We start from the raw sequence: 72089 nt of genomic DNA on the forward strand, positions 1-72089 counted from the left end.
ACTTCTTAAATGCCTAGAACTACAAACTCTAATGCGAAGCTGAAATAAATTATGAAGCAAACTGTGCATAACTGAATTAGTGCAAGTTGGGGGAATTATTTCTGGGGAAAGTCTGGCTCCTACTGTGATAAACAAATTCATTTTCTGTTAAATGAAGAGTGGAAGCACACGCTTTTGAGTGTTCAGTGTACTAAAGGGAATAGGCTACATTCCACACAAGGCAGAAGTATTATTACTAAAAGCAACTAGAAACACCTGGATATGCAAATGCTCCCTGACCCTGTCTCCAACCCTACTCTGAACACAAACCAACCTAAAATCTTTTTCTTCCTCGATTTTCCCTCCATCACTGATGCTAATGCAACCCAAACCAAGGGAACCATCCACCTCTTACTGCAAATGAGTCTAAAGAAGCAGTCTAATGCTGCTAGCTTGCTAGAGAAGATTGGCTCCGTTATTGGAAGGTATTTATTTTCCATTAATGTCAGAGTGCCTTTTTAAAATGAAGCTCTGGTGGAGATTGGAAGTGGTTTAAAAAGGATCTGCTAAATTGTGTCGCAAAATTGGTTTTAGTAAGGGAATATTTCATTATTAAATGTTTCCTTACATCAAATGATTCCACCCGACAATACATTTACTACGACAATACATTTTATTAAGACTGCAGACCCATAATGTGGCATTTTGCGAGAAAGTGGCTACATTTTCGGTTGCAAATTAAATCCTTGCTAGCCTATATAGGCTATGTTTGACAGTCCGAAATAAAGTTTTGTTTACCGTTGAACAACTTACAGTTGTATAGTGTATATTGCTGTACAGTAGTGGTGTCTTCCAGTGGAGGCTTCTCAGAGGAGGAAGGGGAGGACCATCCTCCTCAACGAATTTCATGTAAATAAAAAGTGAAAAAATGTATCATTTTTTAGATCAAACTATTCTAAATATATTCACATGTCACCAAATAATTCATTAAAACACCCTGTTTTGCAATGAAGGTCTACAGTAGCCTCAACAGCACTCTGTAGGTTAGCACCACTGTTCTGCTGGAGGACAGCTAGCTTCCGTCCTCTTCTGGGTACATTGAATTCAATACAAAACCTCGGAGGCTAATGGTTCTCACCCCTTTCCATAGACTTAGACAGTAATTATGACAACTTCCGGAGGACGTCCTCCGAACTATCAGAGCTCTTGCAGCATGAACTGACATGTTGTCCACCCAATCAAAGGATCAGAGAATGAATCTATCACTGAAAGCATAAGCTAGCTAGCACTGCAGTGCATAAAATGTGTTGAGTAGTTCAAAAAATTGATTAACAATTTAGAACAAATTCATTTCTAAAAAACTGGAGGAGCAAGAGCGAGCTATTTTTTTCACTTGTACTTACTTAGCTAGCAAATGCAGCTATCTAGTTTTGCCTACTCAAAACTCCCAGCTCAAACAGAGGGATGCTATGTTAGCTAGCTGGTTATGACGATCCAAGACTGGAACTCTACCAAGTCAAGGTAAGCTTTTGGTTTGACTATTTATTGCCACCGGGGCCTGCCGGTGTAACTACTTACTGACTATACACTGTAATGCATGATTGTGGTGGGTTTACTAACACATTAGTTCTATTAGCTATGTTGACTTGGCTTGGAAAGGTATTTCGCATGGTCACAGTCAGCTGATGTGTTGTGCATTGAAGTCCATGATTGAAAGGAAAGAGCGTTGTAGATGCATAGATGCGAGAAGGAATACAACGAGCCGTTTGTATGTGGCTATGAAAGTGAACTGTTTACATGTAATCAGGGGTGTATTCAGTAATTAGCTAGCTGCAGGCAAGGGTGTGCAAAGCGATATTGAATGTGTCACTGTCTGTCACCTCAAATCTTTCTCGTCTTTCTCGACCTGTGTGCACCCACGTTGTAAACTTTCATTCATAGGCTAGGATGTAGCAACCTCATGATGGGTTTAAGGAAAATTTGAGTATCATGTAGTAGCCTAAACCTATCGATGTTACGTTGAACTGGGTGAATGGAATATAGAAATAAGGCCATGCTCCTAAAAAAAGCTATAGTCCTCCCTCATCTTAAACGGCACTGACCGACACTCGTGTCTTCTCCCATGCACTGGAAAGGGGTTAACGTGAATTTAACAATAGCTTACAGGCAGCTCGTTGGCAACTAATATACTGTATTTAATATTACAGTACACCTGCTATAATATCAATACGGTATCAAAGCTGTAAAATCAACTGTATTATACTGTAAAAAAAAAAATGAAATGCTACCGTAATCAGAATGAATGAATAAATGTATGAATTAATGACGTTTGTTGAGGGGAGGTGTTTGTATTTCACAGTATCTTACAGTAATTACATGGGATTGGTGCAAGCAGGTTGGCTTCTAAGTGTTTATGAATATTTTGTTTTTATATCACTTGCACTTCAAGAAGCCTTAACAAAGGCTTCCAAACTGGCACTGACTACAAGGCAAAACAGACCAAAAGGACATGGCAAAATGCTCAACCATTTAAGATTTAAGACTAGCTGCCACTCCAATCTGTCCCCTATACATTTAAAATGATGGGGCACTATAACCACATAGGAGTTCAATTGGTAGTGCATTCTCACTCATAGCATAGCCTCTTACAAGGCACACCTCAAAATATGTTAATGAGCCAGAAACAACAATACCATGCACCAACTAGTGGTCAAAAGGTTTTCTGCACTCTAAAGATATGTAACGGTACTGTATTCCGTGTGATGGAATTACAGTACCATTCGAAATACAGCAATTTCCCCACAATGCACCATAATGTACAGTATGCTGCAGTAAACGGTTTCAATGTTTTTTACTGTTGATAATACCTAAAATTACCATATAAATTACAATTTTCTATTACAGTGTGGTTATGGATAAATTATATTTTGTTTTAACATCTTCTTTCTGACTGTGTTCTGAGAAAGATTAGCTAGACATAAAATCTGTGATGTTCACTGTAAAAAAAAGTTTTCTGGTATGACTCAGTAGAAAGCGTGAAGCAATTTAAGCCAATTAAGACAGTGTCCCTCAGTTTTTAATATACAGAAATTATAATTAGAAAAGCAATTGAGGTAGCAGCTGTTGCATCATTTTGTCAGATGTTCAGCAATATTGAGGCCACACATCCTTTTACTATTGTCACATTGTCGTCTTTGGTTTAACAAATTAAAATTAGAAATATATGAAAATGCATATTATAGCCTAAAGGTATAAGGAAACTGCATATGAAATTGACATACAATCTTGTTATTACCCCCTGATAAATGGCATGCACTACTGTAAGCCAAACATGTTCCTCTTTTCATTTGATCATCTGAGGGATGTTCATCTTTCATATTCCTCAGTGAGAGACATTTTCATGGCCAAACCCATATGCTACTAAATATAACTTACTAAGAAGATTAGAGTGCAGAACACATTATCCCCCAATGACTTATACTACCACTATCAAAACATACAGTATCTTCAAGTTGCTGGTCCTTTCACTCAGTCTCCCGAATATGCCACTTGAAACATGTTGTGTCAATTGTTCTTGGTCAAGCAATGTTTTTTTCTTGCTGATTATTTCAGCTATTTCCTGTTTTCTGAGGGGTTTGATGGCCTTCATGATAATGGAATACTAGTTCCTATGTTGTGAGATGGCCTTCACTCCTAGCCACAGAGAGGTTCTGACACTTCACAGGAAAACACATTCCACCCATGTTTTCTCTTGGAGTTGGAGTATGATTAATCTGAGAAAATTCATTTAATGCACTTCTTTACATTGAGGGCTTCAAACTATGATGTCTATTGAAATACCTGCTACACTGTAACTGTAACTTTTAGTTCATGTAACTTCATATTGTTCTACTCTAGACTAGCAGAGGGAAATCTCTCTCTAAGAATAGCCTACTATTGACAAATGTTCCCAGGACACCTATGTAAACATCAAGTACCTATTGCTTTGTGGAAGCACATTTTTCATAACTTTTTCATACATCAAGTTGTCCACTCTTTCCCCAAGAGATAGCCCGATGGTCTAATGTATGTGCCAGAGATCTAGGCACACTAGATACATTTATGTGGTTCTCAGGAACATCTGCAGTTGAATCAAGAACAACACAACGTAATTCATTAAATTCTCCACGCCAAGACTTACAGCACGAATACTGTCATATGTTTTGATAAACTGTCATTACATTTCAGTCAAGTTTCTCCCTCTCATAATGCACTCAGGGTGCACTTTTTTTGGATCATAGTAGGCTAGTCACAATGAGGTGACCTAGTGGGCCTATTAAAATTATTTAATTGAAAACTTACTGGCAGAGTGACAGTCTTGGCGCACATCTATATCACATTTGCCAATCCCGACTCCACTGGAGTGTTAAAACCAATTAAATGATCAGGAAACACATCCAGAAGTGTTGTTAAGGAAAATTGTAAAGTCACAGTATAAAATATAATCTTGCCAGGTGCAATATCAACCTCAGGCTGGAGTGAGCAACACCAGTAGAGTTGAGGAGGGGCATAGAATAAAACCTCTTTATTGGTAAAGTCAAGGGACTCATAAATGCATTAACTCTGTACTGATCTTATTTTAGAGTACTGAATATTATGATAGGCCATCCCCAGAGCTATATCATGTATAGACTGAATATACTGTATATAGGTTATATGTCTCTGGGGACCTCCACTCTAAATACGTTTCAAACCTTTTCATCACTAAAGGAAGTTCCATAACGCCACCCTCGCTGAGACCTCTATTTGGGGCCGATTCTCGAGAAGATATAAGTTTTCCATCACTAACGTGAAAAAGCATTTAATGTACTATAAAATTGTTTTTCAAAAATATTGGATGTGTTAGTATAAACCAAGTTCTTTGCAGTGCAATTGTCATCCAGTCTTTGGTAGCTAATGTTATTCATTTATAGGAGACATTCTGGTGTGTTTAATTTTGGTGGGATAATTTGGTGCATTGTGCCGGGGATATGGAAAAGGCATTTGTGGTGCAAAGCAACAGTCAACATTCCCATTCACATATTTCAAAATAGTAAGATGCTATTCTACATTGAACCTATTCTACATTAACCTCATCCCCAGACTAATAAGTGAGAGGTCGGGTGGTGGATGGGCCTAATTCTACATTGACCTTTCATAGACTCTAACAACAAAATGTTCTTGGAGCATCCTTTAGGGCATCTTCAAATGTAAACTGAACCCTTATAAGTTCTTCAAAAAAAACCTTTTAATGGATCCTGGAATAAACTTTTAAAGAACCTTTTGGGGTCAATTTTTGAACTACCACTCCTCCCCTATTATTATTAATAATAAGACACATAACAATAATAACACAATATTTTAGTTGTCAGTGTTTATTACGATTTTAGTGGCAAAGCAGAATTAAAAAATCAAAATGAGGTAAACTCCCAGCAGAGCCCCACGTCCAATGGGTATATCCTCTGGCGTGTTGATGTTAATGTGTTGATGTTCTCCGTATCCATAGCCAGAATGATTTTGCAGTGCATGGTGATCGAACAGGTTTCTTAATATATTCATCAGAGGTGTAGGGAGGGTGAAGTCTGTGAATCCCCAAAATGTTAATTATACAGATGTTTGGTTTATGTGGTGAATTTGAATGAAAACAACTATTTTGATAATGGTTTTCATACACATACCTTGTCCATAATGTAGAGGCCTATGGGATTTTCATTGAAGAGGTAAGGTAGGAGGATGGTACACGTGATCTGCATAACATACCAATTGAGATACCTTTGTATGCCTCCTCGTCTGTATACCTGCAGAAGGTGAGAAGTTCAGTCATCTGCACCCAATACAGCTACAGTAGCCTTCAGCATATTCTTACTTCTTTGTTGATTGATATCCATTGAATTGTGTCCATTTTCTTTTTTAGAAAGATTTGCACAAATATGGAAAATATATAGTATCATCATAAAACAATATCAATTTAGATCATATAAGGGACAAACCTTACCTTAAATTGAGGAGATCTTTAAATTTTTCAGTTAAGTGCCTGCACCTGCTGTCCTTTCAAATTCAAATATTTCAGGTGGGCAGTTAGTTTACTGCAAGAACCCCCACCTCCTATGGGGTTCTTGGAAGAACCGTTGTAATTTTCAGTGCCAAGAACACTAAGGTTCTTCAAATAACTTTGAGGATCTTAGAAGAACCCTTGTTGAACCCCACAGTTTTAGAGTGTGCATACATGTACAGTCTTTCAACCTATTATGCTGCTATAAACCCCCATAGTGATCTTATTGTCATGGGCTAGTGAAATAAATGTCATAAAGACTATATATATACCTGCTAGGAACATCAAGCTCTAATATCACTCTACATAAAAAGCTGATGACAGTGAAGATCACATGACAATGGAAGCTGATGTCAAAGGGGCAAACCTGACTCCCAGACCACAGGAAGTGATGGAAATGCATTTACCTTTAAATTAATTCACATCAAAGCTCTCGGGCAATAACAAATTCTTAAGCTGATGCTCCATATGGATTTTGAGCGACATTTGCTTCATCCTGAATCAGTGCACAACATTATCTATGTCCCAAATGGCACCTTATTTCCTATGTAGTGCACTAGTTTGACCAGCCCTTTGGGGTTATATAGGCCAATAAGAGGGTGCACTTCGGGACACCGCATATAGTATTCACACTGATGATAAACAACATTGATTCCCATGCTCACTGACTCTGCTGAACCTCTCTCTAAACTGCGTCTTGTTCTGTTGTACTTTAGGTTTAGAATGATACTACTTCCTAAATCCTCTTGCTGTCACTTACTTGTCATGCGCCATAATCTGTTATGATTGAGCTGTCAAAACCATGGATCCTAGCCCTCTCATGTCAACTACTGCAGTGCAGTACAGTATGTATTTTATCACACAAAAGCCATGAAGTGATGAACTTTCAAATCAAGGATTTGTCATCTCTAATCAGAAGCTCCACATGCACTGATTCATACATTTATACAAACAATTGTATATGTTTGTGTTAGGTCTATCCATACAACTGAAAATAAATGGACTTTTAAGATCACTACAGTTATGAATACACACTATAGTATACCAAACATTAGAAACACGTTCCTAATATTGAGTTGCACCCCCTCCTTTTGCCCTCAGAACAGCCTCAGGTGGTTGGTGCATGGACTCTACAAGGTGTTGAAGCGTTTCACAGGGATGCTGGTACCATTTTGATTCCAATGCTTCCCACAGTTGTGTCAAGTGGTCTGGATGTCCTGTGGGTGGTGGATCATTCTTGATACACATGGGAAACTGTCTCGCGTGAAAAACCCAGCAGCGTTGCAGTTCTTGACACAAACCGGTGTGCCTGGCACCTACTACCATACCTCGTTCAAAGGCACTAAAATAATTTGTCTTGCCCATTCACCCTCTGAATGATACACATGCACAATCCATGATGTACAATAATACTAAACTACATGATACAGTACCCCTCACAATGGAAAATATATGAATAAAGTAACATGCACTATACACAACATTAAGGACACCTTACTAATATTGAGTTGCATCCCGTTTTGCCCTCAGAACAGTCTCAATTTGTCAGGGGCATGAACTCTACAAGGTGTCGAAAGCGTTCCACATGGATGCTGGCCGATGTTGACTCCAATGCTTCCCACAGTTATGTCAAGTTGGCTGGATGGCCTTTTGGTGGTGGATCATTCTTGATACACATAGGAAACTGTTGCGCATGAAAAACCCAGCAGCGTTGCAGTTCTTGACACAAACCGGTGCTCCTGGCACCAACTACCATACCCTATTCAAAGGCACTTAAATATTTTTCTCTTTGACGGGTGGGGTTTGCCCACACTGCAAACGGCTATATCAGTCCGCTAAGCACCCTCAGCACCCCTACTTCCCGCGGCTATGCATAAAACATACAGAAACTAATAGCAATTGGAATTTCAAAATACTTCCCTGATCCGTAAATTGATGAGGTGAGCCAAACCGAATAGATGGATACAATATCTATATGGCTCAATGAACAGAAAAAAATAGCCTACAGTACAGTCTAGTATTCATCTCATATACTTTCACAATGTGTGTTGATGGGCTAAGTACAGTGAAAGGACACTAGGGGATTGAAAGCCAGTTAAGGTGCTGTGAATGTGATGGCCTACTGTTCTAAATCTGAACCACCACAATCCCCTCTGTGTCGGGAGCCTGACAGGGAGGAGTTCACTCTTGCCCTTTAATTATTGAGCTGACTCTCTCGGATGGTTCTTTCTATAATTGAGATTGCATTTTGAAGGAATCAAGGCACAGTGACATCTTTCACTTTCACTTATAACAAAAAGCTGTTTGGTGTAAATTGAAAAAAAAAAGGGATACGGTGAATACTATGTAGCGCTTGTACTAGTAATAGAAACACAGAAACACCTGGAGGGTTTCTGCAGCTACAATGTAAATCAATAGCGCTCAGTTACCCTAGAAACTGACACCATCAATGAAATGAATAACAACAAATTCATTTTGTGGACAAAATTACCTAATGCCTCTGACTAATTCTAGCATCAAGGGTAGTGTATCATGAGGGGGTGGGTGTATATGGTAATCAGGTACCAGTAGTTAACTAATAGCCTACAAATTTGCTATGGACATCATTTAATTGAATTTCAATACCTGGTTGAATGGAAGTCACATCATTGATGTAAAAACTCTCTCTGCCTGAACACAGCTCCGTGTTATAAAGATCTGCATAGAGACACAGATCTGCATCTCCTCTTCACTGAGCTAATTATTAAAAGTGCAGAGGGAGAACGACAGAAAGAGAGAGAAATAAAGAGAGAGGAAGGGGGGGAGGAGGAAAAGAGAACACACACAAGGCCATCTGGGAAATAAGTCCAGTGATTTCCGATTTCCATGAGCCAGGGTTTAACAAGCTGTGCATAAAGCCAAGCCTGTGTGTGTGTTTCTGTGTGTGTGGTTCTCTTAATCTTACCAGTGAATGCCTGAACAGGAAGCCTGGGGGGTAGAGGAACTTGTTAATTGAGATCTCGATCCTCCAGAGGTGTCTGCCACAACTTCAAACCCTACATTTATTTATCTGATATTTTATTAGCTCAAGCAGTCCACACTTCAGGGCACACTTTAATGAGGTCTGTGTATTATGTTGTGTATGGGGCTGCAGTACATGGATTGGATGCATTTCAGATCTTAGTTTATTCAAATCTTATTGGTCACATATGCATATTTGGCAGGGTGTAGCAAAATGATTGTGTTCCTAGCTCCAACAGTGCAGTAATATCTAACAATACACACAAATCTAAAGTAAAAGAATGGAGTTAAGAAATATATAAATATTAGGACGAGCAATGTCGGAGTGGCATTGACTAAAATACAGTAGAATTGAATACAGTATATACATATGAAATGAGTAAAGCAGTATGTAAACATTATTAAAGTATATAGGGTAGTAGCATGGTTGAGTAACAGGGTGGTAGCCGGCTATTTATGGCTATTTAACAGTCTGATGGCCTTGATATAGAAGCTGTTTTTCAGTCTCTCGTTCCCAGCTTTGATTCCCTTGGATAGACACTATCAAAATCTGTACGGTAAAATCCTTCCAGACAGAACTTCAACACTCTGTCAAATACCTTTTCTGTTAGGAATATTTGCACAACAAAGACCTTAAGGAATTTTAATTTCACAAAAGTATTTTGCTTGTGAAGATTCCACCAGACAAAAGTAATATTTGAGGCTGAATATTAGTGAGTGGACTCAGACTGACACCAAGCATTCTCCTGTTGCCCCCTTCAGTGGGGTTCATGTAACTGCAGCACCAGCACACTTTCCACCAGCATATGTCTGGCATCCATTATTTCCTTATTGTGCAACCTGGTCTCAGAGCATTTTGTATTATTCTGTACGTATATCCGAGACACTCCAATTAGTTTATGTTCCGTATGGTATTTATTAATTAATGGATGTCCATCCATTTTGTATGATATGTTACGAATCTGCAATGTTATGAATTCTAATTTCTTGTGGCTAACGTTAGATAGCTGGCTAATATTAGCTGGGTTAGGTTTAGGAGTTAGGTTAAAGGGTTAGCTAAAAGGCTTAGCTAACATGCTAAGTAGTTGCAAAAGTTGTCAGTGACGAGATTCGAACACGCAACATTTTGGGTTGCTAAACAGTCACATTATACGCACACCCATCCACCCTCCAAACATAAACTCACAAAATTAAATGTGGTTCCATTTAAGACAAATGCCCAGTACACTCGCAAAGACTCCTTTCGTCAGTCCTGCTAAGTATTTTGTAACAAGAATTTACACTATAGATTGCACCTTTAAGATACATTTTGGGGTATACACATACAGTTGCCTACATGTTGGGGTCTTAAGAGTGGCTGCCTCTGCTCCCTTCTTTTCTTCAACCACAAACGGTTTTGTTTGTATTCTTTTTTTTTGTTGTATTGTTTGTATCGTTGTATTTTAAAATGTATGTGGCTGTCCTTGTCATGTTGTTTGTGGACCCAAGGAAGAGTACCTAATGCTTCTGCAAAAGCTAATGGAGATCCAAATAAACAAACAAACTCCAGTTTCTTCAGCTCCAACACCCAAAATATATTTCCTTGGGTTGTTTTTCCTTTATGGCCGTCTACTGTACAATGACGTATTTTGTGTCAGTCCATAGGAAGACCCAGTGCAAGTACAGGGGGAAACAAACCACCAAAACGAGTCTTCAAAGTAAAATGGGATACATTCACCAACATTCATACAAAATAAGACAATACACCATTGTAAACCATTGCTGAGAAAAATCATGTTGATATTGAGAAAAGGATAAACACGTTGGTTTGGCAAGCATCCTGTCGGCACTGTGTGGATTGGATAATATGTGAGCTGCATGAAAAGTCCATGTGTAAAGAGTTGCCCTCTTAGCCTGATCCCAGGACTGTTTGTGGCATCTTGCCAACTCCTATAATCATAATCATTGATTCAGTGTCACGCTAAACAGCACAAACAGATCTGGGACCAGGCTAAAGTCTGCACATTAGAAAGCACTCAGCTTTCATCTGCCTCCAGGTTGATGTTGTTCCCAAACTTGGCATAAAGCTGGACCTTCAGATCACCCAACACCTGCTGTATCGCCGACACCTTCCCTTCTAGGTCTTTGATCTCCTGCTGCAGTTGTTCCTGTGGATACAAACAATGCATGTTAATAAATCAGAATGGTTACAATTATTCAGGTTGCATTCTTAGTAATAGGGTAAAGCATAATGCCTTGATATCCCGGCCTTTGGCTTAATTATGCAACGTTAAAATTGGAACGTTAAATAACCCATGCAACGTTAAATAACCCATCCGTGTTTGCCTTAGGAGTAGGCATCCCGAATTCCAAGGTAGACCTACACCCCTACCTTCTACACAAGTCATATAATAGAGGGTTCAGAGAGTGGCAGGTCAAATTCAAGGACTTTCAATTACTTTTTCAAGCACTTAATTGTGAATTTCATGGACCTCAATTTTACATAGAATTGTTGTAAGGGGAGAACTCACACCAAAAGCATGCAAAAAGTGGAAAAAAAAGTATGCATTACTACTTTAAAATGGCAATCAGCAGTTGCTACATATATTTTTTTGTAACTTATCATTAATTTATATGTACCCATTGATTCTTCAAGAATATGGAGTGGGGCGGCAGCGTAGCCTAGTGGTTAGAGCGTTGGACTAGTAACCGAAAGGTTGCAAGTTCGAATCGCCGAGCTGACAAGGTACAAATCTGTCGTTCTGCCCCTGAACAGGCAGTTAACCCACTGTTCCTAGGCCGTCATTGAAAATAAGAATTTGTTCTTAACTGACTTGCCTAGTTAAATAAAGGTCAAATATAACTTATAAATACCTAATGAGCAACTGTTGTTCCCCATCAGAACCAGAAAAGGTTAGTTTTTTTTTTTTTAACAAACACTATATAGCCTCAAAACATGGTTAACATATCATGGATGATCAGTCCTTACATCCATAGCTATGTCTATGAATTTGAGTGGTTACATTTCTCCAGCCCCATCCCTCAGCTTTTTACTGAACCAGGGGTGGGGCGACTGCTTTATCGTTTCTACAGCTGATTAGTCCTTTAAGATCAATGAATTTTTTTAGGCCTTCCCAATGGCATTATGCTTTGGCATTCAACATATTATTACATTCTAAAATGTCAGAATGTGGACATTGTCTTACAAAATTATAATAACAATACCTTTGCAGCTTCCAACATCTCTTGGGTCTCTTCCTGGGTGTGACTGATGAAGACGTCGCCAATCTGATACGGGACGAGCAGAGTGTCATCCTCAGCCATCATCAGGTCATCACTGGCATCCTGCAGATTCTGTAGAGATTTCTGAGAAGAGAGGTTATAGTTGGTTATATAATATAACAGTAGTGACAACATGATGTACTAGATTAAGAAGAAACAAGTAAAGAAAATCTAATTATTCAGATTTTCCTCATCAATAATTAACCCTTACCTTTTTTGCCTCTATTTCATCTTTGAATTCTGTCATTCGATTCGTGTTTCTGGCAAATGTATTGATCTTCTTCTGGTCCTCAAATGTGACATTGACATCTTCAACTGCCTGTTAAGGGGAAGTCAATAGAGATTGTCCAAAATGAGCCTATATAGCTATAGTCAAAGCTGCTTGGCTAACTGCATAGCTAGCCAAATAATTAGCTATATTTTTTAAAACAGAACAATACCACAGGGTTTCTTAACCATATTTGACAACACTATTTAGCCAACTTACTAGCTAAACAACGCCTGAATAAGGGATACGAAAAAAGGATAACGAGCCAGGCCATGTTCAGTTGCCAAACGTTCTCGAAAGTTGCAGATATAAATCCCATGAATAGAGACGATATGTCTTATTCTACATGTCAGAGGCATGTTTGATCTACATAGCCCATTTCTATCTGAAAGTTCAGTCCTGCTGAACGTGCCCCAGAATGGCTAGGACTTCAGAGGTCTCAGCCCAATACGAGCGCTCTAGCTAGGTGTAGCCATATAAATTACATTAAAACTAGGGTGTAGCAACAAAATAGCTGGCAACGCGTTCTTCAAATTGCACTAGCTATCATTAAACTAACACCATGGTGGCTACACGTTTAATAAGGAAATCGCGGATAGATGTTAAGAGTAGTTTGTTGATAACCAGCTAACGTTAGTAGCTAAACTACCCTAAAATCGCTACCGTTAGCTGGCTAGCTAGCTGTGATCCAAACAACGCACGAGTAGAGCACGAATAAAAACAAAATCAGACAGTGAATTTATGTATTCACAAACTAAATTGTAGAACACGTGTCTTAGATATTTACTGCACGAATGGCAGTGGTGTGGCGCCTGTATGGAGATCGGAGTGAATTATTAAAACTGATTTTAGCTTACAACTGTCTTCTTCATGGTGGCCGCCATTTTGCTATTGATTTAGAAAACGTCGACTTCTTCAGATGCAATTTAGTGGTGATAGGCATCATACATGCTCATTACCACGACCTAGCGGATTTACTATATTCAGCGCTTCAAATACGTAAATTACACTCATTAAGCCAGGGGTGTCAAATTCATTTTGCCCGCCCCGGGGGCTAAATTCAGTATTCAAAGAGTTCCGGAGGGCTCCACTAAAATTGTTTATATTATTTCCTCAGTGTCAAAATTTGCAAAAAATAGTCCCCTACTGTCTTACTTTCATTTTGGTGATTATTATCAAGGAACTGGATGAATGTAGGTCCATTATAATTGTCTACAGTTTCAATTTGGCTTTAGTCATTTTAAAGTATATCGAGTTCAACCCACGCAACTTAGAAATAGCCCAACTTAAAAGTAGCTCAGTTTATTAAATACATTTGCTTGGAGGTGGTTTAAACGCCATTCTAATGTCGACTTTGCTAATGGAAAACAGTATCAAGTGTTTTATGCATGCTCAGTTCTTGGGTCTCGGGGCTGCGCGAGTGGAAATTTGAAATGGAAGTTATGGAACTCCCTCGGGTGCTTCTGTTATGGGGAAAAGTCCTCAATGAAACTGACATTAAATGTGGATAATGATACATTTGCACCTGTTGCCCACCAAGTAGACAATTAATTTATATGCCATTGTAGGCTACTAGAATACCATTTGATACAATAAATATGTTGAAATAACAAATCCATTTATACCACTTGTGTAGCCTACCTGGGGCTGGCAAACATATTTAATAAATAGCCTATAACTTCAGTTTGTTGTTGTAGCCTTCCGTTATTAAGCAATTTATTAATGGACATGTTTAGTTAACTCAGTTAGAAGTTATCAAAGCTCTATTGCAATTGCCGATCAGTTGTCGGGAACAATCAGTCAGATTAGGCTACAGGTAAACATTTTTAAAGACTGGCTGTTGTTGACAATCATATTCAGTTCATATACATATTATTAATATCTAATTCAGTGATTGAAATTATGACCCTGTCCTCAGTAGTCTATTCCAGCAGGCTATTGTGAAATACAAGCACTTCTTACCTCGAAATCACCTCATGTTGAATAAATTAGTTTGCCAATTTGAACTAAACAAGCTGCTAAATCTTTAATTCAGTTTACATACATCTTGCCTACAAATCATGGAAAAGTTGAATTACAATCATAAACCCAGAGTCTATGCCGATTGAAATGACAAGTCAATTTTTTTATTTTAACAAATTCTTATTTACAATGACGGCCTACCCCGGCCAAACCCTGACAACGCTAGGCCAATTGTGACCCATCCTATGGGACTCCCAATCACGACCGGATGTGATACAGCCTAGATTCAAACCAGGGACTTTAGTGACGCCTCTAACACTGAGATGTAGTGCCTTAGACTGCTGCACCACTCGGGAGCCCATAACTGTTGGTAGTCTTAACAGTACAATTGCCAGAAAATAGCCGCACATTCTTTTTTTTTAAAGTTTGTCCAAGTGTTTCTTGCTCAGAGATTTCGAGATCCTCTGTCCAACTTCCATCACTCAAACTCTCTTGTCAGATTTATCTATAGTTATGCACATGAGCAAAAGGGATTTATTTACAATTATAAACTGGGTGGTTCGAGTCCTGAATGCTGATTGGCTGACAGCTGTGGTATATCAGACTGTATACCAAGGGTATTACAAAACATAGATATCTACTTCTCTTATTACCATAGTAACAGTTTATAATAGCAATAAGGCACCTCGGGGGTTTGTGGTATATGGCCAGTAAATATACCACGGCTAAGGGCTGTATCCAGGGACTCTGCATAGCGTTGTGCATAAGAACAGCTCTTAGCCGTGGTATATTAGCCATATACCCCCCCCCCATGCCTTATTGCTTAGTTGTAAACTGGGTGGTTTGAGATGGTATATGACGGGTATAAAACCTTATTTTGTTGGTAACCAGTTTATAATAAAGGCACCATGGAGGTTTGTGGTATATGGCCAATATACCATGGCTAACGGCTGTATCCAGGCACTCCGCTTTGCGTCATGCTTAAGAACAGCCCTTAGCTGTGGTATATTGGCCCTATACCATACCCCCTCATGCCTTATAACTTAATCATAGCAGTCAAACATGTTAAATCGACATCCATTGATGGAAAATGATCTGGCAAGTTTAATAAGGGCAAATTATCTTTTTATCAAATTCCTTTGTCATGTCACAGCTCGCAATAATTATTATTTTGATGAAAACACAAATTTTCTTCTAAGGTCTTTACAAGTTGCATTGATTTCCTTCTTAATTGTCTCAATAACGTTATAGAAAAATAGTTTATTGTATAAGTCTGGCAACTCCTCTCTTGCTGCTATAAAAACATTGGCTAGTTTTCAGGCCTTTTGGGCAGGTTTTGAGTGGTCAGTGATGTGTACATTTTAGCTAGACCTGGCCACCCATGTCAACACTAAGCTCAAATGGAATATTGTGCTGATACCAAAAATTGTCCTAGATCTAAAAGTTTCTACCTTTCTGCTCATATGCCTACCTGACACACTGGGGTGTGTCAATGCATTAAAAAATGTGCCTACAATAACTCTACGCGTGATTGGAGAAACCAAAACATTTGCTCTGTAAATATTCAGAACAAACAGAATGCTCCCAAGTTCAAATATTGGCAGAATATATGAGTTGTCGAAAGGCAGCTATGGGCAACTAAAATGTACATATTCTTTAGAAAATGCACATATGGTAATGTCTGTTTAGTGAACAAATAGCACAAGGTCAATATTCTATACTATGAACATCCCAATGATGATAAATGCGTAAATTCCTTCTTAAATTTGAATCTATGCAATAATTTAGATATACAACAGATTACTAACAGGGGGTGCTGTGTTGAAGCCACCGTACCTCCATCTTGGCACTCAGCCCCCGATCTAATAAATATTTTGGAAGATATAGAAATGCATTTATTAATGCATGTCTACATTTTGTTTTCTCCACATGTATTCTATTGCAGACATTTGAATGCATACTATTATATTATGTGCGCTAAACATACAAATAAATAATGTGCAAATATCTTGTCACGACTTCTGCCGAAGTCGATGCCTCTCCTTGTTCGAGTGGTGCTCGGCGGTCGACGTCACCGGTCTTCTAGCCATCACTGATCCATTTTTCATTATCCATTGGTTTTGTCTTGTTTTCACACACACCTGTTTCCAATCCCATTCATTACCTGTTGTGTATTTAACCCTCTGTTTCCCTTCATGTCCTTGTCCGAGATTGTTATTTTGTGTTGTGTATTTTGTAGTAGTGAGCTATGGGTATTGTTGCCCATGTTATTTTATGAATTTGTTGTTTGTTTATTATTATATTAAAACAACTCCAGTGATACCAAGTTGGTTTCTCCTGCGCCTGCCACCTACACACACGTCGATGACAGAATCTTGGACCGAAGATATGAAGTCAGCAGGAGAGAGTACCCCGGACATAAGGGTGGAGGAGCGCGTCCAGGAGAATGCGGAGAAGCTTCACCATCTATGCACCACCATGGATCGTGTTGTCCAGAATATGGACCGCTGGGAGAGACAGAGATTTTCCCAGCGCCTCCACCAGCCCAACTGGGGTCTATCCTGAGCGCCCCTTCTCAACCCTGTTCCGGTGGCATCCGTCTATCCATGCCTCAGGGGTACGACGGAAGTGCTGCCACCTGCCAGGGTTTCCTACTCAGATTAGGCCTTTTCCTGGCCACGGGCCACCCAGTTCCATCTGACCGTGAGAAGAGTTTCGCCCTAGTCTCGTGCCTCACCGGGAGAGCCCTGGAGTGGGCCAGCGCTATGTGTGAAGGAGGAGATGTGGCGTTGGACCATTATGAGGAGTTCACCCGCCGTTTTCGGGCAGTCTTTGACCATCCACCCGAGGGCAGAGCGGTGGGTGAGCGCCTCTACCATCTGAGGCAGGAGATGAGGAGCGTCCAGGATTTTGCCCTAGAGCTCAGGACCCTGGCAGCCGGTGTGGGATGGAATCACAGGGCCCTGATCGACCATTACCGCTGCAGTCTGCATGAGGACGTCCATCGGGAGCTGGCCTGCAGAGACACCACCCTCACTTTTGACCAGCTGCTGGATCTGTCCATCCGGCTGGACAACCTGCTGGCTGCTCGCGGACGTCCAGATCGGGGTCTGGTGGTTCCATCCTCCAGCACTCCCTCTCCTATACCCAGGGAACTGGGAGAGGGGGTGCACAGGGAGACCGGAGGAGGTTCCCGCTCGCGCACCATCTGTAGCTGCAGAGGTCACACTGCTGGTCGGTGTCGGGTAGGTTCCTCTGGGAATCGAGGTAACAGGCAGGGTGCTCTGGCGCCACCCCAGGTGAGTAGGCACCATTCTCATCCAGAGCCCTCTGTTGCGCTTATGTTTGTGTCTGTTACTTTTATAGATTTTTTTCCCAACATAAGGCGCTAGTAGATTCAGGTGCGGCTGGGAATTTCATTGATCAAGCTTTTGCTCATAGTTTAGGAATCCCCATTGTACCCGTGAATGTGCCTTTCCCCGTTCACACCTTAGATAGTCGACCATTAGGGTCAGGGTTAATCAGGGAAGCCACAGCTCCTTTGAGTATGGTGACACAGGGGGGTCACAAGGAAAAAATTTGTCTTTTCCTTATGGACACTCCTGCGTATCCCGTGGTGTTGGGACTGCCATGGTTAATTTGTCATAACCCCACTTTTTCTTGGCCACAGAGGGCTCTCACGGGGTGGTCGCGAGAGTGCTCAGGTAGGTGTGTAGGGGTTTCCGTTGGTGCTACTACGGTGGAAAGTCCAGACCAGGTCTCTACCGTGCGCATTCCCCCCGAATATGCCGATTTGGTTCTCGCCGATGGGGGATTGTGCGATAAATCTCATGGTAGACGCTGCACTTCCCAGGAGTTATGTGTATCCCCTGTTGCAAGAGGAGACGGAGGCTATGGAGACATGTCTCCAAATCCCTGCGTCAGGGGTACATTCGGCCCTCCATTTCACCCGTCTCCTCGAGTTTATTTTTTTGTGAAGAAGAAGGATGGAGGTCTGCGCCCGTGCATTGATTATCGAGGTCTCAATAAAATTACGGTGGGTTACAGTTACCCGCTACCTCTGATCGCCTCGGCGATTGAGTTAATGCACGGGGCACACTTCTTCACTAAAGTGGATCTCAGGAGTGCGTACAACCTGGTGCGTATCCGAGATGGAGATGAGTGGAAGACAGCATTTGTTACCACCTTGGGCATTATAAGTACCTCGTCATGCCGTACGGTTGAAGAATGCTCCATCAGTCTTCCAATCTTTTGTAGATGAGATTTTCAGGGACCTGCACGGGCAGGGTGTAGTGGTGTATATCGATGACATTCTGATTTACTCTGCTACACGCGCTGAGCATGTGTCCCTGGTGCGCAAAGTGCTTGGTCGCCTGTTGGAGCATGACCTGTATGTCAAGGCTGAGAAATGCCTGTTCTTTCAACAGTCCGTCTCCTTCTTAGGATATTGCCTATCCACGTCAGGAGTGGAGATGGAGAGTGACCGCATTGCAGCCGTGCGTAATTGGCCGACTCCCACCACGGTGAAGGAGGTGCAGCAATTTTTAGGGTTTGCCAATTACTACCGGAGGTTTATCCGGGGTTTTGGTCAGGTAGCTGCTCCCATTATCTCACTGCTGAAGAGGGGTCCGGTGCGCTTGCAGTGGTCGGCTGGGGCGGACAGGGCTTTTAGGAAACTGAAGGCTCTGTTTACCTCGGTTCCTGTGTTGGCTCATCCGGATCCGTCTTTGCAATTCATAGTGGAGGAGGACATGTCTGAGGCTGGGATAGGAGCTGTGCTCTCTCAGCGTTTGGGTACGCCACCTAAGCTCCGCTCCTGTGCCTTCTTCTCTAAGAGGCTCAGTCCGGCTGAGCGAAACTATGATGTGGGGGACCGGGGACCGGGAGCTGTTGGCTGTCGTCAAAGCTTTGAAGGCGTGGAGACATTGGCTTGAGGGGGCTAAACACCCTTTTCTCATCCAATTTGTAAGTCGCTCTGGATAAGAGCGTCTGCTAAATGACTTAAATGTAAATGTAAATCTGGACTGACCACCGCAATCTGGAGTACATCCGGCAGGTGAGGAGACTGAATCCTCGCCAAGCATGGTGGACCATCTTTTTCACCCGTTTTGTGTTTACCCTCTCTTACAGACCAGGTTCCCAGAACGTTAAGGCAGACGCATTGTCCTGGCTGTATGTCACAGAGGAGCGGTCCATGGATCCCACTCCCTTCATCCCAGCCTCTTGTTTGGTGGCACCGGTAGTATGGGAGCTGGACGCGGACATTGAGCGGGCGTCACGTGCAGAGCCCGTTCCCTCTCAGTGTCCAGCTGGGCGTCTGTACGTTCCGTCTGCTGTCCGCGACCGATTGATCTATTGGGCTCGCACGTTACCCTCCTCTGGTCATCCTGGGATTGGTCGGACGATGCGCTGTCTTAGTGGGAGGTACTGGTGGCCAACCTTAGCTAAGGGCGTGAGGGTTTATGTTTCCTCCTGCTCAGTGTGCGCCCAGTGCAAGGCTCCTAGACACCTACCCAGAGGTAAGTTACAACCCTTACCCGTTCCACAACGGCCGTGGTCGCACTTGTCGGTGGATTTTATAACCGATCTTCCACCTTCACAAGGTAACACCACGATCCTGGTCGTTGTGGATCGGTTTTCTAAGTCCTGTCGTCTCCTTCCTTTGCCCAGTCTCCCCATGGCCCTACAAACTGCGGAGGCTCAGTTTACACACGTCTTTCGGCACTACGGGGTGCCTGAGGATATAGTGTCTGATCGGGGTCCCCAGTTCACGTCAAGGGTCTGGAAGGCGTTCATGGAGCATCTGGGGGTCTCGGTCAGCCTTACCTGGAGAGGGTGAACTAGGATGTGGGTAGGTTTCTGAGGTCTTATTGCCAGGACCGGCCAGGGGAGTGGGCGGCATTCGTGCCTTGGGCAGAGATGGCTCAGAACTCGCTCCGCCACTCCTCCACTAACCTCTCTCCCTTTCAGTGCGTGTTGGGGTATCAGCCGGTTCTGGCCCCTTGGCCGTTCGATGTGTCTCTCCTCAGGCCGGTGCTGGCTGGTCCGCTCCAGGAGGCTGAGGTGCGGAAGGTTCCTCCGCCCTCTCTGGACATTGAGGAGGCCCCAGCATACTCCGTTCGATCCATCCTGGATTAGAGACGTCGGGCGAGGGGCCTTCAGTACCTCGTGGATTGGGGAGGGGTATGGTCTGGAGGAGAGATGCTGGGTTCTGGTGGAGGATGTGTTAGATCCTTCCCTGCTGCGAGAGTTCCATCGTCTCCATCTGGATCGCCCTGCACCTCGTCCTTCGGGTCGTCACCGAGGCCGGTGTCGACTCGCTGCTGGGGCCGCGCGTCGGGGGGGTACTGTCACGACTTCTGCCGAAGTCGATGCCCCTCCTTGTTCGAGTGGTGGTCGACGTCACCGGTCTTCTAGCCATCACTGATCCATTTTTCATTATCCATTGGTTTTGTCTTGTTTTCACACACCTGTTTCCAATCTTATTCATTACCTGTTGTGTATTTAACCCTCTGTTTCCCCTCATGTCCTTGTCCGAGATTGTTTGTATGTTATTTTGTGTCGTGTATTTTGTAGTAGTGAGCTACGTGTATTGTTGCCCATGTTATTTTATGTACATTTTGGTTTTGGAGTTCGTTGTTTACTATTTTATTAAAACAACTCCAGTGATACCAAGTTGGTTTCTCCTGCGCCTGACTTCCCTGCCACCTACACACGTCGATGACATATCTAAAAACATTTTCCTTAAAGTATAATCTTTGGAGTTTACTAATGTTACTCTCCCCACAACAACAAAATAATGAAATGCATGCAATCGAAATCAGTGCTTGACTTGGGATGAAAAATGTGCAGGAGCGGTCTTTTTTCAACTCGGTCCATTAGACTATGTTCACAGAAATTCCAGAATGACATTATGCTATAGAGACCCCTTATTATTCACTGTTAAGTGTTCATACACATTTTGACAACGGATGATTTTTTAAAATGGAATATCTACATACAGTTGAAGTCGGAAGTTTACATACACCTTAGCCAAATACATTTAAACTCAGTTTTTCACAATTCCTGACATTTAATCCTCGTAAAAATTCCCTGTCTTAGGTCAGTTAGGATCACCACTTTATTTTAAGAATGTGAAATGTCAGAATAATAGTAGTGATTTATTTCAGCTTTTTATTTTTTTCATCACATTCCCAGTGGGTCAGAAGTTTACATCTCGTACAACGCTGTGTACTCCCTTCACAAAACAGCTCAATCTGTCTCTAACCAGAACAGAAAGAGGAATGGGAGGCCCCGGTGCACAACTGAGCAAGAGGACAAGTATATTAGAGTGTTTAGTTTGAGAAACAGATGCCTCACAAGTCCTCAACTGGCAGCTTCATTAAATAGTACCCACAAAACACCAGTCTTAATGTCAACAGTGAAAAGGTGACTCCGGGATGCTGGCCTTCTAGGCAAAGTTGCAAAGAAAAAGCCATATCTCAGACTGGCCAATAAAAATAAAATATTAATATGGACAAAAGAACACAGACACTGGACAGAGGAACTCTGCCTAGAAGGCCAGCATCCCGGAGTCGCCTCTTTACTGTTGACGTTGAGACTGGTGATTTGCGGGTACTATTTAATGAAGCTTCCAGTTGAGGACTTGCGAGGCGTCTGTTTCTCAAACTAGACGCAAATGTACTTGTCCTCTTGCACAGTTGTGCACCAGGGCCTCCCACTCCTCTTTCTATTCTGGTCAGAGCCAGTTTGCGCTGTTTTGTGAAGGGAGTAGTACACAGCGTTGTACGGGATCTTCAGTTTCTTGGCAATTTCTCGCATGGAATAGCTTTCATTTCTCAGAGCAAGAATAGACTGATGAGTTTCAGAAGAAAGTTCTTTGTTTCTCGCCATTTTGAGCCTTTAATCAAACCCACGAATGCTGATGCTCTAGATACTCAACTAGTCTAAAGAAGGCCAGTGCTTCTTTAATCAGAACAACAGTTTTAAGCTGTGCTAACATAATTGCAAAAGAGTTTTCTAATGATCAATTAGCCTTTTAAAATGATAAACTTGGATTAGCTAACATAATGTGCCATTGGAACACAGGAGTGATGGTTGCTGATAATGGGTCTCTGTACGCCTATGTAGATATTCCATAAAATAATCAGCCGTTTCCAGTTGCAATAGTCATTTACAATATTAACAATGTCTACACTGTATTTCTGATCAATTTGATCTTATTTTAATGGACAAAAAATGTGCTTTTCTTTCAAAAGCAAGGACATTTCTAAGTGACCCCAAACTTTTGAATGGTAGTGTTTTTGCACAAAATAAACAGGCATAAACGGGCTAAAACAGCATACATAGGGTAATAAAACTATTTCAGATCATAATTAATAATTAATCATCACAAACTCCATTCTTGAGGTTACGTTTGCAAAGAATGGCCCTGCCTGCATGCTTTGGCTACAGTAGCAGGAGTGATTTGGCATGTCTCCATGGAATTCAATGAGGGACAGTCTATGTATTGTTCAGGCCACTCACTCACAACTGAAAGAAAGTAGCTCACAGGCTATTAGTCCCTCAAAATTGTACCATCAGCTTCTGAGGAGAATATTCATTCTTTTTAGTTTGGTTTGGGATCCTTCTGCTTAATTCACACTCCCGGACAGACAGAAAAGGATTAGTTAGTCATTAGTTAGTAATTTTGAACTATAGCCTACAGCTGTATCTTGTCAGCTTGGCATTGATAATGAGTATCACTGATCATGTATTTTTTTCACTTGATTGGGCCACTAAAACAAACTAAATTAATGCTGATATTGGTTTTGTCTTCACTCCTAAGTCTGGATCAATTGCTATTTTCTGGAGCAGCACCTCTGTTTTGATTGCCTGTTATCAACTTCCAATTGATCTATGAAAGCCAAACAATTGCCTTATGGTGGCAAGTCCATGGACGATGATCCACATTGATTAGGTTATACAGCACTTTGTCTGTCTTGATTAACAGTGCTCCCCTGTTAGGATCATTATATATACAAAAGTGTTAAGCGGCACGACACAGGGGAACCCAAGAGCAGACTCAGATGAGGAAACAGATGAATTAATCAAATTATTTATTGTTACACAGAGAGATATGGAGCGCAGATCCGGGTTGGAGTTAGCTGAGTAGAACAGGGTAAACAGGTGCTGAGGGGAATCCAAGGTAGTGGTGGTGAGTAAAATCCAGAGCAAGGTAGTTGAGATGTGGAACAGGAGACAGCAGCTAGAGACAGAGCGGTAACTGTGATGAGAGGATAAACGGTGTCAGGCAGGGAACCAGGCACAGCGAAGTAACAGGATCTTGAATAATCATAAATGGCTATAATCATGAACTGACTGAGCAGAGATTACAATCTGGCAGAGTGGAAGTGGCACGACTGAGTATTTGTAGAGGTCTTGATTATGGAATGAGTTGCAGCTGGTAGGGATCTGCTCTGACTCCAGCACACCTGTCTCCAACCACACAATCACATAGGGAGAGGGAGAGAGTGTTCAGGGGGAGTAACTGCAAGTCAAGAAGACACCGGATGAACACCAGAGGGCATAGCAGAAGCAGATGTGACACAAAAGTATGTAGACACTCCTTCAAATTACTGTATTCAGCTATTTCAGCCACACCCGTTGCTGACAGGTGTATAAATTCGAGCACACAGCTATGCAATCTCCATAGACAAACATTGGCAGTTGAATGGCCTTACTGAAGAGCTCAGTGACTTTCTATGTGGCTTCGTCATAGGATGCCACCTTTCCAACAAGTCAGTTTGTAACATTTCTGCCCTGCTAGAGCTGCCTCGGTCAACTGTAAGTGCTATTATTGTGGAGTGGAAATGTCTAGGAGCAACAATGTCGACACAGAACAGGACCACCGAGTGCAACACCCAATACCAAGTTCCAAACTACTTCTCGAAGCAATGTTGGCACAATAACTGTTTGTCGGGAGCTTCATGAAATGGGTTTCCATGGCCGAGCAGCAGCACAGAAGCCTAAGATCACCATGCCAAGGTTCGCCTGGAGTGGTGTCAAGCTCGTCGCCATTGGACTCTGGAGCAGTGGAAGCGTGTTCTTTGGAGTGATGAATCACACCCCACCATCTGCCAGTTCAACAGATGAATCTGGGTTTGGCAGATGCCAGGGGAACGCTACCTGCCCAAATGCATAGTGCCAACTATAGAGTTTGGTGGAGGAGGAATAATGTCTCTGGGGCTGTTTTTCGTGGTTCGGGCTAGACCCTTTAGTTCTAGTGAAGGGAAATCTTAACGTTACAGCATACAATTACATTCTATACGATTCTGTACTTCCAACTTTGTGGCAACAGTTTGGGGAAGGCCCTTTCCTGTTTCAGCATGACAATGCCCCAGTGCACAAAGCGAGATCCATCCGGAAATGACTTGTCGAGATCGGTGTGGAAGAACTTGACAGGCCTGCACGGAGCCCTGACCTCAACCCCATCGAACACCTTTGGGATTAATTGGAATGCCAACTGCGAGCCAGGCCTAATCGCCCAACATCAGTGCCCGACCTCACTAACGCTCTTGTGGCTGAGTCCCGGCAGCAATGTTCCAACATCCTAGTGGAAATCCTTCCCAGAAGAGTGGAGGCTGTTATATCAGCAATGGGGGGACCAACACCATATAAATGCCCATGATTTTGGAATGAGATGTTTGATGAGCAGGTGTTCACATACCTTTGGTCATGTAGTGTATAATGTTATGTTATGTCAATGATTTTAAAATGAATCCAGCTTTCAGGCCAAATAAGAAAAACAACTCTACATTATCATAGACTTCTTTGGCGGTATGCTGTCATCTAACTTTTGGCTTATTTTAAACTTGTTTTGTTCACAATCATATTGGTCATGAGCTGTTCTTTCTGTCATATTAAGTAACTGAATCCAGTAACCTAAATAAAACACTGTAAAAGAAAGCTGTGTTTAAGCTGTATAACAGCTTAATATGAAAGTAGGTAGTTATTGTGTGTCAGTCATTTGGACTACTGCCCCACCAAGCAAACAAGCAATGCTTCCAATGGTTTCACATATCCTACGTTCGCATCCTGTCGTATCCTAACCTATTAGTCATTACCACACTCTGCAGTTTCTCATGGGCTCTTTGAGGTTTCCAGCAATGTCATCAAAATCTGTCTGATAAAGCAAAGCTTATCATCATGTTCTCATTTGAAAATCTCCAGACAGAATTCATGACATTAGCATGAGTACATCAGAGATGCTCTGACAGTTGACAGAGTGTTATTGCTGTAGTTGTGTGTTTGGCATTCAAATAGATCCCTTTTTTATTAGTAAGAGATAGCCCCACCCCTTTAAGAACAGGGCTAAACTCTTATCTATATATACTTAGTTTAGCAGTTTGCAAAGCAGTAAGTCAATCTCCAATTTGCTCCCAGCAGTAGCTGGAATATTACAGACAGACTAGTAAACTCACCAAAGGAGTTGGCATAAGGTAAGACATAGCCTCAAATACTTTTAGCTTTGTTTCGATTGTCATTGGTTTATTGTTGCTTCTCTATAGCCATTAAATGTGAACATATAGTATGCTATTCTTCTTATGTTGTATCTATTAGCTTTGCTTCAAATGTTATTTGTTTATTCAAGATGAGTAGCGTATTTTATTGGTATACATCATAACATTTGAATTCATCTCACGCTGTTGTTGGAAGCTATTTGGAAGCTACTGTATACTATTTTGATGCAAGAATGGAGTATCTCATCACATCATTAACCTTAGGAACAAATGCACAAACACTGACAAACAGTTTCTTCTGCAGGTTTCATCTGTGATCAAGATGGGCAATGAGCATTCCAAAAACAAAGGACATACCGAAGATAAGGTATTGATGAGAAAAGCCAAACTTTACAGCATGCTTCTCTTACTTTGAATGTTGGAATACAGGGGCAAGAAGGCTAGTTCAGGGGCGGAATAGGCATCTGGCATTTTGGGCAAATACCAGATGAGCTGGTCCATTTTTTGCCTAGTGGGCCTGTCTAACTTAAGTTTACTTTTAGCAAAATGATGATGATCTGGCTAATAATGGGCCAGTATGGGGGTTTAGAGGAAAAAGTGGGTTGGTGTTGGGACCTCAAGGGAAAAAAATGGAACAGTGTGTTAGCAATGCCAGGGCCGATTTCTGGTCCCAGTCCACCCCTGGAAGTGTTTACTGTCTAATATTAGCAGTTTGAAGATACAGACAGTAATTTAATAGGGATATTACAAGTCCACATACATCTAATACTATATAATTGATGGGCCGTACAAAATTGAGTAATGATGAAAGTGATGTGATGAAAACAATGATGGCAAGAGAAACTGATATCAACAATCTTTCTTCTTATAGTCCGAGCAGGCTCTGGACAAGCACCCGGAAGGAGAAGTGAATAGCCATGCTGTAAGCATCTCGTACGATGGCCTGGAGAAAAGTGGTAAGTGCCCAGTACACAAGGCCATTATTACATCCACTAATATATGGCTTTGAGTGGTTTGGTAGCCATTTATCCTGTTGTCACCTGATTGTTACCCCATGGTCAATACCCTAAACTTTGGGCCCAACTGGTTGCAACACCTCGCTCGGTCTATAATGCTAGTTATTCATTTACAGCTCCAATGGGATGATATGACAGTGACAGTATGTCACTTGTAATCAATCTTGAATTGTTGGATTAGTCTGGATCAATTTACAAGTCTCTCTTAATTCTCTGTAAATACAGCAGTCGGTCAGTGCTACTGGGTGGTGTTCAATGTTAACTCTAGGCGTAGCCTTGAACATAGATAGATCAAACATCTGTTCATCCTCTATGTGTATATTGTCTCACTTGATCAACAGTCAGGTACAAGGATTTTCAGGGCAAGTCCATATGTATTTTCTCCAAACGCGATAATATTGATATTGGTCGTCAAGGGGCGGCAGGTAACCTCGAGGTTTGAGCGTTGGGCCAGTCACCCAAAGGTGCCAGTTCGAATATCGGAGCTGACTAGGTGAAAAATCTGTCGCTGTGCCCTTGAGCAAGGCACTTAAACCTAATTGCTCAGGGGGAGTTGGGATATGAAGCAACACATGTCCATTACATACTTGTGTGTGACAGGACAAATATAAGCACCCCCAAAAATATTATTTGATATCAGCAAATAAGACACTAAAGCCACTGTTTCTAGAACAGGTTGTGTTTGTTTCACACGACTAGACTATATGTCTCTAGTAGCACATTAGTTTTACATACAGAGCAAGGGAAGGTTTTGCTTGCATTGCATTTAGGGTAATGACCTTAGTACTGCATTGATTAGTCATAAGGGTAGTATCAATAGAAAACACATTTGGTAAAGTTGCATGCTATTTAAAAACACATACTCCCATTTTCTTCAAAATTACATATTGCCAGACATCCGATAGATTGATCAAAGCCAGTTATTACCAACCTGATCCTTGTGTACAAATGATGAATCATAGCAAATAACTTTCTATTTCCTGTCACACCACACCAAGTAACCTATCTCTTGCAGATACCAGTGAAGCAGCTGTGGAGCAGAACAGTCAGCCTTCCTCACTGCCTCCCGCTAAAGAGCCAGGTATAGTGGAGGCAAACGGCAGTGGTTGTGCGCCTGTGGGGGTGGAACAGGAGCCTGTCATTGAGAATGTTCCAGAAACGGAAGCAGAGACTGCTAAGGCGAAAACCATACCGGAACCAAACCACCAAAAGAAGGAGCCCAAGGAGAGTTCAAAAGAAAGAGTTAACGTATTTGACAACCTCTTCAAGAAGAAAGCTACACCTCAACCCAACCCTGATCCAGCCCCTGAAAAGGAGGAGCCCATAAAGGAGAAAACTGTGGAGGAGAGTAAGAGTTCCCCGGAAGTCCCTGTAACGGTGATCAATGGGATCCACACTGTAAGTATCTAATCAGTAGTCCCTTCAAATTGGGTTGGCATAAGATCCATTTCAACTTTACTCAGTGTAGTGATCATTGATTAATGATCATCAACTCCTAACTTGAGATGTTCATATATCTACATCTAAATGATTTTGGTTATTCCAATGTAGTTAACTAAGGATATAGCCACTATAATGTGAGTTGTACTTTGAATTGGTAACATTAACTTACAATAATATTGCATCTGTTGTGTGAACATCAACACGTCATTCTTCACTTTCCAGTGTTTAACAAAACACATTACAAATCTAACAAAAATTCTTATTGATTCAAAGGAGAAAAGTGAAGTCTTGATGGCTGCACATTTGTTTCCAAAGCAACTGGCAGTCAGATTCTCATTTCCGGAGGCAGAGCCTGAACTTTCATCACTGCTGGATTTTCTTACGGCAGACATCATTCAAATCACCACTGAAAGATCTGAAGAGCAGCCTACGGAGGAAAGTGTCAGCCCACCTGAAGAGGAGACAACAGAACCGGTCTTTGGTGAAGAACCCACAGAGGATACAACTGTGGAGAAGAGCCCCGTACCCAAAGAAGAGCTGGAGGAAATTGCAGATGAACTTGAAAATGAAGCTGCTATATACTCAGCAATCGCTGCAGAACTAGAAGAGCTGGAAGAAATTGCAGATGTTCTTGAAAATGAAGCTGCTGTAGACTCAGCAATCGCTGAAGAGCTGGAAGAAATTGCAGATGTTCTTGAAAATGAAGCTGCTATATACTCAGCAATCGCTGCAGAACTAGAAGAGCTGGAAGAAATTGCAGATGTTCTTGAAGATGTAGCTGCTATAGAGTCAGAAGAACTTGAATCTAGCCCCAGTGCTAAAGAGACGACTGAGAAAAACAAGAAGAACGATGAAGGGAAAGAAACAAGCGACTTATCATCGAGGTTGCTCGTTCAGCTGCAATCCGCATGTATGAAAATCATTAAAGAATCGGTATATAGCCCTGTCCGTGTCTGTACTGAGGTGTCTGCAGAGGGCTGCGGCACTATTAACATTACACTTAAGGTCAGTCTGAGGCAGAGAGGGGATTTGAAATGCGAGGAGGAGACTTCCGCTGAAACAGCATTTGATATGGAGTGATTTACAGCTGAGGAGCAGGATCCTCCTCAAAGAATCTAAATTCCGTGAATAAATTATTTGACACTGTGAATACCTACAAAAGGAGACTAATTGCAGTACTAGTATTATAATTGTTTTACTAATCTGACATGGTTATATGATTGTATGGTTTATTATACTGAACAAAAATATAAACGCAACATGTAAAGTTTTGGTCCCATGTTTCATGAGCTGAAATAAAAGATCCCAGAAATCTGCCTCACAACCGCAGACCACCTCTATGGCGACATGTGGGCGAGCGGTTTGCTGATGTCGACATTGTGAACAGAGTGCCCCATGGCGGCGTTGGGGCTATGGTATGTTTTGTTTACATCCCTGCAAGTGAGCATTTCTCCTTTGCCAAGATAATCCATACACCAGACAGGTGTGGCATATCAAGAAAGCATGATCATTACACAGATGCATGTTGTGCTGGGGACAATAAAAGGCCACTCTAAAATGTGCAGATTTGTCACACAACACAATGCCACAGATGTCTCGTGTTTTGAGGGAGCGAGCAATTGTCATTTTGACTGCAGGAATGTCCACCAGAGATGTTGCCAGAGAATTGAATGTTCGTTTCTCCACCATAAGCATTCTCCAACGTTGTTTTTGAGAATATGACAGTACATCCAACTGGCCTCTCAACCGCAGGCCACGTGTAACCACGCCAGCCCAGGACCTCCACATCTGGCTTCTTCACCTTCGGGATCGTCTGAGATCAGCCACAGCTAATGAAACTGTGGATTTGCACAACAAAAGTATATCTGCACAAACTGTCTGCACAGAAACCGTCTCGGGGATGCTCATCTGCGTGCTTGCCGTTCTCCCCAGGGTCTCGTCGTCCTCCTCAGGGTCTTGACCTGACTGCAGTTCGGTTTTGTAACCGACCTCAGGTGGAAAATACTCACCTACGATGGCTACCGGCACGCTGGAGAAGTGTGCTCTTCCCGGATGGATCCTGGTTTCAACTGTACAGGGCAAATGACAGACAGCGTGTATGGCATCATGTGGGTGAGTGGTTTGCTCATGTCAACGTTTTGAACAGAATGTCCCATGGTGGCGGTGGGGTTATGGTATGGGCAGGCATAAGCTACGGACAACGAACACAATTGTATTTCATTGATGGAAATTTGTATGCACAGAGATACCGTGATGAGATCCTGAGGCCCATTGTCGTGCCATTCATCTGCCACCATCACCTCATGTTTCAGCATGATAATGCGCACGGAGCTGTACACAATTCCTGAAATCTGCAAATCTCTATGGCCTGCATACTCACCAGACATGTAACCCATTGAGCAAGTTTGGGATGCTCAGGATCAACAACATTCCACAGACCACAATCAATAGCCAGATAAACTCTATGCGAAGGAGATGTGTGAGGCAAATGATGCCCACACCAGATACTGACTGGTTTCCAATCCATACGCATACCTTTTTTAAAAGGTATCTGTGACCAACAGATGCATATCTGTATTCCTAGTCATGGAATCCATAGATTAGGGCCTAATTAATCTATTTCAATTGACTGATTTCCTTATATGAACTGTAACTCAGTAAAATCTTTGAAAATGTTGCATGTTGGGCTTTATATTTATGTTGTGTTCAGTATATTTTATCTTAGCTGTGATCTTTGCAATTAAATTATTTTAAACTTTCGTTCAAAGTCTGGTTTATTTTTCAATGAATCGTGTTAATGTTTTACTTGTACACAGCAAATTGTTCAGTGTTACCTGGTGTTGATTTTTCAGTGTAACATTTCTAGTGTTCATTCAGGTGTTATTAAATGAACTCTGTAAGTGTTAAATTAACACTCATTGGTGTAAATTAACCCCAGTGTTGGTGTTTAAAGCCAGTGTTCAGCAAAAACCATGCCCATCATTATCATATTTCCCAGCATGCTCTATTGCATGTTGATTCATTAAATTGTTTGTTTCCATATCTATGTACATTGATTGATTCATTAATCTTATTCTACTCAAATATAAATAACATACATTTTTCCCTGTACATGAATCCCATACATGAATCCCGAGCAGACAAGGTGAAAAATCAGTCGATGTGTCCTTGAGCAAGGCACTTAATCCTAATTGCACCTGTAAATCGCTCTGGATAAGAGCATCTGCTAAATGACAAAAACATACATGTAAAATAAAAAATATATCTCCACTCTTGCTGGAGTGCAATAGGAATTACAAATCACTTTGCAAGCCATCATAATGTGAATTGCAGGCCTGAAAACCTTGAGTTCAAGGCCACTGTACTAGGGTCAAACTAGGACCTCAAAATAAGGCCTTATTAAATACTTGTTGTATCGTGTTAAATAATTACATTTTAATGCTAACATATTCAATCAGGATCTCACTTGGTGAAGGCCACAGGACTGAAAATGGATTATTACAACAACCATGCCTGTCACTAAAAAATACAGTCATGTGTGGTAGCTCTATAATTCACTTGAAAAGCAATGCACTCTGGGAAATATGCAAGTCAGGCTTTACACTAAGCTGTGTGTTAATTAAACACTGACAAGTGTAGACCCATATATAAACTGGACCAGTGTTACATTTAACACTGCAGAATTTGCTGTGTATCTGCCCCATGTACATAAACATTCTCTCTGCTTCCGCACGGCAGCGGTACTGGAGAATCAAGTCCGACACCAAAAGTCTCCTGAACAGCTTCTATCCCCAAGCCATAAGACAGTCAATGTAGCCATTTTTTTGGTTGCTATTTATCAATCTGCATTGACCCTTCTATTTTATTGAATTTCTCGATTCTCTAGTCTCTATGCAAACTCTACACACACTCACACTGACACGCCAACACACACACACACACACACACACACACACACACACACACACACACACACACACAACAAGCACTGACTACACACACACACACTCTCATGCAATCATCATATGCGCTGTTGCTACACTGTTTAGCATAAATCCTGATGCGTAGTCACCTTACCCCTATACACATTTAACCGTACTACTCCAGTATCCCTGCACATTGTAAAAATGGTATTCGCACTGACCCAGGAACTGACCCTGTATATAGCTTACCCACTTTCTTGTGTTGTTATTTCTATTTCTCATGTGTTTTTTTGTTCTACTTGACTTTTTGTATTTATTTTTTATAGTACTACCGCATTGTCGGGAAGGAGCAAGCAAGTAAGGCATTTCACTGTACTAGTGCACGTGGCAATAAAAAACTTGAAACTTAAATTCAAATTCAACTCAGTTATTCTCATTGAATCTTTTCCTAACGTATACATCCGTCTGGGGAGTTTATGTAAAAAAATATATATATATGAAAAGAAAATGGGAAAAAAAATGTATGAAATGTATGCATTCACTACTGTAAGTCGCTCTGGATAAGAGCGTCTGCTAAATGACTAAAATGTAAAAAATTTAAATGTAAGAGGGTGGGATGTGTTGAAATATTAGATAGAGTCAACTCATGTTCCTGTTGAATAGATAGTCTTGTTCAATGACTGGAGTGAAGCCCAGATAATGAAGGAGCATTGTTTCATTTAAACTAAGTCATATTACTGTAAGAAATATTCAATTAAATGTATATATTGTTGGATAAGAATGGAGGATTTTCTTAGAATACCACAAAACAAGATATTTGAGTTTGCTGACATTTCTCAGAGGAAAGAGAGAGACAGAAGTCTCCAACATTGCTGAATATCAATGAGTATGTGTGTGTGTGTGGGGTGAGGGGACAGGCTATAATAAAAGGGTGATTGTTGATCGTGCCCCAAGTAGGCAGAGGCATGGTTGGAATTGTGCTCCCATCTCAAAGCTGCATCTAACAGACTCATTGCTTGCATATCAGCTCCAGTGCTCCACCACATTCACATTTCTGAGGGATAATTATTTGTGGTTGTCTATAGGAGCCACTTGATGAGGTAAAGGAGGATACAGAGACTTCAGTGAAGCCTCCCAACCCTAGTCCAGAGGCAGAGGAGGTCAAAGGCCCCGGAATTGGCGAGGAAAGAAATCACCTTGAGGAAAACCAAGAGGGTGAGAGTCAAACAGAAGATAATCCAGTTATGAACTTCTTTAAAACACTAGTAAGTCGATTTAAAAAAAAAAAAAAAAATTAATATGATTTGTGTTGTTCAAAGAATTGAAGAGTTGTTTTAATGGTAATGTCCATAAGTGAATAGATATGCACAAAATATGTGATTGCCTAATGGTTGTTTTTATAATACATTTAAAAGGAGTTTGTGGAAATGAGTGACATTGCTTCATAATCTGTAATCTTTGCCAAAATATTTCAAGCCTTTGTAAAAATTCATTGTGATACCACTATGAACACTATTGGAAGAACCATAATTTATTTTGTATTGAAAAGGAAGATTCGTATAATGCTATCATAATTCCAAATATGCCTCTGAATAGCAAAACGTTTGGCCTATAATGCTTGATTTTGCTCCTAATCAACTAAATGAGAAAGCATGCTCCATCAGTGATGCCATTGTGTTTTAGACTGTATAGTGCTGTCAGTGATCTCGCTCATTGTGTGTGATAAATATGTGTAGAGTCAGCCTAAGGGCAATGAGGGCGTCTGTAAGAAAGAGAGACCCCGTCTTGGAGGAATGATTACACAGGCAGCTATTGTCATTTCTCTTCATCATGCCTTCTTTTGGAATTATGCCTCCATAAAGAGTTAACATAGCCCCAGCGCCATGCTAATCAAATCCTTTGAACATGCGGGAATGTGGTGGTCTTTTGTTCAGCCAGTAGTGTGAGCTCACAAGGGAGGCCTGTGCCATTGGAAGTTGAAATGCATGAAGATAGAGCGAGGGAAGGCCTACGCCATCTCCAGAGCACAATGGCTGTCACAATGAGAGAGCATGTACTGTATGTGCTTTGCCAGGGGCCTCTTTGTGGGCCATCAGTTAGACAGCCGTAGACGTCAATGGCTATATGACTAATTTAAAGACATTTAGGAAAATAGTCATTTCACTGTACCCTGTGACAGTAACTCTCTTATCAAAATAAACATTGCTGTTATCTTCTGTATGCATTGCATTTCATTTGAAAGAAAGAAATGAAACATCAACATACACTTAAATGCTAGATCTTTTCATAGGAAACAAAGGTTAGTCACAATTTTGACTGTCATCGAAGATTGTACGCAGACACACGTGACTCAATATATATATATATATATATATATGTCTTTGTTTTACCAAGGTGACTCCTACCAAAAAAAACAAGCAAGGAACTGCCACCCCTGATGTTACAAAAGACCAAGTAAGCATGTATTTTTATTTGAAACATAATACGTTATGCAAAAGCACTGAATCCCAGTTAATACAGATACAATTATGCACAGAGATCCTACAGTATAGTATACTGTATTCTATACTGAACAAAAAATATTTAAAGGCAACATGCAACAATTGATTTTGATTTTACTGAACTACAGTTCATATGAGGAAATCACTCAATTGAATTGAATAAATTAGGCCCTAATCTATGAATTTCACATTACTGGGAATACAGATATGCATCTGTTGGTCACAGATACCTTAAATTGGGCCTCACAATAAGCCTCAGGATTTGTGTTGTTTAAAGAATTGAAGAGTTGTTTTAATGGTAATGTCCATAAGTGAATAGATATGCACAAAATATGTGATTGCCTAATGGTTGTTTTATAATACATTTAAAAGGAGTTTGTGTAAATGAGTGACATTGCTTCATAAATCTGTAACCTTTGCCAAAATATTTCAAGCCTTTGTAAAAATGTATTGTGAAACCACTTCAAACAATCTTGAAGAACCATAATTTATTTGGTATTGAAAAGGAAGATTCATATAATGCTATCATAATTCCAAATATGCCTCTGAATAGCAAAACATTTGGCCTGTAATGCTTGATTATGCTCCTAATCAACTAAATAAAATAAAAGCATATTTTAGACTGTATAGTGCTGTCAGTGATCTCGCTCATTGTGTGTGATAAATATGTGTAGAGTCAGCCTAAGGGCAATGAGAGCGTCTCTAAGAAAGAGAGACCACGTCTTGAAGGAATGATTACACAGGCAGCTATTGTCTTTTTTCTTCTTCATGCCTTCTTTTGGAATCATGCCTCCATAAAAGAGTTAACATAGCCCCAGCGCTATGTTATTCTCCTTTTTGTGCATTCAAATTGCCATAGATAAAATGCAATTGGGTTATGCCTGCCCATACCATAGCCCCAACGCCACCATGGGGCACTCTGTTCATAATGTTTACATCAGCAAACCGCTCGCCCACACAACGCCGTACAGGTGGTCTGCGGTTGTGAGGCCGATTTGCACGTACTGCCAAATTCTCTAAATCAACGTTGGAGGCGGCTTATGGTAGAGAAATTAACATTATCTGGCAACAGCTCTGGTGGACATTTCTGCAGTAGTATGCCAGTTGCATCTGTGCCGTTGTGTTGTGTGACAATTTTTAGATTGGGCTTTTATTGTCCCCAGTACAAGATGCACCTGTGTAATAATCATGCTGTTTAATCAGCTTCTTGATTTGCCACAACTGTCAGGTGGATGGATTATCTTGGCAAAGGACAAAATTCTCACTAACAGGAATGTAAACAAATTTGTGCACAAAATCTGAGATAAATAAGCTTTTTGTGTGTATGGAACATTTCTGGGATCTTTTATTTCATTTCATGAAACATGGGACCAACACTTTACATGTTGCGTTTTATATTTTTGTTCAGTGTATATTTAATGCTATACAATTATTTCCCTTTGGTAAAGTCATCTAAAATAATAATGGCAGCTTTTCATGCCTTAATTTACCTTCAGTAGAAAGAGAACATCTTTCTCATTGCTTACACCAACAAAGGTGAAAAAATAACAAGTGAAACACATCTCACTCTTATCATTTTCATCCCTTTGGTAACATGAGGCCTCATTCAACATTGCCGTTGTTAACATCTACACTTGCATCTACAGTTGCAACATATTAACCTACAGTGAGAGGCTTTTGGATGACTGTGATTGTAACTGTTATTGAATGCCGCAGAAAAAAAATAAAAAATCATCATATTGAATACCAAAAATGTCAAATACAGGCTGAGTTAAACAGACCAATGATTCTTGAGCCTTATTAAACAAGTATTTAGTAGTGTCAGTAGTCTGCCATAACTGGCATCCATCTTCTGTTGAAGGCCACAGCTGAGAATACATGTGCAGGCCAAGGGGCGTCTTACTCAGCTGTGGAGCCTGTTGCAAATAACCTTGGTAAAACCAGAACTAAAATCTTGCTTCATTTGTTCAGAAGTTCGATTCTTTACGTAGTCTGTCCACAAGAGATTAGTTGCCAAAGATGCCTCTTCGGGTCCTCTAATCAACCTGTTTAGACAGAAGGTACATGATCTCTTAGCAGAAACAGAATGGTGATTATTCTCCATATTACCAGCACTAACTATTGTTTGTTGTTGTCACAAAACAGTCACAGAAAGAGGCCCAACCAACAGCAACAACTACAGTGAGTACTGAATGAATGCATAATTAAATAAATACATAAATCATGTTTTGTGACCTATTAACTGGGTGTCGGTGATCAACTGTTCCTATTTTGCTTCCTTTTCCATTGTGCCTCTCGCTCGAATAGGCTGCACAAGTAGTGGATGCTCCAGCAGCAGCCAAAGGAGGAATGTCAATCCCACCACCCCCACCTCCAGCCCCAGCACCACCTAAGATGGAGGTTAAAGCAGAAATAGCAGCCCAACCTGGGACAAACAAACCAAAAAAAGAACCAAAGGATGCTTCCAAAGAACCAGAGGCCACCAAGTCGAAATCTGACAGCCCGTTCAGCAGACTTTTCAGCAGAAAGGTATGGCAATACTGGCACTGTAAGGCACTTAAACGGAATCTTTGGCAAATTGATAACTTTCCGTAAAAGAGAATAATATAATGTATGAATGTCTGTGTCAGATTGTAACAGTTTGATCTGAATTTGAGGCATTGCTAGGCCTCAAGTCTAAAATCAAGGTTAAATCAACAAGTGGAGCCAGTGCACCTGCCAAGCCTCCTGCAGTGGTAAATGACAATACAACATTCAGCCATTTTGAAACTAACAGAGTTAAGCTCACTGTGACATCCATCATTTCATATAACTGTATTAAAATCATTGCATCTTGTGGGTACACTACCTGCTATATCATACAGACTGCAGCCTTTTCTCTTGTGCAGAGCAGCAGTACAGAGACCAAACAGAGCAGTCCCTCAGAGCATTTGTGTAAATGTAGACATATCTTCATCATTCAAGTGACGTATTGTGACATTTCATGGAGTTTCATTGCTGATGTTTTTCTCAATGTGGAGTCAACACACCTAAGATAGTGCCGCAATCAGCTAGACTGCGGCATGGCTTGTGGAGAATGGGCTTAGGTCTGCATTCATTCATCATCCGTGAACATTAATAGCATCCCACAACATCAGAAATCCAACAATATATAGTTCAGTAATTTGAGCCCAAAGTAACAACTTATATAACAGCAGACCAAATATTGATTTCAGAAACTGAATTTGACTTTGATTTCCATTCCGACTGTGTGTTTGCGAATGCTTCTTTGTGTCTTTATTTGTTTGGTGAACTGTGCTTTTACAAACCTACCTGTGCCATGCCATGTTGCCCATTCAGTATAAAGCCCAGATAGTGTGTTATACGGCACATGTTCAGATCAACATCATTCTGCCGCTCCACAGACAGTGGAACCAGTGGAGCCACAGCCAGTTGTTGAAGTACAGGTAGAAGTGGAGAACACTCTTGGCATACTCCATCCACCCTGTGCCGTCTTTTTCTCTTTCGGTCGGGTTGCATGGTCGAATTGGGTATTCACGCTATCAGTTATAATTGGTCTCATTCGTCTCATCAATAGGGCGGCCCTAAGGGGCAAAGTACATCACATCTCTTTTACAGTACCAGTTTTTGTTCCAGAGTATAGCTTTTCATCCCCCTCATGTCTTTCTTCTCTGTTTGGTGGGTTCTTTTCTGGTTCTTCCAGGTGGCTGATTAGTTGTTTTTTGCCTTTATACACACCTTAATCCTGAGAAGGGCTCATAACTACATTTTTCTCTTCTGCTGTTTCGATAAAGGAGATAGACGCCTCAAAGACGGCTACTCTGGAGGCCTCTGCCAAACCAGAACCACCACCGGCACCTGCACCGAAAGAGGGGAAGAAACCGGCTGTAGCCAAAACCTCCTTTTCTCTTTTCAAGCCCAAGGTAAGGCAGATATTCTACTTACATCCCACTTTGGTTCTCAACGGGAACTACACATGCTAGTTATTTTGGAAAGACAGGAAAATGTGCAAATGTGATAAACAATAACGGAATGATGTGAATTTGAGGACCTGCTAAACCAAATGGCTTCAAAAGTCCAGACGGCTTCAACAAGTGGAGTCCGACTCCTCAAGAAACCTTTCAAAGGGGTAAATGAGCATTCCTGACGGCCAGTGTGAAATTAACAAGAGTGATCTCACTGAGTTCAGCTTATGCTGGTACTACCATATTGAAATATCTTGCACAAATAGTGTACATTATTTGGTAGATCAATTGATATCTGTTGCATACACATTATCCAAAAACAGTTGGTTAGACTAGTGATAGTTTTCCATTTCTAATTTCTATAAATTATATCTTTACCAAACAGAACAATGCTCTCATTAATCTAGTCATTATTTCATTGCGTCAATTGTGCTCTTGTATTGTGCTAGTTAATGTATTAATGTGTGGGCTCAGCTTTACCTGGTGAGAGAAAGGAGGCAACGTCATAATACAGCTTTGGACCGAGTAATGGCTTTACGATTAACATTACATGATAAAAATGACACTCAGAAATGTATCTTTTCATTATTTGTCGTAATTCAATCAGGCTTCTGAGCCCAAAAAGGAAGCCCCAGCCCCAGCTGCAGAAGCCGTAGCTGGCCCAAGTGTGGCCAAGGAAGAACCAAAGGCCCCAGAGATCCCTGCTGTGGACAGCAAGCCAGCATCAGGACCCTCCGAGGGTGGAGACAATTCCCCCGTCCTCCCTAAGAGGCTGGAGAAGAGGAACTCCATCCACTTGTTCTTCAAAAACCTGGTAGGCTGAATTGGCAATTCCGCTCTTAATCAAATGTGCCACCACTAGATGGCCTCAGCAACTTATTATGACTGTGAGCCATTCTTTACAATGAAATGTCGAGAGATATTGCTTATGGAAAAGTAATGTGAGAAAATCTAATGTAGATTCTCATATAAAGTTCTACATTGATAAGTGAAAAAAACCTTTCCTTTCCTTGCAGGGGAAACGCCAGTCAGATGCAGGAGTACAAACAGAACCAGAGAAGACCAAATAAAAAGGAAACACCCCTTATTTGCCCCGCCCAAAAATAATCTGGAAATGAACTTTTGATTTGTTAGATACATCGTTTTTGATAATCTGATCGCACTATTGAAGGGATGGTGGTAAGAGCAAGTTCTTTGAGGGACAGAGGCTGTAACTGGTCTGGTCAAGTCTTTGTGGAGTATTTCAGAGTTGTTCTTTGTCATGGAGGTCAAATATATGTTTGGTTGAAAGGCTTGATAGGTAGAAAGAGGTGTGGTTAGTGACTTGTACTGGGAGAAACATCCATCTTCAGTTGCCTGTGCTGTTAAACTTAACCTCTCTCTCTATAAATTATGCAGCATTTACCCTTGCTTTGACAGATTAATGCACCTAATGATGTAATGCGATATATAACGTTTTGCTTCATTTTTTTTCACTTGGTGTAAAAATAGAACTAGTCTGAAAGAACTTGTGAAGTGCATACAACGGTTTCAGATAAGTTCATAGGATGGTTTGTAGAATAGATGCATAAAGCTCAGCTTGAGATAAAGAGGTACTATTGGAATATACTCAACATATATTGGAGGAGTGGGGGAAATTTTGATGTTTTGATTAATGATTAACACGTGCACTTTACAATGTCCTTTTTAACTTGGCAGGAACTGTACATGGATGCAAATATATAATTGATGAGAAATATCAAATATATGATACATAATATGTATTATATATACATATACCATTTATTATTATAATCATACACAGGGGGACATCACAATCGTTACGTTTGTTGGGCTGCACATATCACCTGGTAGTCTATAGAGCTAATACTGCATAGTCACGAATCAAAGCTGATTTACATTTTCGTAAGGGTTTTCCTAAGAATGGTGGTTAGTTTTCATGTGATTGAACTGTTTAACATACTGTATGTGTGCCTGTATGCAAACTGTTATAATTTTGGGGATCATGTCTGTTCATTTCTGCATCTATTGACGATATATAGAATCTGCAAATAGATTATTTCCTGTGCCAACCCTTCACAAATATATGATACCATAACATTATATGTGTCTTATTAAAATACTTTTTCTGTAACTGTTTAAAGAGAATACATGTGTAGAATATTTCTTTCCTTGTTTTTTCTATGTTTCAATTTAGGCCAACGTTGATCAAGAAGGAAATAAGAATACAAATATTTAGGGTTAACTTAAATAATTGCTCATGTTGTCATCAAACAGGATTACCAAGTGTTGCAATAACTGAAAAAGACATGACCCAACAAGTTAATCTTGCATGACTGAAGTAGGAAGCCAAGCTGTCTTACAGTATGTTTGAAGGCCACACCTCATTGAATAGATACAACTTGAAAACACTGAACAGCACCCTTGCTAATCACCCACCAACGGCTTTGATTGTTATGTCATTGGTCAGGTATTATTGTTATATGAGAGCCTGAGAGAGTGTGTATGTAAACTCCTCACAGGCAAATTATATTAGCAGCTGATCTGAAGGATTGTAAGGCTGCCTGTGATAGAGAAGTGACTCTCTAATCTTTTTAAAGTGCCCCATCATGGAGTCCTCTGTCTGTGGAGGAATGCGTTTTAGATAGCTGTGTCTGAGATCATCCACCATTAAGTGATGAGTCGGCGTCCCTGAAGGCACAACTCACACTGCTCTTTTGTTATCTGAAGCACTGTTCTTGCATTGCCCCCTGTAATCGCTGTGATCGCTTCAAATTGTGCATCAAAGAAATTGCCATGAAGTGGAAGGGAAAAGAGAGAGAGGGAGAGAGAGATAGATGGTGAGGGAGGCTACGGGTATGGTAGTACTGGACTAGACATTTTATTTGTTCCCATTGTCTGTCCTTTTCCCTGCTGATCATTTCATTTTTAAGAGGCAATATCACATTTTGCTTTGGCAGTAACAATATCATACTAATATGTCTGAGAGAACTGAGTTAATTCGTATTATTTTCAGAAGAGAAGTAGTAAAAGGTAGCACATGATGGACCAGGAGAAATACAGAAGCTATTTTCTAAATGTGCTTTGACTAACGACTTCAAACTACACAGATGGCTGTGTGGGAGTTTGAGACTTTTTGATAATGCATAAACTGATGCATCTGAACTTACTGTGACTCCACCTAAGCGGCAGTACATACTGTGCACACTCTTGAATATGCATAATGTCAGATATGGAACAGTTTTGCTCACTCATACTCATTTATTAATATACTCTTTGAAAACATGATGTTATCTAGAACCTAAAAGGCTTATTCAGCTATCCCCATAGGAGAACCATTCAAAAAAACTTTTGGGTTCCAGATCAAATCAAATCACATTTTATTGGTCACATACACATATTTACATTTACACATTTTAGTCATTTAGCAGACGCCCTTATCCAGAGCGATTTACAGTAGTGAATGCATACATGTCATTCATTTCATTTCAGGCATTTATTATTATAATTTTTTTTTTTTAGCAGATTTTATTGCAGGTGTAGCGAAATGCTTGTGTTCCTAGCTCCAACAGTGCAATAGTATCCAACAGTGCAGTAGTATCTAAAACAATTCACAATAATACACACAAATCTAAAAGTAAAAGAATGGAATTAAGAAATTGTCACATTTTGTTAGGTCAGGGTGTGACTTGGGTGGGCATATCTAGGTTTCTATTTCTTTGTTGGCCTAGTATGGTTCCCAATCAGAGGCAGCTGTTTATCGTTGTCTCTGATTGGGGATCATACTTAGGCAGCCCTTTTTCCCACCTGTGATTGTGGGATCTTGTTTTTATGTAGTGCCTGTGAGCACACTATTACTTTACGTTTCGTTTGCATCTGTATTTGTTTTGGTGAGTTTCATTTATTAAATCATGTGGAACTCTACGCACGCTGCGCCTTGGTCCATTTCTAACAAAGAGCGTAACAGAAGATCCCACCTCAACTGGACCAAGCAGCGTGCCCGGGAGGAGATGGCATCCTGGTCTTTGGAGGAGGTTGAGGAGAGAATAGCCTGGACTTGGGAGGAAGTAATGGAGAAATATGAAAGCCTGCCGGGGAAGCGTTTGGAAGCAGCGAGGGAGGAACAACGGCGACGAGACCAGGAATCAAGGAGACGATGGAAACCCGAGAGGCAGCCTCCAAAAATGTTTAGGGGGTGGCACACGGGGTGGCGAGCGGAGCAAAGGTGGGAACAAGAACCAACTCCCTGTAATTACGATGAGGAGTTGGTCACGGTTCAGATACCATGCTTTGCGGAGATACGCAATGTGTCTCCAGTGCGCATCCACAGTGCGTTCTGTGCCAGCTCCTCGCACTTGCCGTGCGAAAGTGAGCATCCAGCCAGGACGGGTTGTGCCGGCTCAGCGCTCCTGGTCTCCAGTATGCCTCCTCGGTCCAGGATATCCTGCGCCGGCTCTACGCACTGTCGCCAGTGCGCCTTCACAGCCCAGTGCGTCCTGTGCCTGCGTCCTGTGCCAGCGCCCCGCACTTGCTGGGCTAAAGTGAGCATCCAGCCAGGACGGGTTGTGCCAGCTCTACGCCCCAGACCTCCAGTACGCCTCCACAGCCCGGTACGACCTGTGCCTGCTCCACGCACCCGGCCTCCAGTGCATCTCTCCAGCCTGGTATGCTCTGTGCCTGCTCCACGCACCCAGCCTCCAGTGCATCTCCCCAGCCTGGTATGCCCTGTGATGATCCATGGCACGAAGCCTCCAGTGATGATACATGGCCCGAAGCCTCCAGTGGTGATCCATGGCCCGAAGCCTCCAGTGGTGATACATGGCCCGAAGCCTCCAGTGGTGATACATGGCCCGAAGCCTCCAGTGGTGATCCATGGCACGAAGCCTCCAGTGATGATCCATGGCACGAAACCTCCAGTGATGATCCATAGCTCGAAGCTTCCAGCAACGGTCTGCAGTCCAGAGCTTCCAGCGACGGTCTGCGGTCCAGAGCCTCCGGCGACGGTCTGCGGTCCAGAGCCTCCGGCGACGGTCTGCGGTCCAGAGCCTCCGGCGACGGTCTGTGGTCCAGAGTGGGCGGGCATATCTAGGCTTCTATTTCTTTGTTGGCCTAGTATGGTTCCCAATCAGAGGCAGCTGTTTATTGTTGTCTCTGATTGGGGATCATACTTAGGCAGCCCTTTTTCCCCACCTGTGATTGTGGGATCTTGTTTTTGTGTAGTGCCTGTGAGCACACTATTACTTTACGTTTCGTTTGCATCTGTATTTGTTTTGGTGAGTTTCATTTATTAAATCATGTGGAACTCTACGCACGCTGCGCCTTGGTCCATTTCTAACGACGAGCATAACAGAAATATATAAATATTAGATTGGGGGGGGGGGGGGCAATGCAAATGGTCTGGGTAGCCATTTCATTAGCTGGTCAGGAGTCTTATGGCTTGGGTGTAGAAGCTATTTAGGAGCCTCTTGGACCTAGACTTGGCGCTCCGGTACCGATTGATGCGCTGTAGCAAAGAGAACAGTCTATGACTAGGGTGGCTGTAGTCTTTGACAATTTTTAGGGCCTTCCTCTGACACCGCCTGGTATAGAGGTCCTGGATGGCAGGAAGCTTGGGCCCGGTGATGTACTGGGCCGTACGCACTACACTCTGTAGTGCCTTGCAGTCGGAGGCCGAGCAGTTGCCATACCAGGCAGTGATGCAACCCGTCAGGATGCTCTCGATGGTGCAGCTGTAGAACCTTTTGAGGATCTGAGGACATATGCCAAATCTTTTCAGTCTCCTGAGGGGGAATAGGTTTTGTCGTGCCCTCGGTGATGTGGATGCCAAGGAACTTGAAGCTCTCAACCTGCTCCACTACAGCCCTGTCTGAGAATGGGGGTGTGCTCAGTCCTCCTGTACTTCACAATAATCTCCTTTGTCTTGATCACATTGAGGGAGAGGTTGTTGTCCTTGCACCACACGGTCAGGTCTCTGACCTCCTCCCTATAGGCTGTCTCATCGTTGTTGGTGATCAGGCAACAGCACACTTAATGATGGTGTTGGAGTCATGCCTGGCCGTTCAGTCATGAGGGAACAGTGAGTACAGGAGGGGGCTGAGCACCCACCCCTGAGGGGCCCCCGTGTTGAGGATCAGCGTGGTGGATGTGTTGTTGCCTACCCTTACGACCAGGGGGCGGCCCGTCAGGAAGTCCAGGATCCAGTTGCAGAGGGAGGTGTTTAGTCCCAGGGTCCTGAGCTTAGTGATGAGCTTTGAGGGCACTATGGTGTTGAACGCTGAGCCGTAGTCAATGAATAGCATTCTCACATAGGTGTTCCTTTTGCGACATATAAGTTTTTTAGCTCGTCTGGTAGGCTCGTGTCACTGGGCAGCTCTCGGCTGTGCTTCCCTTTGTAGTCTGTAATAGTTTTCAAGCCCTGCCACATCAAATCAAATCAAATGTATTTATAAAGCCCTTCTTACATCAGCTGATATCTCAAAGTGCTGTACAGAAACCCAGCCTAAAACCCCAAACAGCAAGCAATGCAGGTGTAGAAGCACGGTGGCTAGGAAAAACTCCCTAGAAAGGCCAGAACCCTAGGAAGAAACCTAGAGAGGAACCAGGCTATGAGGGGTGGCCAGTCCTCTTCTGGCTGTGCCAGGTGGAGATTACAACAGAACATGGCCAAGATGTTCAAATGTTCATAGATGACCAGCAGGGTAATAATAATCACAGTGGATGTCGAGGGTGCAACAGGTCAGCACCTCAGGAGTAAATGTCAGTTGGCTTTTCATAGCCGATCACATCCGACGAGCGTCGGAGCAGGTGTAGTACGATTCCACTTAGTCCTGCATTGACACTTTGCCTGTTTGATCGTTTGTCGGAGGGCATAACAGGATTTCTTATAAGCTTACGGGTTAGAGTCTCGCTCCTTGAAAGCGGCAGCTCTACCCTTTAGCTCAGTGCGAATGTTGCCTGTAATCCATGGCTTCTGGTTGGGGTATGTACGTAAAGTCACTGTGGGGACGACGCCCTCAATGCACTTATTGAAAAAGCCAGTGACTGATGTGGTGTACTCCTCAATGCCATCGGAAGAATCCCGGTACATATTCCAGCCTGTGCTAGCAAAGCAGCCCTGTAGTTTAGCATCTGCTTCATCTGACCACTTTTTTATAGACCGAGTCTCTGGTGCTTCCTGCATACATTTTTGCTTGTAAGCAGGAATCAGGAGGATAGAATTATGGTCAGATTTGCCAAATGGAGGGCGAGGGAGAGCTTTGTTCACGTCTCTGAGTGTGGAGTAAAGGTGGTCTAGAATTTTTTCTTCTGGTTGCACATTTAACATGCTGATAGAAATTAGGTAAAACTGATTTAAGTTTCCCTGCATTAAAGTCCCCGATAAATACAGATGAAAACTCTATAGGTAGATAGTGTGGTCTACAGCTTGTCATGAGATACTCTACCTCAGGCAAGCAAAACCTTGAGACTTCCTTAGATATCGTGCACCAGCTGTTGTTCACTTATATGCATAGGCCCTCGCCCGTGTCTTACCAGAGGCTGCTGTTCTGTCCTGCCGATGGAGTGTATAACCCGCCAGCTGTATGTTCTTAATGTCGTCGTTCAGCCACGACTCGGTGAAGCATAAGATATTACAGTTTCTAATGTCCCGTTGGTAGGATATACGTGCTTTCAGATAGTCCCAGCCTCTAAGGTGCAAGGTAAAGCAGTATGTAAACATTATTTAAACATTATTAAAGTGACTAGGGTTCCATTATTGAAGTGGCCAACAATTCCAAGTCTATGTATATAGGGTTGCCTAACCGGGTGGAAGCCGGCTAGTGATGGCTATTTAACAGTTTGATGGCCTTAAGATAGAAGCAATTTTTCAGTCTCTTGGTCCCAGCTTTAATGCATCTGTACTGACCTCACCTTCTGAATGATAGCGGGGTGAACAGGCAGTGGCTCGGGTGGTTTTTGTCCTTGATGATCTTTTTGGCCTTCCTTTGACATCGGGTGCTGCAGGTGTCCTGGAGGGCAGGTAGTTTGCCCCCGGTGATGCGTTGGGCAGACTGCACCACCCTCTGGAGATAGTGCGGACGGTGCAGTTGCCATACCAGGCGGTGATACAGCCCGACGGGATGCTGTCAATTGTGCATATGTAAAAGTTTATGAGGGTTTTAGGGGCCAAGCAAAATTTATTCAGCCTCCTGAGGTTGAAGAGTTGCTGTTGTGCCTTCTTCACTACACTATCTGTGGGGGTGTAACCCTTTTGAGTTCAATGTAAAACCCTTTCCACAGAGGCTTCTACATGGATCCTGAAAGAGTTCTACCAGGAACCAAAAAGAGTTCTACATGGAACCAAAAAGGGTTCTCCTATGGGGACAGCCAAAGAACCCTTTTGTCGGAGAGTATAGTGAATCATTATTCCACTATACTGTACAGGTGGAATGCTCTTACACTCTATCATTGTTGAGGTGCTTCTACAGTAAGCAGGAAGGCTGATGTTGGTAAACACCTAACTATTAAATAGTGTAGAATAGGAAGACTGAAGCAAAATAATTCCTGTAAATATTCCTCAGAGGAGATGATCTACGAACATCCTGCTTCAGTTCATCACAGGACAATAAGTGTGAGTGTGTGAATGAATGCAGCACACAGCCCAGAGGACCCAGTCAAGGGAACAGTGGGCTGCCTGGGAGGCCTATGGGAACTGGGGAGGCCTACTGTCAACACTAATGTGTGTCATGGCTGTGCAGCGCTGCTCTGCAGCAGCATGTCTACAGGGAGACATGGGGGATCACATTACAAGGACCAAGGAAGACACAACTTATTCCCAGGCCTCCTAATAGAAGGTTAATAGCAATATAGATTGCTAATATACTGTATTGTCAAGAGTTTATATCAGCAGGCCATTGCATGACTGTGTGTACATGCACACACAGTCACTTTGGATAAGTGCGCTAAATGGCATATATTATTTTTTATTGAGTGTAATGTGGATGTATAGTTTTCAGATGTAGATGCACAGAGTTGCTCTATAGAGGTTTTTATTTTATTGTTTATTTAACTAGTTAATCAGTTAAGAACAAATTCGTATTTTAGAATGACTGCCTACCCAAACCTAACCCAGATGACGCTTGGCCAATTAAGCGTCGCCCTATGGGACTCCCAATCACGGCCAGTTGTGGTACAGCCCGGGATAAAACCAGGGTCTGTAGTGTCACCTCTAGCACTGAGATGCAGTGCCTTAGACCGCTGCGCCACTCGGGAGCCCTAGTGTGGCACTGGAGGGTGTGGTATTGTCAGTCTTTTGAGTTGAGTCACTGATCTTCCTGGTTTGAGGGAACTGGGAGGACATGGCTAACAACATTGTTTAGATTGTTGTTGACCTTATGTGTGATAATTTCCCCAATATTTAATAGTGTAAATCTATGGGATGCTTCCTCTTTGACATATGGCATTTTTTTCTGTGTTTGAAGATCTAAAGTGATCAATCCAAGGTCTGTATTCCCATAAAGATAACATACATAGCATTCATAATGTGTTTGTGGTGTTTACAGCAATACAGGAAATAATAATTGTATTTCCAAACAGCCAATCCATTTATACATAAACATTTCTGCCGCAAGAGGGCAGTCAACACAATAAAACTATTCTCAAACAAGCAGGTTACTATTTTTATTCATCCATTATTTAACTAGGCAAGTCAGTTAAGAACAAATTCTTATTTACAATGACGGCCTACCCCAGCCAAACCCTAACCAGGGAAGACGCTGGGCCAATTGCGCATCGCCCTATGGGACTCCCAATCACAGCCAGTTGTGATACAGCCTGGAATTGAACCAAGGTCAGTAGTGATGCCTCTATCACTGATATGCAGTGCCTTAGACCACTGCACCACTCAGGAGCCCTAAAATACAACTAATACGACTAATCCTGACCAGTTTAGAATATCAAACTACAACTCTTGTACCTTATGCTGTAAATATAATTATCCTTCTGATAGGCTTAAAATGTATGATGAAAACAGATATAGAGAACTGATCATGACTGGGTAAGCAGAGGGATTATATACAGTATTATCAGTGTCTTTCAGATGGAGCAACACTACAGATGCAGGATCTTCATTTGAGACAATTTGCTAAACAAGGATAATAATCCTGCAACAACAAGTAATGTGAATTATTATGTGGATTTTAATTAATGGAGTTTTTTGTAGGGGTTGATCTATTTTCCTATGGGAAAATTACAAACTTCAGAAGCCTTTTTAAACCTAAAATACACTACAAGTTTTACATTTCCCGCATTGCAGTAAAGTTCTCCTGCAACAGGGTGATCAAATTAAGATCCAACATCGGTATGATCATAAAGGAAGCTGATCCCTGAGCCTGGAAGGGAACAATGCAGTCAGCTGCTCCTGGCACATGCCAACAAAAACAATTCTACATGCATAGTCTGTTAGCAGGACCTCACCCATGCACCCATCCCTCCATCACATATAAGTGCTGTGAACTGAATACAAAATCATTCTTTGTTTTGCTAATATGCTAAAAGATTATATGCACACCTCTCTCACCAAGTCTATAATTCAATTTGTTTTGTAAAATAGAGGCTGATATTAGCTCCAAAATTGTACCAATGACTTGAAATGTAACAATAAATGGAAAATGTAGGTTATTCTAGTCTATTCTAAAGGTCTGTAAATAAAAACAATAATGTCTATAATTTCTTTAATTTTGCCAATAGGATGTTTTGCAACTCAAGTCAGAGGCAGACAGTGTGCTCTATTGTTTCCTAAATTATTGACTAAAGAGAGCAACTTTTTATGCTTGGTATATCTTTTTTTGTTAGGATCATTGGACAATACAACTTGTAAGCACCAAGTTTTGCACCAGGACCAAATGCTATTTCATGTTGAGACCATTAAATGATTCTCAGACATAATACTGCCTTTCCAGATTGCTAGGTTTTCACAAAGCCTTTGTGGCTAGGGAACAATGGAAATGAGCGGGAGGACACAGTGCGTGTCACGTGACGTGGTGCCTTTGATTAACATTCTAGACTTATTTGTATGACAGGACCTCAGGATTAAACAAGGATATAAAAAAGGCTAAAAAGAGCAAGCAACTCCCTAATGTTGTTTCATACAACTAAAGTAAAAAAGGTACAGTATTGATACTTCATTCAACAATAAGCAACCTGTTGGTGAAGAATAGAATACCCTCCTTGGCCATATGTTTAGTTCAATACATTTGCATAAGTCAAATAGATAAAGCAATGATCACATGAAATTGTGATCAAAAACTTAATCTAAAATCTATTTGGCTGTTAACACAATATTCATGTATCAAAAGTGGCATGAAATGACTGCTCTGTGGATTTTTGTCCTCAATAGGTTTTCATTCTGACATAACTGTGTTACGTAGCCTAAATTAAAGTTTCCGACACAAGCCTGGTGGACTTTTGAGACATCAAAATTGTGTCACTCAGAGTACATTTCCTGGGGACTTAACGTGATCTGTAGACAACAGTTGGAGTTGGACATGTCCCAATTGGCTGTGGTTGTTCTCCACACTATCACCCAACGTGTGTTCTGTCGTCTTTCTGTGTTCATCATACAGGCTGGGTGGAGATCCATGGCAATGTTCCAGCCAGTTGCTGGAGATGTTTTGGCAAATGCCTGCTGACAGCGGTCGATGTGGATTTGTTCACTGTTCTTCATCACTCTTGACAGCTGGGGATGGGTTTCTCTCCCAATGACTACTGCACTGTGATGTATTCCTTAAACCATTCAGAATAGGAAAAAAAAATTCAAATGGTTTAGGAGGGTGTGATGAATGCTTTCTTCATTGAAAATGTTAATCTCAATGTCTAGTTTTAGAGATCCTATAATTCATATAATTGTTTTATTATATATAATTATTTGATTGAATGTGTTTCTAACCAGGAAAGCAAGTAAAAAAGATCTACATATCTTTGTTCATTAATCATCAAGTCAAAGTATCTGAAACTAACAAAACTGTAACATAGAACCTTAATCACTCAAGTATTGTTTATCTATGCTAGTAGTAGGAGGAGGGTTAGGTTGGGGTGGGGTTAACATCCAACATCCAAAGACAATATGATTGTTATTAGTTAGGTTTCCTGACTTTCTTGAGCCCTCACAAAATAAAAAAGGGCGAGTTTACCTATTCATGAGGTAAAGTAGGATTAGTACATCATTTATGTGAAAAAGCAAATTGTGAATAGATTTTTTGGAGTAGTCAATGGCATAATGATTGAGAGAAGAACCACAGTGAGATCTATGCTACTGCCAGCTGTCAGAGGAGCTGGTGTGGGGGAGGGGAGAAGCTGTTGCTTTGACATGCAAGTACTCTGATGAAAAGAAGAGGAAAGGTGATCAGCTGTACTAAGAAAGCATAAAGTATTGGTCTCGACTTTACACTCTCTTTGAGTAAATACATTCATCCACTTTTTATAGCTTGAATGGATATTCATTTAATGTTCCATTCGGTAGACCCCGTAGGTGTATTTATTGGTTGTACTGTAGTAGGCTATGGCATGTTATGGATGATAAACTGGTTAGTTTGGATCCTGGATGCTGGCTGATTGGTTGAAAGCTGTGGTATATCAGACAATATACCACTAGTATGATGAAAAAATACTTGTTTACTGTTATATTTATGTTGGTAACCAGTTTATAATAGCAATAAGGCACCTCAGGGGTTTGTGGTATATGGCTAATATACCACGGATAAGGGCTGCACTCCACATTGCATCATGCATAAGAACAGCCCGTAGCCGTGGTATTTTGGCCATTTACCACTATTTTGGCCATTTACCACTCTGGCCTTATTGCTTAATTATAAACCACTTATTTCTTTGAGCTAAACATTCAAACTAATGTCACAAGGGCTATCATTCAATGCTTGAAAAGCACAATGACCTGCTCCTGCATAGCACATAATCCCACACGTAGCTGAGTTTTAGGTCCCCATCCCCCCTCCCCAAATGGTGCTCTGTTCTGTTGCAATGGGAAGTGGAGTGAGAGACATGTAAAAGGTAGTCAACATGGCGTTGAGAATTTTGCTTAGCACAAAGAGTTGCTAAAACATTGCTAATTTATTTAGGCCTAGTTGCTAACTAACTGTGGCTGTCTCAAATGGAAATGATGTAGGATACAATCAAATGTGTACTAGCCCATACATCAGTCTTATACAGAATAGAGTAACACTAGCCAATTAATTATCTTATCTAGGCCTATCCTCTCTCAGACCAAATCAATAGCTGACTAATCATCCCGTGACACAAACGCCACTGCAATGATTACATTTGTTCTTGTCTTTTGTAGGACAGGCCTAATATATCTACAGACGTTCTGTAACCTTGTTTTCATAAGAGATACGTTTTTTTTTGCGCGTCCATTTGTGCGTCCCACAAGACAGCGGAGACCTTGCGAAATAGCATATTCAACTTTTGTTTATTCTTTAGATTAGAATAATTTACTTCATCAAAAGTTTCGACCACGTGACTGTCCCTGTCTCGCTTTTGGGGCCGTGAAGTGCACGCGCTACATCTCTCCCGGATTCGTTAAGAACGCGCTTCAGAACTCAACAGCTGCACAGTGAGGATGCAAGCGTTGAAAAAGAACAATATGACCGACAAACAATTGTAGCAAGGTGACTATAGTAGCTACTATTCTTGAACTAGTTTGGGGAGAGGACATAACACGCAGTTTATTTCACAATTAGCTAGATAACTATTTTTTCGATTAATCGAAAGTTTACCTGGAAAGCCTGAATTGGTAGATATTGGTGAGTTTTCGTGTTGCAGTTTTATCTGAAACAAACAACAATCAGTGTACCAGCATTGATTGCTAGCTATCTAAGTATTTCTGAAGGTGAACTCAAATTATGGTTAATTTGGATCACTGTTTTATTAGCTATGTCTGAGTCCAGAAATTGTTAGCGATGTCTTTGACTTTGTTCCTGCTAAATTAGGAACTAGCGTGTTTAGCTAGGTAACGTTAGCCAGCTATTTTATCCAAATGGCTGAATTTTGCAATGTTTGATAGGAAACCGCTGTCCCAATGTTTCAAATAATATGGGTGGTTAGCAGACGTTAATTTAACTAGCTAGTGCTAGTAAGCAGGATGTAGCTAGCCGCATAGCTAGCAAAACGAGTTACAAAAGTGTTAACTTTTGTCTGTATTATTGAATAATAGCAAATGTATCTCCAATAGAAAATCCATGATATGCACGATTTATCTTTTTGTGTGTGACATGAATAGTTATAGCTATACAACTTCATCTATTAGCCATTTAATTTGGCATGCATTACAGATTCATAACCGTTGGATTAACTCGACCAGTGCATCATTTGTTTTATCACGTTGCATAACAATAATCGCTCGAGAACAAATTGGAGACCTGTTTGATCAAATACGACTAGAAAAAAACTATCATATTAAAAAAAAATAGGTGGTTGACTGGGATGGTTCATACAGAGAAGCCTCATATTTTAGGTTGAGTATTTTCTCATCATGGAGGATGAAACTTGTAACTTCCTTGTAACTTCCTTATGAAACTGTGTACAGCTTTAACTGATTGCCAACACTGGCTTGTTGAACAAAGAATGAACATATTCTGCTAGGTCAGAATACATTTACTCAGAAGTGGAAACCAAAATAGGAACATTTTGAAATAAATTAATTACAAATAATTGACCATCTTTTTGTAGATACTATCAAACTCTTTATGCAATGTCGTCATTTTAAATATGTAATCTTGTATGAACTAGTTTATCCAGTTATTCCACATTTTATCCAACTGCTAAAAAGAGAACCAAGCCAAGGCTTTGCCAGTCATGTTTAGTATCTTTGCAGTAATAGCAAACTGTCGAACGTGCAGCAAAATGATGCATTCTTCACACTAGTTTATCATACTAGGAAATGTATATAGTCTCATATCTAGTTTCAATATGAGAACTCAACTTCTGTTTTATTTGAGTCATCTTGGTGCCTTTTAGCATTCTTAGGCCAATTCACCTTGCCATGATGATATCAACTAGTTTTCCCCTGTTTCTTCTACAGGAATGTACTTAAGACCTAACTCCCCTGGGTGATTCACTGCCAGTCTTCCACAATGATATTCAGCAACTTCATCCAGTAACTCCTTGCCTAAGGAAATACTCAAGTGTATATAGATCAATTGCACAACTTTTGGGGAGGAAATGCCAACTCACCTGTTGTTGCCATATGTGGAAAGTCCAGATGGACTTGGACAAGACAGTCTAAACATTAGTAGTGGTGCTAGCACGCCAGGGGCCGGCTCCAGCATGACCCCTCACTGTAACATCGTTGACAAGGCTGAGCCTCAGCCTGAGGAAAGCCTGCTGGAAGCCCTGGACTGCATGTTTTGTGACCAGACCTTCACACACCAAGATGACCTGGGCCCACACGTCTTGACCCAGCACCCCACAACACTGTTTGAACCTGCTGTTTTGTGTGTGGAGGCAGAGTACTTGATCCCAGGTGAAAGGGCCAGGTCCAAACCCAGCTTGCCATCTGTAAAGGAGGTGGAGGTGTTTAGCTGTGTTGTGTGTGATCGAACCACAGAGGACGCCAGCGAGCTGGAGAGCCACATGCGGACACACAAGGACTGTTTCACTTTTCACTGTAACCTTTGTGGCCGGCGGTTCAAGGAACCCTGGTTTCTCAGGAACCATATCAGGTTCCATAAGACAAAGGCCCAGCAGAACCTGGACGGTCCAATTATTATCAATGAAGTCATCCAAGACCAAGTCTCAGAGCCTGTAATCACGCCTTACAAAATGTGCTTTACCTGTGGATTCTTTTTCCCCGATAAAGACAGTTTGGTGGAACACAGTAAAGTACATCGTAAAGAATCAGAAGCTGATGAAGACAGAGAAAATGATAGACGGGAAGATTCTCTCAGTCAAGAAGGTTTTTTACGGGGCCTCAACCTTTGCCCCATATCTGAGAAAAGTAGTACGACGCCAGAGAGATCCTCCAAATGGATAGCCCAACTAGACCCTTTCAACACTTACCAGGCCTGGCAACTTGCCACCAAGGGAAAGGTCGCAGTTGGTCCAAGTGTGGCTAAAGACGTAGGCCTAAGCCAAAACAACAGCTCCGACAACGAGGACTCTGGCTCAGATAAAGAAGAACTGACAAATATCTGGTCAGAAGGCCAAGGAGGTGACGACAAGGGTGTTAAGGAAAACATAGATGGAGATCTGAAATCCAGACAGACTACAGAAGAGACTCCATCACCAGAGCCTGATCAGAAGTCAACTAGAAATGATAAGCCGACCCGCTGTGAGGACTGTGGGAGGACGTTCAGGACGTACCACCAGCTTGTTCTCCACTCCAGGGTGCACAAGAGGGAGAGGGACGAGGGGGAGAGCCCCACCGCCTCCATTGATGGAAAGCTCTCCAGAGCAGGGTCCCCCAGAGAGGAGGGGTCTGAAGACGGGTTAGAAGTGGGAGCACCGGGATATGCCTTCTATTCAGGTATGCATCAACTTAATGTTAAGCAAAGGTTCATTTTATTTCAATTGCTATTTGTTTACAATGGCTCCCTCTGCTGTTCGTTTGTGGACTATGCAAATGCACTTGCTTCACAAGTTTTTGTAAGTAGGCTATTTGATTTCTTCACATGACTAATCTCCTGTTTTTGCTTCTTCTACAGATAAAAGTGAAGATGGCTTTGATCGAATGAAGGTGAAACATCTTGTGTCCTCCAGGGAATGTAGTTACTGCGGCAAGACATTCCGTTCCAGCTATTACCTCAACATTCACCTCAGGACGCATACAGGTAAACCTTATATAATACAGGGAAGCCTGATTATGATTAAGAAATAGGCTGCACAATTGCAAATTGAGATGTATAGCCTGTATTTGGCTTTAAGGTGTAACATGAAGTTGGATTGGATTACTTGTGTGCTGAATGAAATTATTTCAGCGTTTTATCAATCTGAAGACTATTTGCTGTTGTTTGGTCCATATTATGCTTATGTAATTAAATGTGTCTTTTCAGGTGAAAAACCATACAAATGTATATACTGCGACTATGCTGCAGCCCAGAAGACCTCACTGAGATATCACTTGGATCGACGTCACAAGGACAAACCATACACTGACATCCCTAATAAGCCTGTGGTATCCGTGCCATCTCCCATTTTGAAAGAATTCCCCAGAAACAGAGAAGACAACCAGGTCCCCAACAGGTCCAAACTATGGCAGACTCCCAATGTCAGACTAGCAACCAAATCTTGTGCCAATGTAAAACCAGAGGATAGATTTAATAGCATCGGTGGCAAGCTTGATGGCCCGCCTGCCCAAGTGAATGCTGAGTATGGGAAATTGATTACTACGGCTGCTTACTCCTCTTCTGCTGATGATGCGCACATAAAATGCCCTGTACTTATTAACCCGAAGATGGAAGGAAAGGAGATGGACAAGGGCTTTGAGGCTCCATTAAATTTGTCCTTAAAAGTATCACTCTCCATCTCCGCCACCCTAATACCAAGGAACGCATTGATTTCAAATGTCTGTTCGTCCTGTGCCTTTAGCACTCTGTACCCAGAGGTTCTGCTCATGCACAAAAAGCTGGTTCACAAGGAGAAGTTGCAAACGATCAAGAAGAACAGAAGTCTTAAACAGAAGCGTTACACTGGCTGCCCCCCTGCCCTAGAGGGAAAAGATGTCCTCCCGCTACCTCCTATTGACAGAAGACACCCTCGGCGGACCAAATCCCCAACTCCACAGCCTCCTGGAAAATCTGCAGAGAAGACCCACCCTACCGACTCTCCTCATGGGCCCAAACGGTCCCAGACCAGCGAACCACCACAAAGGGAGACAGCCCTGGACACTCGGCGGTACAGGATGATGATGGAGCATCGCACCAGTCAGGGCCAGTCCAGGTTTACAGAGCCAGCTGAACAATCCAACACCAAAGGTACAAAGGATAACAGGTCTGTAGTGGACAGACCAAGGCAGAGCCCATCAGACAGCAGAGGGGCGAGCGGACCGAGTGTAAGAAGTGGCCCAGGCAGAAATTGGAACGGCGTGGTATGGCCCTCCGACACTGCTAAGCTGTGCCTCTCCAGCCGGTTCGGTAGTCTGCCCCCGATGGACTTTGGTGGTGAACCCTCCAGCAAGAGACCAAGGTACTCAGGGCTTCCCGGAAGGGAAACGGACACTGTAGAGACGTCTAGCTTTAGGACCGAGTACAACAGACTGCTGAACTCCGGGAGACCCCAAGTGAAAAACTCATTTTCGTCACAAGGAACCTCTCTCTCTAACAACAGGCCTCAGGCCTATGCCCCGATCAAAGCGTCCAATCCTCCAGCCTCTGCAAGCAGCAGCAGCATGGAGACTGACTGGAATATGATCAACATCCTCCGCTCCTACACCCCCAGTGACCTGGCCTCCCTCTACCACCCCACCGTGGCTAACCCCAGTCACGGAGTGCTGACCAACCCAAGAGGTATGAGCTAAAATCTTAATCTTTTCTATACATGTGAAATTCATTCGTACCATGTTAGTGTAGGTAAAATGTCACGGGGTTCCTTCGAGTTGAACGGCTATGTTCATATTGTCACTATTACAATTTATATCAAACTATTACTTTGGGGCTACTCCTAAGATTGTCCTTCTCCTCTTCCTAGGGAGTAGGCCATCACCCTACCCAGCTAGTATGCTACAGAGGAGAGCCTATTCCAGCCCCATCAGTAGTGAACACAGTGGACCCCCTGACAAAAGTACTTAGCGGTTCTAATGGTAGGCTATTATTTTGGTTGACTTCACTGGCCGCGTAAGTAACTATGCCCGTCTTAAGTTTTGTGTTCGGGTGAATAGAACATATTTTATCGCCTTCTGTAGGTTCGAAGTACGCTGCGAACGTCCTGCAGCCACCATCTTCTTTTGAGAGCTTACCTGGAGGGAAGGCTTAACCCATAGATGACCCAGCCCAACTGTGTTCTGTAGATACACATCTATCCAATACCAACCGAGTTTACAGTTTGTATGTATTGAAGAATGACTGTTTGAATATCATATTGGTATGGTTGTACTAGATAAAACATTTATTTTAAGTGTTCGGAGGATCAATTACCTTTTTTTTGTTTGTTAATATGCTGCTCTCTCTGATTGTACGTCAGCAATCAAAGGGCTATGTATTTGTCAAAGCACTGATGTAGGGTTTTATCTGGCATACAGCTTTACGTCTTTGTTTGCAAAACAAGCTATATTAACAAGCTATATGTTGACATATGTTACCTCAAAGTCAGTTTAGAGACGGTTGACGCTCAAGTAGTCAGTTATTTTTGTGATATGAAGCTGCTGTAGCTATCATGTCTACTATTGAGCCAATGCATTTTGGAGAGTTAAGAGTAAAACGTCTTCTGTGCCATTCGGTAGTAGTTTCCCTGGATAAACATGACCGGGGCCTGAAACCTGTTACCAGATATTCTGTGAAATGTACATAGAAAAGACTGCTGGTTATTTTCCTTCTATAGATTCCTCAAAACCAACTATTCTAAAACGGCGGGAAAACATGGACCAAATATCAACAGAATTCTTGAGGGATTCTACTTTTTGTGTAGAAAAAAAAAAAGTATGCTCATGTTATGCAGGATCTTGATTGTTACTGAGTCTTTTGCAATGGGTTTTGTTAACTTGGCTGCCTGCTTTGTCACTGGTTGCTCTGAAGCTCTGGTCTACTATTTGTTGATACTGTATGTAAGTCAGGAAGAGCATAGCGGAAGGGCTCACTGAAGGAATAGCTGTATACTGTGAAGAAACAAAACAGTCTCAGGTTTCAGACCTCGATTTGGGCTCTGATACAACTCAATTTCCTTTTTGCATTAACTATTACAAATTTAATGCACATTTTGTAGGAAGCAGTGCGATAATTTCAAGCAATGTGGATACATCAGACTTCTGTTATTTCATATTTTTGCTGTTATCTTTTTTTGGGGTGTTTATTTATTTCTGTTACATTTGTTTTGGTTTTTACATGTAAAATGTTAAATATACCGTTTAAGATTTGTATGACCATTACAATTTAATAGTTAATGACGTGGGGCATAGCAAGTAGTGTTATTTTTTTCACTTTGAAAATGTCTACAGGTAGCTTTTCAAGTGTTACTATAGGCCTATCACCTTCCTGTTTATGTAACCTTTGAAACAACTTGTCAATCTAAAATAGTTTTCATGTCTGATCACTGGCAATAGACGAGGAGCCAAAATGTACTGATTTCCCCTGTCCTGCTGTCATTATTAGCATGGGGTTAAGTTATTAACATTTAAGTTTGGTTCATGTATTCGGTAGTTCTTGTGACCAGATTCTGGACTTGACCTGTTTGGTTGAAATTACTAATGCAACAATGCTATGTCTGCCTATACTGTACTTGATATGATTTCCCCGTTTTGGCTTACGTAAGCCTAATAAATTGTGGCCATGTCATACATGCCTTTGTTTTTTTTTTCAGTTTGTACTTTTCAATGTTGTAATCTCCATTTGTTTTCATGGTCTTTTGACTTAGATCAAGTGCAATTGTGGCAGTTGTTGTAAAAGAGAATAGAGGGACCAATTCACTCAGACCTTCAGTCTTAGCAGAAATGAAACTTTGGTAAAATGTCACTGCAATTTATGTACAAATCATTTGACATTTTTGAAAATGTATTCAATTTCTGTAATGAGAATAGTGTTTTCGTCTTAGCACAATTAAGATATTGTGTAAAGTATTGAGAAATTGCATTTTCAGTTACATCTTAATCCACAAACCTGTACTTTGGTTCATTCAATGTCTTAACGGTAGGTGAACACCAGAGGGCAGTGTATACAAAGAGTTCAGCAACACAGGCAGGTAGAGGTTCTGTGCTGTGGTGATACATTCTGGTAGACTGGAGCAGGAATGCTTAGCTGCACATCTTTGGTTTGTCTCTGTAAGGTCAGGTTTATATTGTTGATGATAGCATTTCTTAAGTATTTTGTGTTGCTGCTGGGTGGCATTTTGTAATAAAAGGGACAAGCAGGACACTTATTTTTGGACATCACTAAATTTAAACTGTCCACGTGTAAATTGGCGCCGTATTCCTATGGTAATACGGTTATACATTGCTTATAGTCAATGGGTTGTATCCATCAGATTGAGGTACAGTGCCTTCGGAAAGTATTCAGACCCCTTGACTTTTTCCATATTTTATGTTGTAGCCTTATTCCAAAATTGATGAAATACATGTTTTTCCTCAAATCTACACACAATACCCCATAATGACATTGCGGAAAGTTTTAATTTTTTAATAAAAAAAAATAAATAAACATACTTATTTACATAAGTAGTCAGACCCTTTGCTATGAGACTCAACTGAGCTCAGGTGCATCCTCTTTCCATTGATCATCTGTGGGATGTTTCTCCAACTTGATTGGAGTCCACCTGTGGTAAATTCAATTGATTGGACATGATTTGGAAAGGCATACACCTGTCTATATAAGGTCCCACAGTTGACAGTGCATGTCAGAGCAAAAACCAAGCCCTGAGGTCGAAGGAATTGTCCGTAGAACTTAGAGACATGATTGTATTGAGGCACAGATCTTGGGAAGGGTACCAAAAAATGTCTGCAGCATTAAAAGGTCCCCAAGAACACAGTGGCCTCCATCATTCTTAAATGGATAAAGTTTGGAACCACCAAGACTCTTCCTAGAGCTGGCCGCATTGACAAACTGAGCAATCGGGAGAGAAGGGCCTTGGTCAGAGAGGTGACCAAGAACCCGATGGTCACTCTGACAGAGATCTAGAGTTCGTCTGTGGAGATAGTATCCTTCCAGAAGGATAACAATCTCTGCAGCACTCCACCAATCAGGCCTTTATGGTAGAGTGGCAAGACGGAAGCCACTCCTCAGTCAAAGGCACATGACAGCCCGCTTGCAGTTTGCAAAAGTTACCTGAACACTCTGACCATGAGACGCAAGATTCTCTGGTCTGATGAAACCAAGATTGAACTCTTTGGCCTGGAGGAAACCTTGCACTGTGCTGTGGGGATGTTTTTCAGTGGCAGGGACTGGGATACTAGTCAGGATCGAGGGAAAGATGAACAGAGCAAAGTACAGAGAGATCCTTGATAACCTGCTCCAGAATGCTCAAAACCTCAGACTGGGGCAAAGGTTCACCTTCCAACAGGACAATGACCCTAAGCACACAGCCAAGAAAACACAGGAGAGGCTTCGGGACAAGTCTTTGAATGTTCTTGAGTGGCCCAGCCAGTGCCTGGACTGGAACCCGATCTAACATCTCTGGAGAGACCTGAAAATAGTTGTGCAGAAATTATGGGGTATTGTGTGTAGATCAGGAAAAAGTTCACAACAAAATTAATAAAAAGTAATGGGGTCTGAATTGTTTCCGAATGCACTGTATCATACAATAGCACACTATTGTTGAATGTTCCTGGCCTGCATCAGAATCCTGAGTGAAAAGGATGAGACTGACAAAGCATATCATAATTGTGCATTCTGTCAATGCTAAATTGCAAGGGACAGTCTCCAGCACATTGAACACTTTAAACTTTGATATTTGTTCTTATTTTGGAGTACACCACATCTGTTTGCTGTCTGTTCCCCAGGGCCAGTGCTGTGTAATCTATTGCATTAGCTCACATTAGTGCATATCGCCCATGGGTAATCATAAACGCAAAATGAGCATTTCACTTAGCATCACCCTCAGATCCCCAACACTGTGGAGAAGTTGGTGCAGATGCGTGGCAATGCAGAGAGGAAGAGCATGGAAGCAGACTTCATCTGATGACACTTCCTGTTGTGCCGAATCCTCCAACTCCACACTAATGCTCTTGTAAAGATATTCTGCTTTTCAAAACTTGCTCAAGAGTTTTATGTAAAAGATTCACCACAACAAGCAAATATATAGGACTATTACTCTCAGTTTTCCCAGTGTTTTTTTTTGCGGCCCGTACCTTTTTTCCACATAGTTCAGAGGAGTTCCAGGAGCTTGCTAATTTGTATTTATTTTTAAAAAGTATTTTCATTTCAGTGCATGATTTCAACATTCACATTACAGCAAAAATATCCCATCAGATCACCTTCTGTGAGCTTGTGTAGGTTGTCAACAGTCGACCTTCTTGACATTTAGAAATGGCATATATACTGAGTATCCAAAACATTAAGAATGCCTGCTCTTTCTATGACAGACTGACCTGGTGAATCAAGGTGAAAGCTATGATCCCTTATTGATGTCACTTGTTAAATCCACTTCAATGAAGGGGAGCAGTCAGGTTAAAGAAGGATTTGTGGCTGGGCCACTCAAGAATATTCATAGACTTGTCCCGAAGCCACTCCTGCGTTGTCTTGGCTGTGTGCTTAGGGTCGTTGTCCTATTGGAAGGTGAACCTTCACCCCAGTCTGAGGACCTGAGCGCACTGGAGCAGGTTTTCATTAAGGATCTCTCTGTACTTTGCTCCGTTCATCTTTCCCTTGATCCTGTCTAGTCTACCAGCCCCTGCCACTGAAAAACATCCCCACAGCATGATGCTGCCACCACCATGCTTCACTGTTGGGATGGTGCCAGGTTTCCTCCAGATGTGACGCTTGGCATTCAGACCAAAGAGTTCAATCTTGGTTTCATCAGACCAGAGAATCTTCTTTATCATGGTCAGAGTCCTTTAGGTGCCTTTTGGCGTACTCCAAGCGTTTTCTCGTGCCTTTTACTGATGAGTGGCTTCTGTCTTGCCACTCTACCATAAAGGCCTGATTTGTTGTCTTTCTGGAAGGTTCTACCATCTCCACAGAGGAACTCTGGAGCTCTGTCAGAGTGACCATCAGGTTCTTGGTCACCTCTCTGACCGAGGCCCTGCTCAGTTTGGCCGGGCGGCCAGCGCTAGGAAGAGTCTTGGTGGTTCCAAACTTATTCCATTTAAGAATGATGGAGGCCACTGTGTTCTTGGGGGCCTTCAATGCTGCAGACATTTTTTGGTACCCTTCCCCAGATCTGTGCCTCAACACAGTCCTGTCTCAGAGCTCTACGGACAGTTCCTTCGACCTCATGGCTTGGTTTTTGCTCTAACATGCACTGTCAACTGTGGGGGACCTTATATAGACGTGTGTGCCTTTCCAAATCATGTCCAATCAATTGAATTTACCACAGGTGGACTCCAGTCAAGATGTAGAAACATCTCAAGGATGATCAATGGAAGCAGGATGCACCTGAAAGTCATAGACTGTTCTCTCTACTACCGCATGGCAAGCGGTACCGGAGTGCCAAATCTAGGACAAAAAGGCTTCTCAACAGTTTTTAGACTCCTGTTTGCATTGTGTGCCCCCCCCCAACCCCTCTTTTTACACTGCTGCTACTCTCTATTTATCATATATGCATAGTCACTTTAACTATACATTCATGTACATACTACCTCAATTGGGCTGACCAACCAGTGCTCCCGCGCATGTCCCACCCACCACCCGCCAACCCCTCTTTTACGCTACTGCTACTCTGTTCATCATATTTGCATAGTCACTTTAACCATATCTACATGTACATACTACCTCAATCAGCCTGACTAACTGGTGTCTGTATGTAGCCTCGCTACTTCTATAGCCTCGCTACTGTATATAGCCTGTCTTTTTACTGTTGTTTTATTTCTTTACCTACCTATTGTTCACCTAATACCTTTTTTGCACTATTGGTTAGAGCCTGTAAGTAAGCATTTCACTGTAAGGTCTACACCTGTTGTATTCAGCGCACATGACAAATAAACTTTGATTTGATTTTCTAGTCTCGTAGCAAAGGGTCTGAATACTTATGTAAATAAGGTATTTCTTTTTTAAAATTTGTAATACATTTGCAAAAATGTCAACCTGTTTTCACTTTGTCATTATGGGGTATTGTGTGTAGATTAATGAGGAAAATAAATAATTGATCAATTTTAAAATAACGCTGTAATGTAACAAAATGTGGAAAAGGTCAAGGGGTCTGAGTACATTCCGAATGCACTGTATACAGTATATGGCCATGGCCTGTAATTATTTTTATTAAAAAATAAATATTTTACCTTCATTTTACTAGGCAAGTCAATTAAGAACAAATTCTTATTTACAGTGACAGCCTACCAAGTGTCAAAAGGCCTCCTGTGGGAACGGGGGCTGGGATAAAACAAAACAAAAAGTAAGACAAAACACACATCACGACACTACATAAAGAGAGACCTAAGACAACACAACATGATGCAGTTTAGATATTGCACCCCTTTCTCTAATCTAACAGGGTCTGATAACTGAGACTGAAGGCTACAGTTCCCCTGAGATTATTAGACCAATATCCACTGGGGCAGTCGTATTCACAGGATCCCTTTCTTTTGCTGATAAAGGGATCTGGTGCATAGCTAACTACAGTTGAAGTCGGAAGTTTACATACACCTTAGCCAAATACATTTAAACTCAGTTTTTCACAATTCCTGACATTTAATCCTAGTAAAAATTCCCTGTTTTTAGGTCAGTTAGGATCACCACTTTATTTTAAGAATGTGAAATGTCAGAATAATAGTACAGAGAATGATTTATTTCAGCTTTTATTTCTTTCATCACATTCCCAGTGGGTCAGAAGTTTACATACACTCAATTGGTATTTGGTAGCATTGTCTTTAAATTGTTTAACTTGGGTCAAACATTTCGGAGAGCCTTCCATAAGCTTCACCACAATAAGGTGGCCCATTCCTCCTGACAGAGCTGGTGTAACTGAGTCAGGTTTGTAGGCCTCCTTGCTCTCACACGCTTTTCAGTTCTGCCCACACATTTTTATTGGATTGAGGTCAGGGCTTTGTGATGGCCACTCCAATACATTGACTTTCTTGTCCTTAAGCCATTTTGCAATAACTTTGGAAGTATGCTTGGGGTCACTGTCCACTTGGAAGACCCATTTGCGACCAATCTTTAACTTCCTGACTGATGTCTTGAGATGTTGCTTCAATATATCCACATAATTTTCCTGCCTCATGATGCCATCTATTTTGTGAAGTGCACCAGACCCTCCTGCAGCAAAGCACCCCCACAACATGATGCTGCCACCCCCGTGCTTCACGGTTGGGATGGTGTTCCTAGGCTTGCAAGCCTCCACCTTTTTCCTCCAAATATAACAATGGTCATTATGGCCAAACAGTTCTATTTTTGTTTCATCAGACCAGAGGACATTTCTCCAAAAAGTACGATCTTTGTCCCCATGTGCAGTTGCAAACCGTAGTCTGGCTTTTTTATGGCGGTTTTGGAGCAGTGGCTTCCTCCTTGCTGTCGATATAGGACTTGTTTTACTGTGGATATAGATACTTTTGTACCTGTTTCCTCCAGCATCTTCACAAGGTCCTTTGCTGTTGTTCTGGGATTGATTTGCACTTTTTGCACCAAAGTACGTTCATCTCTAGGAGACAGAACGCGTCTCCTTCTTGAGCGGTATGACGGCTGCATGGTCCCATGGTGTTTATACTTGCGTAATATTGTTTGTACAGATGAACGTGGTACCTTCAGATGTTTGGAAATTGCTCCCAAGGATGAACCAGACTTGTGGAGGTCCACATTTTTTTTATGAGGTCTTGGCTGATTTATTTTGATTTCCCCATGATGTCAAGCAAAGAGGCACTGAGTTTGAAGGTAGGCCTTGAAATACATCCACAGGTACACCTCCAATTGACTCAAATGATGTCAATTAGCCTATCAGATACTTCTAAAGCCATGACATAATTTTCTGGAATTTTCCAAGCTGTTTAAAGGCACAGTCAACTTAGTGTATGTAAACTTCTGACCCACTGGAATTGTGATACAGTGAATTATAAGTGTAGGAATCTGTCTGTAAACAATTGTTGGAAACATTACTTGTGTAATGCACAAAGTACATGTCCTAACCGACTTTCCAAAACTATAGTTTGTTAACAAGAAATTTGTGGAGTGGTTGAAAAACGAGTTTTAATGACTCCAACCAAAGTGTATGTAAACCTCTGACTTCAACTGTATCTGTATCACACCACGTAACGGATGTTGTACCAAGTACTATTTTGAAGGTGGTACAACTACGCATCTCAAAGCTATATCTGCAAGAAGAGGTTGCATTGAAACATTTTGTTCTATAAGCTATTGTTAGAAAGCAGGAAGATTTCATTGACAAGACACATGTGCATTCCTTCAAAATACATTGAGCCAATGAGTGCTGTTTAGTCACATTAATTCCATTTTCATTTTATTATTATATTCATCCATGTAGAAATCATTAAGGATTCCTTAACAATGAATCAGCTACTGCTTGTACTGTAGTAAGCCCATTTTGAAGGTTTTGATGCCTCTTTAATGTCAACTTCTGTTCTATCTTTGATGGTGATTTCATCGTGTTTGCTTTCCTGAGAAGGTGTTTCAGTCAGCAGCTAGTTTAGTGTATATTTCAATACCCAATGTTCTATCATGCCTACTGAATGTTGACATTCACCTGTAAAAAAAAAAAAAAAGCCTAGTTAGGGATCATAGCAAAGTGAAACCTATTGTTATTCTTTAAAAAAAAGTCAAATAACTCAAGCATAGATTGGTAACTTTTTTCTAATTTGGCACACGGAAACTAGAGACCATGAGAGGCCAGTAGTAACTTGTTATTCTTTTGGCACAGATTGGCCTATAGATGGCGCTGTTATAAACAGTCTCAGTTAAACCCTCACATCCGCCGCCCGTTTGACCTAGACTTTGAAGTAGGTGTCTTTCCTCATGCTGAACAAATTTAATAATCCCTAAAGTTTGAGAAAATAACATTGATGCATTCAAAGATGGCCACATATGAGGGTTAGATGCATATTAGCACATACGCTAATATGCAAAAATATGCAAGAAATACTTCAGAAATCTTCTCATGAACTATAGGAACAAATGACACCAAATTCGGAAAGTGTTACATGTTGTAACTTAGTTTGAGAAAAGATAAGTGATTGATCCAAAGATTTCTTGACAAATCCCAAATCAGATTTTACGTGTCCATTTACGTGTCCATTGAAACTTGTCATGTCTATCATGGTCATTCCTAAGATGAACCACACTGAATTTGGTGTTGATATCTCAAACAGCAAAGAAACTATTAACAACGAATGATTTGCATAATGTAACGCCAATGCTCAAAATCTTCTCCTCATGAACCATATATGAAACTGTCAGTATATTATCCCTTTTTTAACAGAATATTCTGTTTTTCTACAGAAGGAGAGGGAAATATTGGTTTGTTAAATAACAGAAAATAGCCATGAATTAATAGATCTGTTTAAAATGACAGATTTTCTTTAAAATAATGGAAAGTAACCATTTAAATTCTATGTAAAATAATAGAAAAATGGTAATAAACTGCAGTATTTTTAACATGATTTAATATTTAAACATTTAGCTAAATGTAATTTACATTTCAGATTAAATTACAATTTACAATGTATTTTTATAGTATTGGAGTCCAGCTGTGGTAAATTAAATTGATTGGACATATTTGAAAAGGCACACACCTGTCTGTATAAGGTTCCCACAGTTGACAGAGCATGTCAGAGCAAAAACCAAGCCATGAGTTTGAAGGAATTGTCCGTAGAGCTCCGAGACAGGATTGTGTCGAGGCACAGATTTAGGGAAGAGTACCAAAACATTTATGCAGCATTAAAGGTCCCCAAGAACACAGTGGCGTCCATCATTCTTAAATGGAAGAAGTTTGGAACCACCAAGACTCTTCCTAGAACTGGCCGCCTGGCCAAACTGAGCAGTCTGGGGAGAAGGGCCTTGGTCAGGGAGGTGACCAAGAACCCGATGGCACTCTGACAGAGCTCCAGAGTTCCCCTGTAGAGATGGGAGAACCTTCCAGAAGGACAAACATCTCTGCAGCACTCCAACAATCATTATGGTAGAGTGGCCAGACAGAAGCCACTCCTCAGGCAGATGACAGGATGCTTGGAGTTTGCCAAAAGGCACCTAAAGGACTCTCAGACCATGAGAAACAAGATTCTCTGGTCTGATGAAACCAAGATTGAACTCTTTGGCTGGAATACCAAGCGTCACGCCTGGAGGAAACCTGGCACCATCCCTACGGTGATGCATGGTGGTGGCAGCATCATGTTGTGGGGATGTTTTTCAGTGGCAGGGACTGGGAGACTTTTCAGGATCGAGGTAAAGATGAACAGAGAAAAGTACAGAGATCCTTGATGAAAACTTTTTTATAAATTTTTGCTTTGTCATTATGGGGTATTGTGTGTAGATTGATGAGGAAAAAACTAGTTAATGCATTTTAGAATAAAGCTGTAGTGTAACCTAATGTGGAAAAAGTCAATGGGTCTGAATACTTTCCGAATGCACTGTATATACAGTACTTAGATTTACCTCAAAATGTGGCTATTTTGAATGTATTTTTACAAAATTGGAAAGTTGATTTACAGCTTAAAACACCTACTTTAATCAGATAGTAATATATTTTCATTGTTTATTTTTATCTAATTACTGTTCAACTATAAATATACAGTAATTTACCCCTAAAATGGGCTATTTAGAATGCATTTCTACAATATGTTTCAGTTCATTTACATCTTAAAACAACTACTTTAATCAGAACTTACTGTATTTTGATTGTGTATTTCTATAGAAATCCTTTTGAAAATGGTAAACATACAGTCATTTAACCCTAAAATTGGCTGTTTAAAATGTATTTCTACAATACAATTGAAGTTGGACGTTTACATACACTTAGGTTGGAATCAATAAAACTCGTTTTTCAACCACTCCACGCATTTCTTGTTAACAAACTATAGTTTTGGCAAGTCGGTTAGGACATCTACTTTGTGCATGACACAAATAATTTTTCCAACAATTGTTTACAGACAGATTATTTCACTTATAATTCACTGTATCACAATTCCAGTGGGTCAGAAGTTTACAAACATTAAGTTGACTGTGCCTTTAAACACCTTGGAAAATTCCAGAAAATGATGTCATGGCTTTAGAAGCTTCAGATAGGCAAATTGACATCTTTTGAGTCAATTGGAGGTGTACCTGTGGATGTATTTCAATGGCTACCTTCAAACTCAGTGCCTCTTTGCTTGACATCGTGGGAAAATCAAAATAAATCAGCCAAGACCTCAGAAAAAAAAATTGTAGACCTCCACAAGTCTGGTTCATCCTTGGGAGCAATTTCCAAACGCCTGAAGGTACCACGTTTCTCTATACAAACAATAGTACGCAAGTATAAACACCATGGGACCACGCAGCCGTCATACCGCTCAGGAAGGAGATGCGTTCTGTCTCCTAGAGATCAAATCAAATCAAATCAAATTTATTTATATAGCCCTTCGTACATCAGCTGATATCTCAAAGTGCTGTACAGCAACCCAGCCTAAAACCCCAAACAGCAAGCAATGCATGTGAAAGAAGCACGGTGGCTAGGAAAAACTCCCTAGGAAAAACTCCATAGAAAGGCCAAAAACCTAGGAAGTAACCTAGAGAGGAACCAGGCTATGAGGGGTGGCCAGTCCTCTTCTGGCTGTGCAGGGTGGATATTATAACAGAACATGGTCAAGATGTTAAAATGTTCATAAATGACCAGCATGGTCAAATAATAATAATCATAGTAGTTGTCAAGGGTGCAACAAGCACGTCCGGTGAACAGGTCAGGGTTCCATAGCCGCAGGCAGAACAGTTGAAACTGGAGCAGCAGCACGGCCAGGTGGACTGGGGACAGCAAGGAGTCATCATACCAGGTAGTCCTGAGGCATGGTCCTAGGGCTCAGGTCCTCCGAGAGAAAGACAGAAAGAGAGAAAGAGAGAATTAGAGAGAGCATATTTAAATTCACACAGGACACCGGATAAGACAAGAGAAATACTCCAGATGTAACAGACTGACCCTAGCCCCCTGACACATAAACTACTGCAGCATAAATACTGGAGGCTGAGACAGGAGGGATCAGAAGACACTGTGGCCCCATCCGATGATACCCCCGGACAGGGCCAAACAGGCAGGATATAACCCCACCCACTTTGCCAAAGCACAGCCCCCACACCACTAGAGCGATGTCTCCAACCACCAACTTACCGTCCTAAGACAAGGCCGAGTATAGCCCACAACGATCTCCGCCATGGCACAAACCAAGGGGGGGCGCCAACCCAGACAGGAAGACCACGTCAGTGACTCAACCCACTCAAGTGACGCACCCCTCCCATGGACGGCATGGAAGAACACCAGTAAGCCAGTGACTCAGCCCCTGTAAAAGGGTTAGAGGCAGAGAATCCCAGTGGAAAGAGGGGAACCGGCAAGGCAGAGACAGCAAGGGCGGTTCGTTGCTCCAGCCTTTCCGTTCACCTTCACACTCCTGGGCCAGACTATACTTAATCATAGGACCTACTGAAGAGATAAGTCTTCAGTAAAGTCTTAAAGGTTGAGACTGAGTCTGCGTCTCTCACATTGGTAGGCAGACCATTCCATAAAAATTGAGCTCTATAGGAGAAAGCCCTACCTCCAGCCGTTTGCTTAGAAATTCTAGGGACAATTAGGAGGCCTGCGTCTTGTGACCGTAGCGTACGTGTAGGTATGTACGGCAGGACCAAATCGGAAAGATAGGTAGGAGCAAGCCCATGTAATGCTTTGTAGGTTAGCAGTAAAACCTTGAAATCAGCCCTTGCCTTAACAGGAAGCCAGTGTAGGGAGGCTAGCACTGGAGTAATATGATCAAATTTTTTGGTTCTAGTCAGGATTCTAGCAGCCGTATTTAGCACTAACTGAAGTTTGTTTAGTGCTTTATCCGGGTAGCCGGAAAGTAGAGCATTGCAGTAGTCCAGCCTAGAAGTAACAAAAGCATGGATTAATTTTTCTGCGTCATTTTTGGACAGAAAGTTTCTGATTTTTGCAATGTTACGTAGATGGAAAAAAGCTGTCCTTGAAACAGTCTTGATATGTTCTTCAAAAGAGAGATCAGGGTCCAGAGTAACGCCGAGGTCCTTCACAGTTTTATTTGAGACGACTGAACAACCATCCAGATTAATTGTCAGATTCAACAGAAGATCTCTTTGTTTCTTGGGACCTAGAACAAGCATCTCTGTTTTGTCCGAGTTTAAAAGTAGAAAGTTTGCAGCCATCCACTTCTTTATGTCTGAAACACAAGCTTCTAGCGAGGGCAATTTTGGGGCTTCACCATGTTTCATTGAAATGTACAGCTGTGTGTCATCCGCATAGCAGTGAAATTTAACATTATGTTTTCGAATGACATCCCCAAGAGGTAAAATATATAGTGAAAACAATAGTGGTCCTAAAACGGAACCTTGAGGAACACCGAAATTTACAATTGATTTGTCAGAGGACAAACCATTCACACAGACAAACTGATATCTTTCCGACAGATAAGATCTAAACCAGGCCAGAACTTGTCCATGTAGACCAATTTGGGTTTCCAATCTCTCCAAAAGAATGTGGTGATCGATGGTATCAAAAGCGGCACTAAGATCTAGGAGCACGAGGACAGATGCAGAGCCTCGGTCTGACGTCATTAAAAGGTCATTTACCACCTTCACAAGTGCAGTCTCAGTGCTATGATGGGGTCTAAAACCAGACTGAAGCGTTTCGTATACATTGTTTGTCTTCAGGAAGGCAGTGAGTTGCTGTGCAACAGCTTTTTCAATTTTTTTTGAGAGGAATAGAAGATTCGATATAGGCCGATAGTTTTTTATAATTTCTGGGTCAAGATTCGGCTTTTTCAAGAGAGGTTTTATTACTGTCACTTTTAGTGAGCTTGGTTCACATCCGGTGGATAGAGAGCCGTTTATTATGTTCAACATAGGAGGGCCAAGCACAGGAAGCAGCTCTTTCAGTAGTTTAGTTGGAATAGGGTCCAGTATGCAGCTTGAGGGTTTGGAGGCCATGATTATTTTCATCATTGTGTCAAGAGATATAGTACTAAAACACTTTAGTATCTCCCTTGAGCCTAGGGTCCGTAATTTACTTTCTAATGATCATGATCTTTTCCTCAAAGAAGTTCATACATTTATTACTGCTGAAGTGAAAGCCATCCTCCATTTGCGAAGGCTGCTTTTTAGTTAGCTTTGCAACAGTATCAAAAAGAAATTTCGGATTGTTCTTATTTTCCTCAATTAAGTTGGAAAAATAGGATGATCGAGCAGCAGTGAGGGCTCTTCGATACTGCACGGTACTGTCTTTCC

General features: G+C 41.6%; 3 protein-coding genes across 10 annotated transcripts; 2 read left to right on the forward strand and 1 right to left on the reverse strand.

Moving 5' to 3' along the window:
- Positions 1–10360: 10360 nt before the first annotated feature.
- pfd4 (Prefoldin subunit 4) lies at positions 10361–13483 on the reverse strand. Its single transcript, NM_001140679.2, is given in 4 exon segments — positions 10361–11196; positions 12254–12394; positions 12522–12629; positions 13436–13483. Coding segments are annotated over 4 exon segments (408 nt in total). The 5' UTR covers positions 13463–13483; the 3' UTR covers positions 10361–11064.
- A 12248-nt stretch (positions 13484–25731) lies between these two features.
- On the forward strand, positions 25732–41037 carry LOC106567121 (skin secretory protein xP2). 6 transcript variants are annotated; one of them, XM_014136041.2, is made up of 13 exons: positions 25732–26020; positions 26346–26408; positions 26913–26997; positions 28073–28455; positions 33509–33688; positions 34818–34877; positions 37070–37105; positions 37232–37453; positions 37582–37659; positions 38719–38847; positions 38973–39053; positions 39497–39703; positions 39906–41037. In XM_014136041.2, exons 2-13 carry the CDS (start codon positions 26364–26366, stop codon positions 39957–39959), a joined length of 1560 nt encoding a protein of 519 aa, XP_013991516.1. In that variant the 5' UTR covers positions 25732–26020; positions 26346–26363; the 3' UTR covers positions 39960–41037. The 6 variants fall into 6 exon arrangements, with proteins under 6 accessions (XP_013991516.1, XP_013991518.1, XP_013991517.1 ...); XM_014136043.2 differs by lacking the exon at positions 37582–37659; XM_014136042.2 differs by lacking the exon at positions 34818–34877.
- Positions 41038–52259: 11222 nt separating this feature from the next.
- On the forward strand, positions 52260–59360 carry LOC106567120 (zinc finger protein 217). Of its 3 annotated transcripts, none has more exons than XM_014136039.2 (6): positions 52267–52682; positions 53960–55402; positions 55581–55706; positions 55929–57380; positions 57562–57673; positions 57776–59360. In XM_014136039.2, the coding sequence occupies exons 2-5, from the start codon at positions 54100–54102 to the stop codon at positions 57660–57662; spliced, it is 2982 nt and encodes a 993-aa protein (XP_013991514.1). In that variant the 5' UTR covers positions 52267–52682; positions 53960–54099; the 3' UTR covers positions 57663–57673; positions 57776–59360. The 3 variants fall into 3 exon arrangements, with proteins under 3 accessions (XP_013991515.1, XP_013991514.1, XP_013991513.1); XM_014136038.2 differs by having other exon boundaries at positions 52268–52547; XM_014136040.2 differs by lacking the exon at positions 57562–57673 and having other exon boundaries at positions 52260–52547.
- The last annotated feature ends 12729 nt before the right edge of the window (positions 59361–72089 follow it).

Source organism: Salmo salar, chromosome ssa13, assembly GCF_905237065.1.
Source record: "Salmo salar chromosome ssa13, Ssal_v3.1, whole genome shotgun sequence".
NCBI classification, from domain to species: Eukaryota; Metazoa; Chordata; class Actinopteri; order Salmoniformes; family Salmonidae; genus Salmo; species Salmo salar.

Coding starts and splice junctions, on each gene's coding strand:
- LOC106567121 (XM_014136041.2), top strand. CDS start 26,364: ATGGGCAATGAGCATTCCAAAAACAAAGGACATACCGAAGATAAG. Junction 26,409..26,912: donor AAGGACATACCGAAGATAAG/GTATTGATGAGA, acceptor TTCTTCTTATAG/TCCGAGCAGGCTCTGGACAA. Junction 26,998..28,072: donor CGATGGCCTGGAGAAAAGTG/GTAAGTGCCCAG, acceptor TATCTCTTGCAG/ATACCAGTGAAGCAGCTGTG.
- LOC106567120 (XM_014136039.2), top strand. CDS start 54,100: ATGCCAACTCACCTGTTGTTGCCATATGTGGAAAGTCCAGATGGACTT. Junction 55,403..55,580: donor GGGATATGCCTTCTATTCAG/GTATGCATCAAC, acceptor CTTCTTCTACAG/ATAAAAGTGAAGATGGCTTT. Junction 55,707..55,928: donor TCACCTCAGGACGCATACAG/GTAAACCTTATA, acceptor GTGTCTTTTCAG/GTGAAAAACCATACAAATGT.